The 72,089-nt window shown below is 43.3% G+C and overlaps 1 protein-coding gene across 4 annotated transcripts; it reads left to right on the top strand.

The window, feature by feature from the left end:
• Window positions 1-24,045: 24,045 nt before the first annotated feature.
• Window positions 24,046-64,340, top strand: EMCN (endomucin). 4 transcript variants are annotated; one of them, XM_083456840.1, is made up of 14 exons: window positions 24,046-24,204; window positions 35,878-35,919; window positions 36,600-36,629; window positions 38,048-38,104; window positions 41,384-41,479; window positions 45,929-45,994; window positions 47,632-47,736; window positions 51,646-51,696; window positions 52,578-52,673; window positions 53,915-53,939; window positions 57,778-57,839; window positions 61,105-61,183; window positions 61,720-61,796; window positions 63,983-64,340. In XM_083456840.1, exons 1-13 carry the CDS (start codon window positions 24,117-24,119, stop codon window positions 61,745-61,747), a joined length of 825 nt encoding a protein of 274 aa, XP_083312966.1. In that variant the 5' UTR covers window positions 24,046-24,116; the 3' UTR covers window positions 61,748-61,796; window positions 63,983-64,340. The 4 variants fall into 4 exon arrangements, with proteins under 4 accessions (XP_083312966.1, XP_083312965.1, XP_083312968.1 ...); XM_083456839.1 differs by having other exon boundaries at window positions 24,046-24,210; XM_083456842.1 differs by lacking the exon at window positions 61,105-61,183 and having other exon boundaries at window positions 24,047-24,204.
• Window positions 64,341-72,089: the final 7,749 nt, after the last annotated feature.

Raw genomic sequence — 72,089 nt, 5'->3', positions numbered from 1 at the left:
GGGCAAGAAAAGAGCCAGGATCACAAAGTGTGCCTGCCCACTCATCAGACCCTACTACAGTAACATAACCTACCACCATACTGTGTCCTGTGTAGAGGAGCTCTTTCCACCTCTCCTCCTCTGGGAGGCAGGGTGGACATCCATTTGTGGCAAATGTGACCATGTTCAAAGGGTGATGTTCAATATAGGAGAGTGTGAACAGGAGAAGAGTTGGAAGAACATCTCCTCACTTTTACTGAGCAGGACAAGAACTTGACTGTGGATTTTTCCTTCTCAGCCCTCCACACTGAAATTACCCCTTGAGCCTGAAAAAGCACCCCATGAGTCCTTATTCTCAGGGCTGGCTCACCAACGAGTCAAGTTGAGGTGACCACCTCAGGTGGCAGGATCCACAAAGGCAGAAAGATCTGGCCTCAAAGGAATACATCGCCTGCTGCTGCCACCACTGCAGTAGCAGCAATGGCTGAGGGGCGCTCCTTGGAGGCCAGATCTGCTGCCTCTTAAACAGCCCCCCCCCCATGCCATCTCTGCAGCATCCTCTCAGTGTATAGTAAGCACTGCAGATCTCCTCCCAGCCCTCAGGAGGAAATGGCAGGGCTGCCCTCTGGGGTCTCTTGAGGTTTGATTCAGACCCTTTCCCACTAAATCAAGGCAAAATTTGATTTAATTCACCACCTCCTGTTGCCAGTGTAGATCTCCACTGCTCCCTTCTTCTCTGGTGGGAAGTAGCACCATTTTGTGGTTTGCTTCAGGTGGCAAAATGTCTTGGACTGACCCTGCCTTCTACATAGATGTATATTCTCATGCCCTTGGATTAATCATTACTCTTAAGTAGTTATCTATCCTCTAATCCTCCATACACTTTTCTTATCCAGTTTTGAGCTGTGCTACCTTGTCTGCCAGTGCCGCAAATTCCATGCGTCCATTTAGGCTTGGCATTTAAAAGGCTATTTGTTTTTCTTGGCTTTAAACCTGTTGCCTGTAATCCTGGTATAAGCTTGCAAATAAACCAGATCAGCTTTAGTTTCTCCAGCCCGGGAAAGGGTGAAGAAGGTATTCCCTGTTTGCTTTTTCGCTTTGATCAGCATCATCCTAGATGAGTCATCTGCACTGGCAAGACATCAGTCAGAATTATAATTGTCAGTGATAATACCCCCTACGCTGCGATGCAGATGGTGGAACAGCTAACTAGTGTTGGCCAAATTCTATTTTCATTAAAGTTAAAAGGAGTTGCATTATGTACTTCCCCAGGATCATATGAAACCTTTAGCCATAATACGACTTACCCATGCAAAGCTTTGGTTTGGAGAGATGCAAATTAAAGAAAAGAACAGCAAACAGAGCATATAATGAAAGGCTGAGAAACCTGGCAATTTTCACTGACTGTGAAGACAATTAAGGCAGGACGTAGGAACAGAGATGAGCTGGCCACAGCTATCCACACTCTAGTAGGATTTGATCTGGGCTTCTTCAGTGCCTCATATGCAGGGCCTGTCTTTGGAGATTGTCAGGAAAGTGCAATTAGTTCAAAATACAGCTGCAGCAGGGCTATTTGCAACTGGCTCCATCCCTGTCTGTTTCTGAATGCAAAACAATGACTGAAATGGTTTGAGGCCCAGGTTACATAAGCCACCCCACCTCCCCTGTGAACCCACCTTGGTATTTAACAGAATGCTTGCTCTCTTCCCCGCTGCCAGGTCTGATGGAGACTTGAATGCAAACATCATTTGCATTCATTTATTTAATTTAATTCATTGAAACTGAATTATACCAATGCACTGATTATTGGCTTCAGGCTCTATGGTAGAGGGATCAATGACCTACAGTCTTTTCACCAAAGAGCCATGCTTTGTGAATATCCCAGTCTTCCTGGCAGGACTTTTAACTTTGGGCTGCAGCAGGATAGTCCAAAGCAGCTATTTGGCCCTGCAGGCCAATACTTTGACAGGTGGGTGGGCAACCCACCTTTGATCATATGGCATCATTAGGATAGCAGTTGATTGACAGATTGGCTGTCCTGCCCACCTGCCAAAATCTTTTACAGCAGGTCAAATAAAAATATCACACAACTTTCCATCCAAATGTAGCCCTAAAACTGATCGTAGGAGCCAACTCCTAGGGGCCGCCAGGTTGATGGGCATTGCCATTCAAATGGTGTGTGTGCACCGTGTCATGTGACACGGCTTACCTGTGCCCCCACAATATTTTATTCAAGTTGGCACCCCTGAAGCACATTAATGCCATGCCGACCCCACCCAGTCTTTTATGCTTCAATCCCAAAGGCCAACAAATTCCTTAAAAGTTATACTGGAAGCAGGTGCCTTGCTTTCAGGGCTGAATGGTTGGGCAAGGCAGGTGGAAATAGGTACCGTATCTCTAGATGGCAAACATCGAAACTAGGGTTGCCACGCCAAGAGCATCTCAGACCCTGAGATTTCAGAGCCCACATCAAGGAGACCCCTGGTGATGTCACAAGGGTGGGTCCTGGAGATGGAGGTTAATTGGTAGAAGGCAATGGAGCAGCAAAGATCCTCACCCCTGAGTGCTTATGCTGTAATTTGCATCCAGCTCCTGCCAAGCTGAAGCTCGCACACTGCATGCACAGTCTCCTTAATAATTTCATTTTTTAAAATTAAAAGCACCCTTGCTCTCACCCATCTGGAGATTCAAGCCTTTGATCTGCCACCTGGATGGAGCCAAGCAAACCTGGAAATTTCAGGTCAGACCTGGAGGTCTGGCAATCGTAACAGAGATTCTTTCCCCACTTCAGAGGATGAAGCTATGGGCTTGCAGGAGCCACCAGAGAGTGAGGGGGCATTGTTCACAATCGCAACAATCCTCACTGTGCTGGCAGTACCAGCACAGGAGGAGCCCATTCTGCCAACATCTCTTCAACCTGAGAAACTCACTCTGCCATATTCGATTCTTGAGGATTCCAATGGAATCAGCATCATCTCCCCAGTGCCACAGGAGTCTAAGGCTAGTGAAAGAGACAAGCGCCTTTAATGAATTATTATTGGCTTATTATTAACACTTGTATGCCACTTTGCCATATAAATATGCTCAAAGGTTCAAAACAGAAGAACAGCAAAAAAAGCAAATCAATGCATCATTACAATAACAACCCAATACTAAATTACTGCAAAACACAACACAAAGATCCAACAAATGACTCAGTTGGATTATATGAATGTGATAATATTTTAAAGTCATCATAAAAGCCAAACTGTCCATCATACAACAAATAAAATAAGCATCCCAATGTTGCAGCAGGCCAGCAATAATATAACCACCACCAATGCCTGGCAATACGAGACCAAACACTACAAAAACTAACAAAGCTATGGTCATTTTCATAGAGGCTAAAATTTTAAAGCGCACACTGGTCCTGGCAGTTTGATCACACAAAGAACAAAGTGTTATGTACTGAAGTTCTCACCCTGGGCCAGCAGGGGGATACTGTAGATAGTTCAGGTCCACATATGCAAATAAGGGATGAAAGTGACGTTCAGTGATTGGATAGTTACAGAAAGTTGTTACAGTTACGTTGTACTGGAGCTCTATATAAGCAGGCTGGCTGAACCCTTAAGTTCAGTTCTGTTCTGGCCTGTGAATAAACAAGAGCTGTTTGAAGAATCGCTGTGTCGTTTGATATGTTCACCCACAACTTAACACAAAGCATGTAATAGATCTATACAGTGGTACCTCGGGTTACAGGCGCTTCAGGTTACAGACTCCGCTAACCCAGAAATAGTACCTCGGGTTAAGAACTTTGCTTCAGGATGAGAACAGAAATTGTGCGGTGGCCGCGCGGTGGCAGTGGGAGGCCCCATTAGCTAAAATGGTACCTCAGGTTAAGAACAGTTTTAGGTTAAGAAGGGCTCTCCAGAACTAATTAAGTTCCACTGTACTGCAAAGGGCAACAAGAATTTGCAGAGGCTAAAAGATAAAATGCACACATTTCCTACAGGAGCGTCTCCCACTTGGGGAAGTTGGGCATGTAGACCCAGGACACATGCAGGTGGTTGTTTAACTGTCAATGTGTACAGCAACATGCAATTGATACATTAATAGCACACCTGAAGTGGATTAAGGTCACATTCACACCATACGTTTAAAATACCTTGATGCCACTTTAAACAGTCATGGCTGCCCCAGAGTTCCCAGGGAAAAGGGGTTGCTCGTTCTAGCGATCTGGAAATTGTAGCTCTGTGAGAGGAGAAGGGGTCTCGTAACAACTCTCAGCACCCTTAAACAAACTATAGTTTCCAGAATTCTCTGGGGGAAGCCATGGCTGTGTGAGAATGTGAAACAACAGGGCAAGCTCCTCCTCTTACCCATTTTTCATTTTTACACTCTTAAAGTTGTTTACGTTCAGGTAGCTCTGCTAAAGCTTTGCTCGTTTTCGCCCCCACAAAAACCACAACCTAAAAAGTGATGTCTTTAATATTATAGAAATCTGTAAATACCTGCTCAAAGAAAATGATGTTATTGCAATGATGGGGTTGTGTCCCCCCTCCCTACTTATTCTCGCATGGGTGACCTTTTATTCCTCCTTAAACCTCGTCCTTCTGTCCTCTTCAGAGATTTTAAAAATATCTTGACAACACCTTTTTGTTGGAGGTAAACCACCATTTAATAAGATTTTTTTAAAAAAGCCACCTACAACCTGTCAGACTCCTGGCAAGTGTTGAGAGTTAAACTAGCAATTTCAACCTTTGCAGATTTTGATGCCTCAGCTAAATGCGGTGGTGGCTTTTTCCCTGGCCTGGCTCTGAAAAAAAAATTAAGGAGTCCTTAACAATCTACCTCAGGGGAAACAACAACAACAACAACTTTATTACTTATTTATTTATTTATTTTTAATGAATATCCTGTGTTTCCTCCTAAAAGGAACCAGGGCTGCAAATAACAAACAATAACATCTTTAAAAACAATTGCAATTCAGATGCACAGTGTGAAAGATCTCTAATCAAAAGGCTTCTTGGAAGAGGAAAGCTTTCGACAGGTGCTTTTCCAAAGCCCAAACTAAAATCTCAGCTGGAGAAAAATCCTGGCTTCCCTCTTTGAGACAGGAACTCAATCTCTCATGGGTCACTAGACACAAAAACGGCAACCTGATGTGCAGTGGAATAGAGAGCCAGCACAGCCACTCATGAGGACTCCAGGTTACTGAGCAGGGAAAGATGATGGAGAAGTGGGGAACCTGCCTCTATCTCTTTCTCCATACACACTTTTCTTTCTTAACTTATCGGGGTACATCAGAGTGGATGGTGCAGGGTATACCCTCAGTGTGTGCCTTTCTGTTTCTGTAACCTGAGATGGGGAAGGACATGAACTTCAAACAAAATATTGTGAGATGCTTCTTTTTATCAGATCTGCCAGGAAGGGAAAATAAATACACAACTTCCTTCAGAACGAAATTAAAACGTGGCTTCTCCCAAGAAAGCTGCAACATTGGCACACATATAACTGAAACAGCTTTTCTCGTAAAAGCCCTTGCCTCTTCCAGCCTAGGTACCTGGTCAATCCTTGCTGTGTAAACATGGTCCACCATCTGCTCCAGGTTGCCCACAATTCAGAACCATCAGTTTCAGTGGTGCTTGAGCTTGCGAATTGTGTTGGACTGTCATGACTTCATCATTGTTTAATTAGTTTTCAATCTGGTGTTCTCAGAAATGGGGGGAGAGTCCCATTCCACCTGGACTTCCCCCTCCTGCCTCCCTTTACCCATGCTCCCTATTAATCACAATTTTGATTAATTGTTGCATCGTGGTTTTCTTTATTCTGCATGTTATGTACTGAAGTTCTCACCCTGGGCCAGCAGGGGGATACTGTAGATAGTTATGCCAATAAGGGATCGAAAGTGACGTTCACTGATTGGATAGTTTTAGAAAATTGTTACAGTTACGTTGTACTGGAGCTCTATATAAGCAGGCTGACTGAACCCTTCAGTTCAGTTCTGTTCTGGCCTGTGAATAAACAAGAGCTGTTTGAAGAATCGCTGTGTCGTCTGATATGTTCACCCACAATTTAACACTGCATATATACTCTCTCTCTCTCTCTCTCTCTCTCTCTCTCTCTGTGTGTGTGTGTGAGAGAGAGAGAGAGAGAGAGAGAGAGAGAGAGAGAGACTTGTTGACCACCATGGAATAATTTCTATCTTGAAAGGCAGACTAGAAATACTTGCAACAAATGCATAAAATAAACATATTGCCATAATACAGGAGCCAACAGTTGTGGTAACCTTTCTAATTTATTTATTATTATTTTTCACTCCAAGTCCCTTTTGATGATGCTTGCTGAGGCTGATGGGAGTTGGAGTCCAACAGCATTCAGGAGGACTGTCCATGCCATAAAAGGATATAACATGGAACAGAGTATCATCCTAAAGAGGCATATTAGGGGTGAAGGAGTTGCCTAAGGCAAGCTGGACCCAATCTGAATAAGTCTCCAAAGCAGGCAGAGAGAACCTGTGATGATGTTGGACTTGAAGTATCCCCATCCCTGACAACTGGCAATGCTGGTTGATGGGAGCTGAGGTCCAATAATCAGTCAGTTTGGGGTCCAATAATATCTGGAAGGCCACAAGTTTCCTGTTTTAGAGCCCTGCATATTGATAGCTAATGCTGTTGCACTGGAACTGAGCTGATAAATTAATCATCTCATATTAGTTAACGACCAAGCTATATAGTTCTACAATAGCGGCAAAACTCACAACAAGGCCTTTGCACTAGTGGAAATAAATTTAAAAAATTCTACAATTTAATGAACCCAGGGCAGTTAAGGAGAATTTCCAGAGCAGCTCTGGGCCCCAACTCTGTCTTCTTCTGCCCTCTCCCAGTCCTGGGTCTGAACCTTGACCACAGCCATTCACACCGTGCTTAGATGTTCATCAAGGAGCTTGTATTAACCGCCCAGTTGTGTTATCAGGAAATTAGCCCTCAGCCAGTGGAAACGTGCGCTGCCAAGTATAACACTCTTAAGTAAATATGGAAACAGAGATCATTGTTTATGGTCCACCTATTCACCCATCCGAGTTACAATGCCTTGCGGCTTCCAAAATGCTGGGAAGCTGGAGGTTAAAAGTACAGAGATTATACTTTTTGTTGTTCTTGTTCTTTCTGCTCTCAAGAAAGCCACATGCTGGATCAAACTCTCATTGAACTCTGAGCATCTTTGCATGAACTTCACCAATCATGGTTGTACATTGTTGTTGTTGTTGTTGTTGTTGTTGTTGTTGTTGTTGTTGTTATAATATTAAGATACCGGAACTCACTCAGGCCTTTCTGAAGGAAAGATTGGGTTTGGGGGCTCAGGGTCGGCTGCTCTCATTGGGTGGAAACTCCAAAACAAAGAGGACACTACAGTAAGCATCAACCAACAGTCCAGATACCTTCTGGATGTGGAATGGAGAAGGTGCCCTCTTGTCCTTTGCCTCAGGCAACAAAATATCTTGGGTCAGCCCTGCTTACCCTCCATCCTTTTAAAAATGCAGCTTCCTAAATATTGGAAAACTGTGATCAACTTAGACTGTCCAAAATGAATACGCAAACCTGGAATTGATTTAGAGTCCCATCCTGAAAATATGTATGCAATGCAGGGCTCTCTGAGTGATCTTAGCAGGTGCGTGCGAAGCAAACCAGTAAATCAGAGAAGCTTTGCAGCTCTCCGCTTGCCTGCCTGTCTTCATAAAGGTTTCACCAGCTTCTCTGCTTAGTCATTGATTTGCAGAGCCAAGAGTTTCAGAAAGACCCTTAGCCATTTCCATGGAATGGAAGCTCTATTTTTAAACTTACCCTATACACAGTGACTGAAAACAAATGGCACTTCAGGTTGTTGTCTGATTTTGGTCCTGTTCCGCCAAACCTCACTGAGTCTTCATTTGCTCCTATTTGAAAGCCATCCACACATATCTGCTCATGAGAAATTGTTATGAATGAGAAACTTGTGATCACTTAAGAGCGCATGGCACCTTTCCAAAATGAGCCAACTGAATCAGCTGCAATCCTAGTTTATTTTCTGTTTGTTTCTTTATTACATTGATTTCCTACATTTCCTCCAAGTATCATAAGGTGGTGTGTGTGGTTCCCATTCCGCTTCTGTATCTTCACAACAACCCCATTAGGTAGCTTAGGCTGAGAGGTGATGATCTAATGAACTTGCTCAATGAGGAAAGTTTTTTCCTGGTGCTTAAAAGTACAACCAGATTTAGTGCTGACTCGTTGCTGTCTAGTAAAACAGTAGGGAGACAAAGCTTAGGAGATGGTTTGAATAAACCACTAATATTATGAAGGCACCCATCCCCATAAGCATTGACAGTGGCCAGTGATCAAGATGGAACGCAGAGGACATAATTGCTGGGATTCTGGCACACAAACATCCAGCTGCTTCTTTGAAGGAATGTTGTTATTTTTCCTGTATTGGAGCAGGAAGATGACTCACTGGAACAATCTCATTTCCAAGCTGCATAACTCCTGAGCATGGCAGACTTCCCTGCATAGACACCATCATTCCTGAGATCCATGATGAGAGGAGGGAAAGTTAAAAGCAGGAGAAATATAATTTGTTGAGTGGATAATATACAAGCTACAGCACTGTGCAAACAGCCATTGATTTTCCTGTAATCTCCTGGTTTGAATAGCTCATGGCTGCAATCCCCAAACAGCTGCTTGAACTACCTACCTACATTCTGCACAGAATTAATTTTTTAAAAAACAAAGAGTTGTTGTTGACATTTTCTGTGGATAAGCGGCCATCACGTAAAAGGAGAGAGGCACAGTCTATGATTACTGCAGAGAGATGGCTCTATGCACAAATACGGAAAGATGCAGCCCTACCTACTAGGGAGGAATGGTTGATAAAATTATTGGACTTAGCTATGATGACAAAAGGACACGGGTGGCACTCTGGGTTAAAGCCTCAGTGCCTAGGGCTTGCCGATCGAAAGGTCGGCGGTTCGAATCCCCGCGGCGGGGTGCGCTCCCGCTGTTCGGTCCCAGCGCCTGCCAACCTAGCAGTTCGAAAGCACTCTCGGGTGCAAGTAGATAAATAGGGACCGCTTACTAGCGGGAAGGTAAACGGCGTTTCCGTGTGCGGCTCTGGCTCGCCAGAGCAGCAATGTCACGCTGGCCACGTGACCCAGAAGTGTCTTCGGACAGCGCTGGCCCCCGGCCTCTTTGAGTGAGATGGGCGCACAACCCTAGAGTCTGTCAAGACTGGCCCGTACGGGCAGGGGTACCTTTACCTTTACCTTTACCTTATGATGACAAAGTTAACGTGTTTAATTAGAGAAAAATCATTACTAGCATTTATTAAGGATTGGAAACTTCTTTTTGACTTTTTGGTGAAAGAGGAAATGAACTTGCAATATCTGGATTTGAAGACTAAAAAAAAATTGTCTTATATAAAATAGAATAGTTGTATGTGTGTGTGTATGAATGAATACTACATTTAGCTGCAGGACAAAGAACCGGAGGACTTTTGATCTTTTTCCATTTCTCTCTCTCCCCCCTCCCTCTCTTTCCCTTTTCCCATCTTTCTGCCTCTATTCTTCTTTAGATTCGATTTTAGAAGTGTTTATTTTACTCTGGCGTATTCTAAAATGACACTTTGTATTGGGTATGAACTTTTGTATATCTTTGGACAATTTTTCAATAAATATCAATATTATAAAAGGGATGGGGGCATTTAAAAAAAAATTGCCAAGAGTCTCATTGAAAATCAATTTTTCTTGATTTTACCGTTTTATCTTTTGTAAACGGCTTTGGGGTTTTTTTTTTACAGTCAAGCAGTGTATACATTTTATGAAACAAACAATGAATAAAATACCACTAGTGGAAAGTGTCAGGGGTCACATTCCAGTAGTGAGTGGGGCCAGCTCCCATTGTGGGCAGATCCAGACCAACATACAATCACACACCTTTCACATGCACACAAATATAAAACCACACCTATTTTCCATAGAAACTGAAGCATACAGGTCTTAATGACTCCACTCAAGTTTCACTTTCATTTTCTTCACAGACATTTTTCTTTGACAGTTTGGGGAGGGGGAACCAACCATCTAACATCCTTTATCTCTCCTGGCTCTGCAAAAGTACAGTGGTACCTCGGGTTATAGACGCTTTGGGTTACAGACTCCGCTAACCCAGAAATAGTACCTCAGGTTAAGAACTTTGCTTTAGGATGAGAACAAAAATCGCATGGCAGCAGTGGGAGGCCCCATTAGCTAAAGTGGTGCTTCAGGTTAAGAACAGTTTCAGCTTAAGAACGGACCTCTGGAACGAATTAAGTTCTTAACCCGAGGTACCACTGTATTCAAGTATCGCAGCAGAACACAAACAAGGCCAATGTACTCCAGAATTGCAAGCCCTGTCTTACAGTTATTTATGACTTCAAAATGCAGTTGCATTTCATTACCAAAAATAAAAATACAGTTGCATTTTGAAAAACTGTGTCCATGAAGTTGCAAAACACATGGGCTCTATTTTACAGATTTGCAAGGAGTGCAAGGCTGGATCTACACTGACCTTTCTAACATTATCAGAATGATGTTAGATATATCGTTCTAAAACGTCATAGGGCATACTGTTAAATTAAGAATGTTCCTTACCTTGTTTTGTCCGTCCAAACACAATTTCCCTACTGCTGGTTTCTGGTTGCTCTGCAGTGCCTTCTGGTGTCACATTTTAATAACACATTATTAATGTTACAAGCAAAACGTGATGTGTCTATCTACGTTATGAAAATCATTCTTTAACCCTTCCTTAACTTCATAAACCACGAGTGTAGATCCGCCCCAAAACTGCAGCTGTTTCCCTCTCTGCTTTGACCTTCTTCCAGAGGAAGACTCGGGGGCAGCACATTTATCACACCAGGAAAATCCATTTCTCTCTCAGCTGCTCCCCACGGAACAGCTGCTGCTTGGGAGGACTGGGTAATGCCTGCCCACAGTTGGCATAGAGAAGGGGTTACACACCCCTAATATATATATATAACATTCTGATCTGCAAATATTTGTTTGAATAAGGCTATATCGTATCAAGGCTCCAAACCTACTGTAGGGTCTGAACGTATCAGAAGATATTAGCAAATCCGCTCCACTTCCCCGTGGGGAGGAGTTGTGGTGGACCACGTGGCCACCCACTCCCCTCCAGGGGCGGGGGACTTAGTCCCCTGTTGCCCGGGGGATCCTGGCCACATCAGAGTCCGACCAGCCAATCCGCTGGCCAGGGTGTGTGTGACTGGGACCATTTAAAAAGAGGCGCGAGCTGGAGGGCTTCCTCTTTGGCTCGCTTCCTCAATCACCTGCCCTCCCTCTCTATTTTGCAGGTTTTAGGCACTGGCCTTGCTATGGACCTCAGTTGGTCGCCTGGTAGGAATTTTTCCACTTGGCAAATTGGCACTGGCCATTTGGTTTTCGCCTACGTTGCAGCAATCATCACAACTTTGTTAGGGTTGCGGTTAGGCATTGTTTGACCTTGTGATGGGGGAGGGGAGGTGTGGCCATCACCTGCCCCTCCAAGCTTAAGGGTATTCTGTTAAAGGAATCCGGGGGTGTTGATCTTGTCCGAAGCCCGGGCTGGGGCTAGGGCCATGACACAACCCCGATGGGAACACCAGGGGGAGCTCAAGTTGGTCTGCATCAACAGGGCTCCCCCTTCCGGTGGTTTACCCTTACCGGACTTCCTGTGCATCGGGCAGGAGTCACATATAGTCGGGTCCATTCAATGCCTAAGCCAATACCGCTCACATTCTGTAATCAATGAAGTTGTGGCCAAAATTTGCCCAATGACATTAACCTAATATCTGTGTCCTTGTGTGCATTATTTCTCAACGAAATTGTGGCTTCAGGGTCTCGACACGCAACCATCACCCATCCATCCAGTAAGGTACTAAGGTTGTTTGTGTGCCCATCATGATACGTCAGCAACTCTATGCCAGGACAAATTGTTGTGGTTGCTGAGCAATAGGCAACCACTGAGCAAGAGTTAGGAGACATGTCCAGGAGGAGAAGAAGAAGAAGAGTTTGGATTTGATATCCCGCCTTTCACTCCCCACCAGGAGTCTCAAAGCGGCTAACATTCTCCTTTCCCTTCCTCCCCCACAACTAACACTCTGTGAGGTGAGTGGGGCTGAGAGATTTCAAAGAAGTGTGAGTGGCCCAAGGTCACCCAGCAGCTGCATGTGGAGGAGCGGAGACGCGAACCCAGTTCCCCAGATTACGAGACTATCGCTCTTAAGTACTACACCACACTGGCTCTCCAGAGAAGCCAGGAATGAAGGATTTGATGCAATGGATAAACCAGAAATAAAATACTTCCAAAGAAGTGTATTTTGGAGCAGACGAAGAAAGTAAGAATAAAATGTTTATTTTTGCGGGGGGGGGGGTATCTCAGTGAACAAAATATAACATTTTTCATTAAGAGTGGTTGTATATAATGTGATACAAACTGCGGGTGGCAGTGGAAGACAGAAGTGCCTGGCGTGCTCTGGTCCATGGGGTCACGAAGAGTCGGACACGACTGAACGACTAAACAACAACAACAACATATAATGTGATCACCTGTCTTTAACATCCAAATCATATTTTTTTAAAAAGAAACACACTTATTGGCACACAGGGGACTGCACGGCAGGGGACAGTGGCTAATTTGGACAGTGACAAAGAGCCCTTTGTATTTCTTGACTCAAGTGCTTTCACACCTTAATGAAAAGCTGTTTGTAATGGACAAAGCTTTGAACCAAGCCCTTGCGCATTTGCCAAGGATGTTTTCTTAGAAGTGTTGTAAGAAAAAAACAGGAATCTACATTTTATAAAACAGCTTTATTTGCAGGCTTAATGAAGTAATTTGTTGAGTCACCTCTTCCTTCCCTTTTTGTCTGTTTTTACTAGTGACCCTTACTAATCTGCATACTAATGTACTCCTGGCAGCCATATGTTATGGACAAAGAAAGCAATACACACATATTTGATAAAGTTTGATTTTTCTCCCCAAATGGTTGCAATATGACAGGTCTTCTTGAGCCTGGGAAATAATTATAAACTGTTTTTGCCTGGGGGTAAAATTTTGCTGCGTTTGCTAGGAGAAACAGCGAAGAAATTCACTCCAGCCAAACATGAAAATGGATTCATATAGCTATTATCAAATTTCATCCTCCTTCCTGTACTTTAATTTCTCTTGCTTATTGATCCACTAATCATGATGTCACAGTGAGAAGCCTCTTCTCTCCCCCCCCCTCACCCCCCACCCCCACTCTCCCTTCCTAGGCTTTTGCTAGAATTAGATCTACTACGTTGAGGTCTAGTGCCTGGTTTTCCTACCTGAACTGGGTTGATTATTTAGGGAACTTTCAGGTCTTCTCCGAGATCTCCTCTGATTGCCCATTTGCTTCTAGGCCAAGGTCAAGGCGTTACTATTAGTGTATAAATCTCTTAACAGTTTTGGGCCACTTTATTGCTGGATTGCCCTACCTCTTATTTGTCCACTGGACACACACACACACACACATTTCCCTGATTTAATTTCCTACATAAACCAATGAGACATCTTTCATCCCATCTGGAGAGTTGGGCGAATGCAGGTGGTGCTGTGGTCTAAACCACTGAGCTTCTTGGGCTTGGCAATCAGAAGGTCAGCTGAAATATACTCTACTTGCACAATGGGCCCCACATGATTGGCTAATTCCAGGATTCTCCTGTAGCCCAATCAGGTTGCGGATTCATTCCACCTGGAGCTGGATTGGGTAGCTCCTGTGGACCAATCAGACTGCTGCTGCTGAATCCTATTGTTCTAAGACCAATCAGACTGCTGTGTTTTGGATCCTATTCAACTCAGTACATAACATCAGCGGTTCGAATCCCCGCGATGGGGTGAGCTCCTGTTGCTCTGTCCCAGCTCCTTCCAACCTAGCAGTGTGAAAGCACACCAGTGCAAGTAGATAAATAGGTACCGCTGTGGCGAGAAGGTAAATGGCATTTCTGTGCGCTCTGGTTTGCATCACAGTGTTCCGTTGCACCAGAAGCAGTTTAGTCATGCTGGCCACTTGTCCTGGAAAGTTGTCTGTGGACAAATGCCGGCTCCCTCAGCCTGAAAGCAAGATGTGCACCACACCCCATAGTCACCTTTGACTGGACTTAACCATCCAGGGGTCCTTTACCTTTTTACCTTTACTTTCTGGAGGGGTGGGGGAATGCAGGCACTAGCCAACTGCCTGTAATATTATTAAATACCAGCTCAGCAACACAACTCAGTAAAGTTTTGGTTCAAGCGTTTAAAATCATGATGCTAACTTACAATTGTGGATACATCTCAATAAGAGAACAAGGGTGTTGACCTTGCAGTTTGTTCAGTTCTTTTAACTGTTTATTGTGGCAGGAGAAACAGCATATGTGCGACTCAGTTAATTCATTTAACACAGAAATCATTGCTAGCTAGCTTGGCTTTTCTACTGCATTAAACCTCTCTTTGGGGGCATCCATCCATTGTTAACTCATAAGCTTGACATGCTCGATGGATGAAGCTATTATGGAAGCTTCCCCAGCTCTTGTAATGACACATGATAGGCTCAGGTCTGTAATGTACTGTTATCATACTTACCTGAATGGATTAAATTATCCGTCTTTCAGAGCACAAGACACCCAGTTTCTAAAAGCCCAGCAAGAAGAATGATTGCAGATTGCAGAGGAGGAGGTTCGTTTTTTGCTAAAACAATGTGAACTGAATTCAGAGCAATTATGATCCCAATGTTTTGATGTGATTAAAAAGCTTGTTTTCCTCAAAATTACACCTTCATAAACACAAGATTTCTAACCACTGCTCATGCAGATGTGTATTTATTCCTGGATTTTGCAGGTCTGTGAATTACCCAATCTTGTGAGGCATGGTGTGAAGAAGTTGGACAGAGATGGGGGTTTTTCTCCCTCCCTCAAAATACTCTGCATTACCTTCAGGTAACATGCCTCTGAACACCAGTCACTGAGGAAAAAAAGTGGGAGAGGACTTTTGCCCTTATGACCTGCTTATAGACTTTCCAGAGGCATCTAAATCATTGGTTGATGTGATCCAGCAGTGCTCTTCAAATAGTCTCATGAAAATCACAATTTTTTTGTTTTTATTTCCGAATTTGGTATGTGCAGTTACAATTGAATAAATGTTATTGCTTGCAGCCATAGGTCATTGCTTACAGTACAGAGAGAAGAAAAATATCTGAAACATAGGCATACAGCATGACCAGTTAAGCTACCAGGACAAAGTACGACGAAAACAACAGCTTCCAAAAGCTTTCTCTTTGATCAAATTAGTGAATCGCTTTTACAGCCCACTGCCACTTTTTGCAAAAGGCCTGCAGGGATTTTCTTTGCTCAATAAGATTTATCTGAGTGTTGATAAACCGCTGCACAACTTACATTGGCCATACTAGTGCACAGGGACATCAAGAAAGTCTGCTGCAGACTTGGCCAATGCTCTCCATTCATGGATACACATAAAATGTCTGAGTAATATAAGGATGTAAAGGATTTACAGTGCAGGCCTTCTACAAGACTATAAAGAAGAGAGTCCCATTGAGTTAAATGGGATTTAATCCCAGGTAAATGTGACGGATTCATAGTTAGTCTAGAATTAGTTTCCATTTCCACAAAATGGAATGAAATAACTTGCCCTCTGATACTCGTTTGCCCAGGCAGGCGCATTATGTGACCCAGGAGAGCAGCAAAATAACCAGGCTGTACAATGGTGATGGGATAAAATCAGGCCAAATCTCTATTGACAGCACCAGGCAGGGCAAGGGTTGGGTCCCAGGATCAGTTCATCATTCCACAAGCCCCATGTTGATGGAATGAATCCGCTGGGCTTGGAGCGCTCCAAACCTGTACGATGGGAGTCAGTCAGTGTTGAACCTTGCCATGGTGCAAGCCAGGCAAGGAAGGTGTCAGGGTGGGACCAATGTGCAGATTCCAACCAGGCAAATGCCGGACCCACGCTTGGACATGCAATGGTCAATCATCCCCTCAGGCCCCTTTTTTGGGGGGGGGGGTCCCTATAATATGTTGATCCTGTCCAAAGCCATTTCTGCCCTCATACAAACAACATTCTTCTGCCTAACAGAGGTAAGCCATAATTTCACTTTGGGAAGGGCGGGGGGGGACCCCAACCAATTGCCAATCAGGTTGAGAGAGAGAGAAAATTCCTTTCCAGCCTGTCAACCAACGACCCAAAATTGCTCTAACCTGAGGGTGGGCAGGTGGAAAATTCTCAAAGCTCCAGGGGAAGCAGCCTTATACAGTCATACCTCTTGTTACGTTTGCTTCAGGTTAAATCTCCCACGGTGACCCGGAAGTACCGGAAAGGGTTACTTCCAGGTTTTGTCGCTTGCGCATGCACAGACGCTCAAAATGACATCATGCGCATGCGCAGAAGAGGCAAATTGCAACCCGCGCACGCACAGACACGGGTTGCATTCTGCTCATGTTGCGAACGGGGCTCTGGAACGGATCCCATTCGCAACCAGAGGTACAACTGTACAGTGGTGCCTCGCAAGGCGAAAAGAATCTGTTCCGCGAGTCTCTTCGTCTTGCGGTTTTTTTCGTCTTGCGAAGCAAGCCCATTAGCGGCTTAGCGGATTAGCGCTATTAGCGGCTTAGCGGGCTTAGCCGATCAGCTGATAAGCAGCTTAGCGGATCAGCTGTTAAGCGGCTTAGCGGATCAGCTGTTAAGTGGCTTAGCGGCTTGGGGAAAAGGGGGGAAAGGAAAAAAACCCCGCAGGAACTCGCAAGACATTTTCGTCTTGCGAAGCAAGCCCATAGGAAATTCGTTTTGCGAAGCACCTCCAAAACGGAAAACCCTTTCGTCTAGCGGGTTTTCCGTCTTGCGAGGCATTCGTCTTGCAGGGCACCACTGTATAGGCTTTCCCTCCCTCTCTTCAGCAAGGGTTCATGGGACAGGTTTTTCCCATGAGCCCATCACACAGAGATACTGGGCAAAACCATCCTTCCTTCCTTCCTTCCTTCCTTCCTTCCTTCCTTCCTTCCTTCTTTTACCCAGGAGCTTAGTTTAAAGGTTGTCTTCCAACCCTGGCTAGTTAGAAATGCCACAACAACAGATGAGTGCATGCTAGAATATACTGTTACGATGAAAAGCCCAGCAGTGTAATAAATTACTATAAGTGTGCATGTGTGAAAAATCGTCTCTACTTTCAACCTTTCTATGGGTAATTTGAAATATTGGCTTTCAGCAAGTTGCCCTGAACACTTTTGATTTTCGGCTGGTTACTTTACTGGCACAATTGATGGCTTTCCGTGGCATGGAAAATATTTCATCCTGCTTTATATGTCTTATATAAATTGGAAAGTGGAAACACAGACAGCAAGGGTGGGGGGAGGTGGGGTGGGGGAGGGGAGGCGTGATAGCTGGAAGGAAGCAGATACAAAGCTGATCACCAAGAAGCTGTAGTATCTGGGGTGTATTTTTTGAATACTGCACTGACAGAACTTCTGCCTATTGCTGCTAGGTTTTCTGGGCTGATTTCCACAGTCAGCAGTGTGTGGTAACTGCTAGAAATTTGTGGAACCTGCTGAATTATTATTATTTTACTATGCATGGTAAATTAAAATATTCATCTCACACACATATACACATTCTTCCAATCTGAGGGCCAAACGAGAGACACGACAAGTGCATATTTGCATTTATATGCCTTTTTAAAAATGCAAATAACATCAGCTGAAGGGGTGGGTGGGTGATAATGATGAGGATTGCAGCAGGCATATGGGGGAATGTAACCTTTTCCTTCCCTGCTGGAGTCCTAAGGAAAATCCCTCCTCTGAAACTTTGCACTGGGAAGAAATCTGCAAACCCCACCCAGCGCTAATGGGGCACTTGCTCGCAAGGCTAACACTTCATAGGAGGGAATTTCCTCATGATTTTAGCAGGGGAATTGAAGGCTTCAGTTCCCCATACATAAACTGTTGCCGCCCTAATAATTGCCACATACATTTTTTAAATGTGAATTTCATTTGAATTAAAATGCACGTTGATAAAATTTAAAGAGACAGAACGGCAATTTCAGAAAATAAGCTATTTCTTGCTTGCTTGCTTCCCTCCCCGCCATACCATCCTAATGCTACAAGGTGGACTAATGATATAAGTACTTAATGAGTAGACCTGGCATCCAAAATAAATTATTATTATTATTATTTATACCCCACCCATCTGGCTGGGTTTCCCCAGCCACTCTGGGCAGCTTCCAACAAAACAGTAAAAATACATTAAACGACCAAGCTTTTTTAATAGGTAGACCAGGAGTCTGAAAATCCCAAAGCATCTTGTATATTTGTATTTTTAGGGAAGGGAAGCTTAGTGTCTCATGTTGGGCATTGGGATGGAAGAATATCTATCTCTCTCTATCATAACTGTTTCCGACACTTCCTCCAAGGAACACAAGATAGTCATACACTAGATTTTCCTTACATAACATCGTTTCATTTCCCCACCCCCCCAACAACCTTGTGAGGTTCTTTAGTCTGCAAAATAGTGACTGGTCCAAAGCCATTGGTTCAATGGGAACTGGAATCTAGGTATCCCAAATCCAAATCAATGTTTTGCTCACTACTGCACCATGGCTTAGTCTTTGAGGTTCCAGGATAACTAGACTCCTCCTTCAAGGGGGAGGCAAAACAGCTGGGAAGCAACAGTCCAGAGCTCCATCCCAGATGGTTGGCCACCCAGCTGGCTGATGCCTCAAGCCATCCCTGAAGAGTGTGCACTGGAGTCAGAAACTGCTAACTAACCCATATGGTGACACTTGTGGAGAGCCAGTGTGGTGTGGTGCTTGGAGTGTTGGACTAAAACCTGAGAGACTAGGAATCTAGATCCCATTCAGCCATGATTACCTCACTGGGTGACTTGGGGCTGTCACTGTCTCTCCATCTAATCTACCTGGCAGGGTCGGTGTAAGGCTAAAATGAGGAGAGGTAGAACCCTGTACTTTGAGCACCTTGGGGGAAAAGATGGGGTATTAATAAAACATCAAGTCATGCCTACTGATTGAACTCTGTGAAGTGTGAGATTCAAGAGGGATTGTTGTTGTTGTGTGTGAAAGAAGCAATGGCAAGAGATCCAATGATGCAGTGATTTGCAGCTGTGGAAAAACAATTTAAGCCACTATCAATGTAAGCCTCGTTTGTGCACCAAAATAAAGGAAAGACAGCTGATAGGCACGGCTAACAATGTTAAACTGAAGGAAGTTGTACCTCTTTATCTACATTGCTAAGGCCTCTGCTCTATGACATAAACTTGGCTTTGACGGGTTTTGGCCCAGGGAAGGTATTGGCATCATTTCCTGACTCACAGAATTGCTGTATTCTGAAGTGGAAAGCTACACCCAGTGAATTGAAACAAACAAACAAACAGGAGTCTGGGCACACACACACACACACAATGGCATAGAAATCATTGCAGCAATGGAATGCACAAACTATCATCAGGTTGGCTTGCTTAAAAAGGCAGACTGAATAAATCCTAGTGTCCGCTGAGCTGGATGAAGACTAAGACTGCTAAACCAGTGCTAGAGTATCTTAACTCACAGGAAGCCCCAGATAGCTCAGGCACTGCATATAAACTCCGTAACAGCCCTACCTCAGAAATATTTAGAGTGGTTAAAGCAAGTCACCCTTGGGGTGACAGGATTAGATCTTGGGTGCGTAAAAGGTGCTGTGGCCAGGAGTGCTTTTGCCCAGCTTTGGCTAGGATGCCTCAACTGTGCCCCTTCCTGTAGAATACAGATCTGGCCACGGTGATACATGCTTCTCATTTTGATTTGTGCAATGCACTCTCATGGAGCTACCCTGAAAGACTGTTTGGAAACTTGAGGGGTTGTAAAATGCAGCCACCAGATAGTTGTCTGACTTCATGAACTATTGAATAATAATCTTTTATCCACTGCACTGGCTTCCAAGTTGCTCATTCTTGCCTATAAGGCCTTAAATGGATTGGGACCAAGAAAGACCACCTCCATCTCTTGCGAGCATGCCTTAAATGTATGATCTCCATCAGAAGCCCTGTTGTATATCTCACAATTAGGAGAAGCTAGGCTCATTGGTACCTGGGACGGGGTCTTTTTGGTTGCAGCCCCCCTCCACACTGTGGAACTTCCTCTCTAGGAAGTTCAAGTTGGCCTGAACTTGCAAAACTTTCAGCAGGCTATAAAAACTTTTTTTCTTTTCCTGGCCTTTGATTCAAAACAATCTGCCCTCCAGTTCTGTTTTAATAAAGGTTTGGTCCTGTTTAAGTGGTGTGTTTTTAAAAAAAAAAATCCTGTGTTGTTGTTTTTGATTATTGTATATTGCCAGATTAATAATCAATCAACTGCTTAGGGGCTTACATAAAAACGACATCAACTATCTCTTATTTCCCAAAAGCCACAGCACCGTCATGATTTTGTGATTTTATTCCACCACCACAAGGGCTGAAATGTTTACAAGATAACTGAGTTATCATTGCCCATGTCCATTTAGCTTAAATATTTTTTCACCCAACCGGCCCATCCTCTCCTCCCCATTTCCATTCCTGTTTTCACGTCGCATGTCATTTGCATTAGGATGTGATTTGTACTTAGATAGATAGCGGTTGAGCTTGCACAGTCTTTTGGAAAATTGAGGCCTGGCTCCGACACACAGCTTCTGTTTTGCTTCGTGCGAGACAGCCAAGAGTATAATCAGAGCATGCATTTTGAATAACAAAAGATGCCAAGGAGACTGACTCACTGTTTCCGATTTAATTAGCTTGGATCAGGATGTGGGGCTCATAAACACATATTGGGAAGGGGGACTTTATATGACACAATTATGCACAGAGTCCGTGGGCCTCAGTTTTGCTTTGCCTTGTCTCAGACTTCCAATCTCCTAAGCATGATGTTTTGTCTGGCTGCAGCCAACCAATAACCTTTTCCTTAATGGTGTATCAGGTTTTGCTTCTGATGAGCTGCTAAAGATGAACAAATCAACCTATTCCCATGTCAGCTCTGCGTGCTTTTAGTCGTAAGTCTGCTCTGCCTCCTTTTTTCTTTTTAAAAGACACAACATTTAAAACGTGTGTTTTAATTGCATGGAGCTTTCCCTTACGTATGCACTTTCCCTTAAAATATACATTTCATATGCATTTCCCTTCCTAAAAATAAGCACCTTTGAATGCTTTTTCTGGGAGGAGAGTAGGATGAAGTTATTTCCTTAACCAAAACTATATCGCAAACTTTGGAGCAGAGCACAAAGTTAATTAAGAAGTGCATTCTGATTTGCAGGTACCGGTAAGTCCAGGGACTGCAAATTAGCTAGGTGAGCATTAAAATATGGACTAAGCTAAATTCTCCTCCAAACCTTACACATTGCAATGCCAAGAATATTGCTCTTTGCCTGATCCAAAAATGGATATGGGCTGACACTTTCTCTTTTCAACAATGCATAGCTGTCAACTTTTCCCTTTTCTTGCGAGGAATCCTATTCGGAATAAAGGAATTTCCCTTTAAAAAGGGGAAATATTGACAGCTATGCAACAATGTATTATTTACTTCCTTACTTACAGACTTCTAGTGTGCCTTTCACACACACACCACAAGACACCTTACAGATAATTGTCATAAAAACTATAAATTCAACAATATGAGCAAAACAGTAAAAACAAACAAATAAATAAATAACAGCACATCTTAAAACAGAACAAGCCCGTTGGTACAGAGAGAAATGAACAATAACAGCCTTCTGGACTAAGGTCACGACTGCACCATACATTTAAAGCACATTTAGAGTACATAGCTCCCCCAAAAGAATCCTGGGAACTATAAGTTTACCCCTCACAGAGCTACAATTTCCAAATTAGAGTTCCCAGAATCCTTTAGGGAAAGCAGGGGGAAATGAAATTTTTGAAATTGAAAAATATGCCATTGTTGGTTTTTTCCAGCACCCTTAGAGATTGAAAGGCATGTTGTATAACTTGGCTAGCCATTAAATTATTATGTTTGGTATTTTAAAAATACAATTAATTCAGTCAATAATTAAACATTGAATTTACTTTATTTATTTATTTTTTTAAAAAATGTTTGTTTGTTTGTTTGTTTATACCCAGTCTTTCCCTGACAGGATTTATTTCTACCTTTAATTAGAAATCCAAATTAGTCATGACGATTAACTTCAGTGGGTCTACTCTGAGTAGGGTTAGCACTGAATACTACACAATGTCTCCTACAGTCCTCTGGAGCAGCTGTTTTGGGATTACAACTCCCATCATCCCTAGCTAACAGGACCAGTGGTCAGGGATAATGGGAGTTGTAGTCCCAAAACAGCTGGAGGGCTGAGTTTGGGGATGCCTGCTCTAGAGTGTCAAGCAGACATCAAGCACTCATTTCCACAAAAAGAGCCATGAAAACAAGCCAAGATTCAATTAATATGACTTGAAATGTAATCAATCCATGTTGCAACACATACTTCCCTGCTACTAAATTTGTATCTGACAAGGGAAGGCAACCGAGCTTTGAGCAATTCTTGCCCATGATGTAAATTATTGCCAAGAAGAAGGATCAGGCAGTGGCGTAGCGTGGGTTGTCAGCACGCGGGGCAAGGCAAGTAATTTGCGCCCCCCCCCCCGCTGCACTGTCCCTCCCCCAGGTAGTCCCTCGCTCTCTCTCTCCGCACCGCACCGCACGCGACCCGGCAGCTCGGATCGGATTCGCACAGCCAGCACTGCAGTGAGAGAGAGTGAGTGAGCCAGGTAGGGGCAGAGAGCTGCGAGTGCGAGCACACACACCCCCCCAGATGTTGCGCCCGGTGCGGCCGGCACCCCCTGCACCCCCCACGCTACGCCACTGGGATCAGGAATGGGCTGCATTGAGGATTATGTGGAAGGGCTGAGGGGTTTCAGCAAGGTGGGGAATGACTCAGTCATGGGAGTGAAAATACATCATATGCTTGTCACCCCAGGAGAAATGATTGAGGAAGCAGTAGCGTTGTTGTGGCAGGCCATGAAGTCAACAATGACTGCAGTAACCAGCCAATCAGTTGCTTTGGCTGAATATCACCTTTAGCTTCTCCTGTGAACCTCCTCCAGCTAATCCTTAGATTACAGTGGTACCTCGGGTTACATACGTTTCAGGTTACAGACTCCGCCAACCCAGAAATAGTGCTTCAGGTTAATAACTTTGCTTCAGGATGAGAACAGAAATCGTGCTCCGGCAGCGCGGCGGCAGCAGGAGGCCCCATTAGCTAAAGTGGTGCTTCAGGTTAAGAACAGTTTCAGGTTAAGAACGGACCTCCAGAACAAATTAAGTACTTAACCCAAGGTACCACTGTATCTGATTCTGAAACTACTTTTGTTCCCCTCTTCTCTAACCTCTTGGTTCAGTCCTCAGGGCAGGGGCTAAGGAAAGGAAGACAAAAAATTTGTCTGGAGGCAGGAAAGCAAACTGATGGCTTGTCCTTCATCACTTTATTTCCAGAAGTGCTCAGTTATTTCTTCCTCTTGGTTGCTTTAATAAGCTGCTCCCCCAAAATGATAAAAAATAATAAGAGGAATGAAGAAAAATCAATTTGAAATTGCATGTTACCTGAATGAGGACATACTGAAGGTGTGTTAGAGCATAGATAAACAGAGATATAGCTATAACTATAGCTATAGCTATAGATGAGATAGAGATAGAGATAGAGATGGAGATGGAGATGGAGATGGAGATGGAGATGGAGATGGAGATGGAGATGGAGATGGAGATGGAGATAGAGATAGAGAGAGATGATAGAGGTAGAGATAGAGAGACAGAGAGAGAGAGAGAGATTGTAGATATATAAAAACTGTGAATCTGGTCCTCTTCTCAAGCAAGATCTGCTCCCTTTGGAACCTTTCCTGACCTCTGAGGCTGAAGAAGAACAAACTAAAGTAGTAACAAAAACACGATTGCCTGCCAAGGAAAAGGAGTTCCTGCTAAAGGGCTGAAACAATAAATCTGAATTCCCAGAGGGAGTCTGTCGTATTTCCTCCTGTTCTTTATCAAGCTCCCTAAAATAAGCAGGACTGGGCAGTGGCCATTCATATGGGGAAAGAGTTTGGTGCTTTACTGCCTTTGGAAAAGGGATGCCTGCAGCACAGAGAACAAGCACTATGGAGCTGTTGGGCAGAGTCCTCCTCTCTGTGGCTTTGTTGGCCCTCTGCTGTGTCCACGGTAATGGTACATTCCTCTTTGCTACTCTTTTCTGGCTTGCTTGCTTGCTTGCTTGCTTCCTCACTCAGAGCAGCTGGGGACAAGTAGAGGTTCCTGGCTAGGAAAAGGTTTGCCTGCTATACTGCTTTTTCTTGGGCTATACTAGAGAGTGCTTCATCGCCACACATGCATGGACTGGCTGATTGCATGACTAGAGAAGGAAGGAAGAAGGTTATTTCTTATGGATCTCAGTATATTCAGAGAATATTATCTCTTGCTGGTCAGCTCTTCTGGAGCTCTAGTATTTGAGAGTGGGCAGAAAAATCTGATGTATTTACCTATTGCATAGGGCCCTTAGGCATGGTCACTTAGCCTAATTCACCACGACTGGTAGCTCCTTGAACACATCATACCTCTTGGAGATTAACCCATCAGACCTTTTATTACAAACAAAGAATAAGGCTGCATTCCTAAGCACACTTACTAGGAACTAAGCGCCTTTGAAGGTAGCAGAAATTGCTTCTGAATACACATGCAGATATTTGTACTGTTAAGAGCAGTAAGTATTGGTCAAAGGAGATTGAAACAGGTAGAGGAATAAAACTGAGAGGGGAGTGTTGCGTTATTGCAGTGTCATTTTCTAATTTTGTTCTTTTTTAATTTTGAAGGGAAAGGGACATGGAGAATAATAAATAAATACACAGATTAACACAGAGATATCATTGGGACCATGCAGATCTAGGATTCTTTCTTATTTTAACTTTGGATTCTAACCATTGTATATCATTCAGTCAGTTTTTGCAGTCTGTAGTACAGCATTGTTGTGTTTTTTACAGTCCACAGTATTCAATTTTTCAGCAAAACAAAGGCTGGTAACCAGAGAACAACTGGAGCTGTTATTTGAAAATACAGTGATTCCATTCGACGCTAGGAAATGTTTTTGTGAAGGTGCTGTTTTGTGCAGTTGTCTCCTTTACAAAGATGCAAAGTCTATACCCTTTCACAGATATATTATAAATAGACCAGTTGATTGAATGGTTACTAACCATGTAGCCGAATGCCTGCTGCTAAGTAATCACAAGTATTGGATCAAAGTCTTTTCCTCGGCTTACTCATTAGAATGGAAATAAACAAAAGCTTGGTGTGGCATAACCCATGTTGTTGGGCAGGCTCGCTGCTGTTCAAAATGCTGACAAGGAGGTTGGCACCAATGGTATCATCATTGAAAGATCTGCTTTCAAACCCATGTCATGTCAGCATACACTCTGAAAATTCTCATTGGAGCTCCATTGGTGTCCTTCAGCATTTAGAAGAAGGAGCCCTGATGCCATGGTTAAACTTTGAAGGGGTTGTGTGACTTCTGCAATTCAAGATGGAAAGGGGTCAATAGCAGCAGAAAGAGCTCGGTGTCCTGGTTATGAGAAAGCAGGGGTAGGGAAATTGGTCAATTTCAATTCTTCCAGTCTTCAGCTTTCCACATTTCCTCATCAGTTTGCAAACTCTTTTTAAAAAAAAACAAAAGTCAAAGCATCACAAGAGGTGTTGAAATTTTGGGAGGTTGGATAGTTACAGTGGAATGGTCTTGAGGGTGGGGTGCACATTCTTATTTATATTTATCATTATTACTTTGTTTAAAAAATCAAAAATTAAAAGCATTTTAGTGCACATTTATGCCAATATACATGTGTTTGTATGCAAGTTTGCCTAATACAGTGGTACCTCAGGTTAAGTACTTAATTCGTTCCGGAGGTCTGTTCTTAACCTGAAACTGTTCTTAACCTGAAGCACCACTTTAACTAATGGGACCTCCTGCTGCTGCCGCGACACCTGAGCACGATTTCTGTTCTCATCCTGAAGCAAAGTTCTTAACCCGAGGTACTATTTCTGGGTTAGCGGAGTCTGTAACCTGAAGCGTATGTAACCTGAGGTACCACTATATACCATTTTTGTTGAGGAATTCCCCCCCATTGTATGCACTTTTGTACATGTTACTTGGCTGCAGAATTGCATTGCAAAATTCAGAGAGGCGTGGCTTTTAAAAGATGACTTGTGTTGGTTCATGTATTGTTTCAGCAAGTGCAAAGATAGGTTTCCCTTTAAATACAAATGAAATCTAAATCCCCCACCCCACCCCCCACCGCAACCTGGAAAGTGCCCCCTGTTGGTTCTTGATGTTTCTCCCCTGCTGTGGCCATGCTTCATTTTCTAAGTATCTTTCTTCCTTCCAAATCAATGGCTGCACCTCCCCCCCAAAAAAACTAGTGAGTAATTACTACAGGTTGGGGAGGTATATTTCAGCCTGGGCAGGCCTTCTCCAGTGTGGTGTAGTGGTTGAGAGCAGTAGTCTTGTAATCTGGGGAACCGTCTTCGAGTCTCCGCTCCTCCACATGCAGCTGCTGGGTGACCTTGGGCCAGTCATACTTCCTTGAAGTCTCTCAGCCCCACTCACCTCACAGAGTGTTTGTTGTGGGGGAGGAAGGGAAAGGAGAATGTTAGCCGCTTTGAGACTCCTTAAAGGGAGTGAAAGGCGGGATATCAAATACAAACTCTTCTTCTTCTTCTTCTAGAGCGTCTTCCTAACTGAGTTCAGAGTGGAAGGGTAGCCAAATGACAACTTTGGATAGTGACTTAACCCAAACTGTCTAATGCTGAGTTTCATGACACCCCACATCCAAAACAAACAGCCTACGCCAAGGATGGAGAACTTGGAACTCTTCAGTTGTTAATGGACTACAACTTCCCCCATCCCTGACTTTTAACCATGCTGACTGGGTTTGATGGGAGTTGTTGTTCAACAGCATCAGTAGGGCAACCAGTTCCCCACCCCTGTGCTATTATTTGAATGGAGGGACTTGAAAATGCAAATACATAAAGGTAAAGGGACCCCTGACCATTAGATCCAGTTGTGACTGACTCTGGGGTTGCGGCACTCATCTCGCTTTATTGGCCGAGGGAGCCGGCGTACAGCTTCCGGGTCATGTGGCCAGCATGACTAAGCCGCTTCTGGCAAACCAGAGCAGCACACGGAAACGCCGTTTACCTTCCCGCCAGAGCGGTACCTATTTATCTTACTTGCACTTTGACGTGCTTTCGAATTGCTAGGTTGGCAGGAGCAGGGACTGAGCAATGGGAGCTCACCCCGTAGCAGGGATTCGAACCGCCGACCTTCTGATCAGCAAGCCCTAGGCTCTGTGGTTTAACCCACAGCGCCACCCACGTCCCTTGCAAATACATACTCCATCCCTAATTGTACATAAAGATATCTAAATTGTGTGGACAATGCCCCTAGCAATTAGTAACCATTGTCCTCAGTTCTTCTCTTCCTTGCTGGCATAAATTAGAGCAATATTAAAACTGCTTTAGGAATAATCCAGTCCTTAAGACATGCTGCTAATAAGCAAAACCATTCACACAATTACCCTAATCCTATTTGTGTTGACCTAGTAGCATCTTCCATATTTTTCATTAATTAGAGATTAAAATGACCTGACCTGCTTAGGCATATTATCCAGCTCTTTGAAAGGCAGTGTGTGTGTGTGTGTGTGTGTGTGTGTGTGTGTATACATACACACACATACACTCATATTCCTCCTTTGAATATATTTTCCACAGCTTTGTCCAATCAAGGTTTTCAATTTATATGTCTTGAATGCCAAGGGATTTAGCTACTCTCTCTCTCTCTCCTTTCATTGCAGGCTGATGTAATGGGCCTCACCACATGGTTATTTTGGGTGATATTCCATTTAAATGAATGCTATGACTGTTTAACAAAAATAAAACCCCACCCCATTGCTCTGAGTAATGGTCATCCCATTTGCCTTTATCTAGTTTCCATCCTACTTTGGTTTTTGGCCTTCTCATGCTTTGTGGGGTGTGTTTTTTAAAATTGTTATCCTTAGCTGGGCTTCTCAGCCCAGTCATATTGAGAAAGGGCACACCCTGCTAAGAATGGGTGACCCAACTGCATCCCCACAAGTCACTGCTTTTGATAATCAGTAATAGCCATGTGTGGCACTGTGGGTTAAACCACAGAGCCTAGGACTTGCCGATCAGAAGTTCAGCGGTTCGAATCCCCGCGACGGGGTGAGCTCCCATTGCTTGGTCCCAGCTCCTGCCAACCTTGGCCAACCTAGCAGTTCGAAAGCATGTCAAAGTGCAAGTAGATAAATAGGTACCGCTCCGGCGGAAAGGTAAACAGCATTTCCGTGCGCTGCTCTGGTTCGCCAGAAGTGACTTAGTCATGCTGGCCACATGACCAGGAAGCTGTACGCCAGATCCCTTGGCCAATAAAGCGAGATGAGCACCACAACCCCAGAGTCGGTCACGACTGGACCTAATGGTCAGGGGTCCCTTTACCTTTTAATAGCCATGTGTAACATTCTACTAGATGCTTTTTACAAGCATGGGCTTCCTTTACAAAGCTCTGCATGCAGCAGGCTGTTATCTCTGCCATTTTATTCGAAGTAGCCTCATAGAAAATGTAGGAAGCTGCTTGATACCAAGTCCACACCCTCCAACGTGACGCACGGAAAAACCAGGGTGCCATCTTCTGGGGCCGCATTCCCATGCAAGTCATGTGACCTGTGTGAGATCATGGCCCTGGGAAAAGTACTTTTTGGGGATGAGATTGCATCCTGAAATCGCAAAAGAGCACAGGGTCCAAAATGGCCATAATAATTTAAAATTCAGAATTAAAAACAGTTAAATTAGGTTACTGTCTCAAGAATAGGCTGGGTCCTGAAAACACACAACTCCAGCGTACAAGGATGAGGCTAAATCCCAGGTTAGGGCATCTGGTGAGTTTGGTTTCTTTTCCCCTCAGCCTAAGTCTGTCTCTCCAGATATCACAAAAAGGTTCACTCCACAGCTTTTGAAATGGCTTTACCATAATCCTTTGGGCTGGCCAAAGTGTGCTCACCTGAACAAGTAGATCTTTTATATGGAAACTACAAGTGATTCTTTGCTGAAGGGACTAGTTGCACACAGAGAATGCTGTTCAGCCCAAGAGACTGTGGTGGAAGTGCCCCTTCTGCTCCTTCAACAAAGCTGCTCATCCCTGCTGCCCAAGAATTTCAGGCAGCTTATCTTTCTGCGAGTTTAATTAAGAAGAGAGAGCCCTGACCATCCATCAAAATAAACTTCAGTATAAGCCGTAGGATTTCAATGGGGGTGGGGGGGAGAGAGTGATAATGTCAAGAGTTTGGATTCATTATGCAATGGAACCCTTTTTCTTTCAGGAGGGCAGTGCGAAGCAATGTCATAAGCTGCCTCATACTCTTTGTTCACCCAGCTCAATGCAGTCTGCTCTGGCATCAGCTCTCCAGGGTCTCAAGCATACATCTTCCCCTTCTTTGCTACTTGGTATTTTTCTGTGGCGGTATCAAAGACTGAACTTGCACCTTTGGTTTGCAAAGCATATGCTCTGTCACCAACCTGTGGTCCTTCCTACCGCATTGACATCCATCAGACATTACTTTGTTTCATCATTTAGCTATCTTCTACCAAAGGCTCCTCACATGTAATCATCATCTGGATGATTTGAAGTTCTAGGTGTGTGTTTTCAGTGTCCTGTAACGTGCCATATTCCACATTTGTGTACATAGCTTTGGGGGACGGGACCCAGACTAACCTGGGTCATGGCTCAGTGGCAACACATCTGGCTTGCATTCAGAAGGTCCCAGAAAAACTAGATAGAACAGTAGAAGAACTCTTGTAAGGCAGGTTCCTACGTTCCTTTCTTTACAAGGGAAGGACCATGGTAGAGCATCTGCCTTGCTGCCGTCTTCCCTGTGGGTCCCTGCAGGAGTGCTGAGGTTTCCCATTGCAGATTAGCAGCCAGAACCTTTGATGTAACCTGTAGCTATGTACTTCATAGAAGTGTACAAGCAGAGATGCCGCCTGACAGTAACATTCCCTTCCCCTGATCTAGGATATTTTGATGTGTGATTCAGCTGTTCTTACACACTCAGAGCACTTTGTACATACATTGTTCTTTTTTAAAAAAATATATATATTTGGTTTTTCAAATTAAAATTTTACTGTCACATGTCCAACTTACAACATAAAAACAAGATTCCAAGGAATCCCCTTGACTTACCTCCTCCCCTTTGTGGGTCCTATTGTTAATCATTTCTTCCTGCATCTTTTATGATAATCCAAAATCTTTTACCTCTCCATTGTGTCCAAAACTCACCATTAAACTACAAGTGATATTCCAATCCTACTAATGATTTTAACTGTTTACAATGGTTTCTAAGATAAGTTATGATTTTTTCCCATTCCTTATCAAAATCTTGGTCTTCCTGATTTCTGATTCTTCTGGTCATTTTGGCCATTTTGGCATAATCCAGCAACTTGATCTGTCATTCTTCTCTGGTTGGGACGTCATCTTCTTTCCATCTCTGGGCCAATAACATCCATGCAGCCGTGGTCACATACATAAGTAGTCTTATCTGCTCCCTTGGGATTTCGGCACCTAGAATTCCTAAAAGGAAGGCTTCGGGGGGGGGGGTTAAAGGAAAGGTTACTTTAAACATTTTTTTCAACTCATTATATATCATTTCCCAAAATTCTTTTTAGTACCTTACATTTCCACCACATATGATAAAAGGTGCCTTCTTTTTCCTTACATTTCCAGCATACATTTGATCACGTTTTCTGCTAATTTGCTAGGAGTTAAATACCAGTTAAATACATCATGTTCATAAAAAATTCTTTCAACATGTAACATGCTGTGAATTTTAAATCCCAATTCCATAACTTCTCCCATGCTGTAAGTTGTATATTATACCCAAAGTCTCTTGCCCAGTATAGTACAAACGTTGTTCAAAGACTCATTTTAATGGCAGTCACAGGATGAGCCCAAACAGAGGTGCCATCTGGGGAGCCGAGAGGCTGAAGAGCCACCCAAAAAATTCAAGGAGAGGGCTGAGCCCCCTCAATATTCCACAAGGACTGTGCACATGCTGGGCATGCACAACATGCAATGTGCTCACATCACTCACACACACTGCATGGCATGGCATGCTCGCGTCACTCACGCAAGCCATGCGGCATGTGGGCAACACATCAGCACGTCACATGGCATACGTAAGTGACATCAGCATGTCACATGGCCCGGGCCCCCTCAATCATGGGGGCAAGCCAGCACACTTGAGCCCAGAGATCACCTCTTTGTCCAAGCAGCCACTAAACTTTAGACTCGAGTTTTCACTTTCTGGAGAAAACTGAGCATAAATAAGTCTGTAAACAGGAGTGGGCAGCCATCTTGGGGGGGGGGATGCAGTTGGAACCACAGTAATAACTCCTGACATGCTACCTCCGTTCACACTAACTGTTCCTCATATGGAGAAAGGTTGCCATATCAGCAAACATGTCTGTGTGATGGTGTGGAGGAATTCAGCAGAGAAGCTGTTAGGTAAAGGCAACCCTATCATTTCTACTAACTGACACCTTCTGCTACCATCTGCCAATCAAGACCAGCCATCCTTTGAAATTCTCACTTCTCCAAATTTTGTACAAAAATGCATGATATAGGGCAACGTGCGCATAGAAATGCATATATTAGTGCAAACAACATGCAAAAATACATTATGTTTGCTTTGCTAAAATGTGTGGCTGAGGCAAAAGTGCATTGAAAACACATATATTAGGAGACATTTGCACTAAAATGCGGTTGGAATTTTATGAGGATCTTTGGGGGGGGGGAATGCCACAAACTGATGTAGAAATGTGCAGAATCTAGCTAAAGACTGGGGTGGTGGGAGAAACTAAGAAGAACCAAAATGGACAGATTTGCACATGTAAGAAAAGTCAGTGGATGGGGTGGGTTAACAGCTCTTCTCTTGTGTAGCAAATGATGGGCGGTGTTCTTTTTGCATTATTCGGTCGTATCTCGGTGTGTTGCTGGCTTGACCTTGCAGCTGCGACTGTAATGCTCATATTTTTAGCATATCCTGTTATCTTCCATACACTCCCTGCAGCCACACCCTCACCGCACTTCTCCCCCTGACACATTCCTGGAAGTGACTGCATTGGGATCAGGGAACAGAGCCGGACTCCCACACGAAGCTTTCCGTGGGAATGTTGCTAGTCACTTCCATCAGGGATGGCAAATCCCTGCCGAATCCAGCCCAAGAGAGCCTTTCCTCTCAATGCTTGAAAAGATGAAGCTGTTGCAGCTAAAGGGATATCAGAAAAGCACAGGCTAGGGGAGGACTAAGCAGGTGACTGCTAAATAGAGGAGGCCATGAGAGGACGGGCAATCTTTCTATCACTGTAACAAATAAGGGGAACAAATGAGGGGAAGGGCCATAGCTCAGTGGATAGAGCATCTGCCTTGCAAGTGGAAGGTCCCAAGTTCAATCCCCGGTATCTCCAGGTAGGGCTGGGGAGACCCCTATCTAAAACCCTGAATAGCTGCATCCAATCAGTGTAGACAATACTGAGCTAAAGGACCAATGGTCTGACTCAGAGTAAGACAGCTTCCTTTATTCCTATGACAGCCTTCCCCAACATGAGCCTTCTAGATACATACATACAAACATACATACAGTCCAGCAACATCTGGGGGAACCACCCTTGAATTAAAGCAGGCATGAGGAGCCCTGGTCATCCCTGGTCATTGGCCATGCTTGCTGGGGCTGGTGGGAGTTGCAGCTCAGCAACATCTGGAAGACCACAGGTTTCTCTCACCTGGACTAAAGGATTAGTCCCATCCCTAAGCAAAATAGCTGACTTGTTGGTAACTGCTCTGTGAATGCTCCTAGACAGACATTCATTATCAACTCTGCTGCTCATGTGTGCAATTGTTGTTGGGGTTTTGTGCAGCATCCACACAATACTGCTGACATCAAAATGCCAACCCTATTTCTCCCCAGACCATTCCAGATCTACCCTTTCCAGGGAAAACCTCTCTCTCTCTCTCTCTCTCTGTGTGTGTGTGTGTGTGTGTGTTGCCAACCACCCATTTGCAATATGAAGCCCCCCTTGGAAGCCCCCTTCCCTCATCCTTGCTCTTCATCATGAACAAAGAGCTTTATTTGGAGCTCTTGAGTCGACCAGAGGAGTAAAGTTCTCCCTCTGGTCCACTCTGAGGCACCTAGTCCAAGTGGCACCACTGGGAGAGTAAATGGCTATCTTTCACTTTCTTACTACTATTATTATTTATTAAATTTGCTTACCGTCCTATGGATGTTCTATGGACACGGGTGGCGCTGTGGGTTAAAGCCTCAGCGCCTAGGGCTTGCCGATCAAGAGGTCAGCAGTTCAAATCCCTGCGGCGGGGTGCGCTCCCGTTGTTCGGTCCCAGCACCTGCCAACCTAGCAGTTCGAAAGCACCCTCGGGTGCAAGTAGATAAATAGGGACCGCTTAGTAGCGGGAAGGTAAACAGCGTTTCCGTGTGCAGCTCTGGCTCGCCAGAGCAGTGATGTCACGCTGGCCACGTGACCCGGAAGTGTCTTCGGACAGCGCTGGCCCTCGGCCTCTTTGAGTGAGATGGGCTCACAACCCTAGAGTCTGTCAAGACTGGCCCGTACGGGCAGGGGTACCTTTACCTTTACCTTTACCGTCCTTCATCTGCAGATCTCATTGCACAGGATGTGTCCTGGCTGAAGTGGGGACCACGTTTTTGAAAAACCTGCCCATTTCTTCACTACCTATAGGAAAGGGCTACTGACATAAATAGTAAGCCTGCTAAGATAGGGAAACAGGGCAGAAAGCTTCAGGTAGAGATATCAGAGAATTATGCAAAAGAAAAAGGCATTGCTGTAATCTGTGTGTTCACATCTGCAGTTTACATTTGTAGTTGGAAATGGAAATCAGCCAAGTGGCTACAATTGTTATTCATTGATATAATTGTTTTAAGTTCATACATAATTAACTATGGGTTTTTTTCTACATTGATGTTCCCTTTACGTTGAAATTAATGTAAGTTATAGAATTTACATAGGGATGCGGGTGGTGCTGTGGGTTAAACCACAGAGCCTAGGACTTGCCTATCAGAAGGTCGGCAGTTCAAATCCCCACAACGGAGTGAGCTACCATTGCTTGGTCCCTGCTCCTGCCAACCTAGCAGTTCAAAAGCACGTCAAAGTGCAAGTAGATAAATAGGTACTGCTCCGGTGGGAAGGTAAACGGCGTTTCCGTGTGCTGCTCTAGTTCGCCAGAAGCGGCTTAGTCACGCTGGCCACATGACCCAGAAGCTGTACGCCGGCTCTCTCAGCCAATAAAGCGAGATGAGCGCCGCAACCCCAGAGTCGGTCACGACTGGACCTAATGGTCAGGGGTCCCTTTACCCTTACCTTTATAGAAGTTACATAAATACTTAATTTATGTAATTTATATTACATAGTGGACAGTGAGATGAATAATGCAATATTGGAAGAAACTGAACTGCAGCAGACCAGAAACAGCACCGATTGTGATGAATACAGGTTGGAATAGAAATTGCTGCCTTCTTACATCTCTACCTCTAGGGAGCAACCCCCATCTTACTGAGTGTGACTTTATTCAGAGTCAACATACACAGGGTTGTTCTACACTTCATTTAATGGTGAATAAGCTATTAAAATGTTTACTGAAAAATTGCCCCCCAACAAATCAGGGGCCTTAACAATAAACAAAGTCTCTGAAATGACATCCTCTTGAAGGGAGAGGCTCACAACTAAAGTTGCTTAAAATCCTATAAACTTCAGCTTCTTCTATAGATGCAAACCAGCCTTTTCATCCATTCATGAAGTAATAAGATGGTTCGAATGTCACATAATTTTCTCTGCCTATGTGATTTCCCCAAACATCTCCTCCTGTGCTGCTATATATTTTCTGCAATAAGGATTGCAATTTACATTGCACATTTGCACCGAAAAATTCAGACCTGTCATCACTGGCAATGGCTTTTTTCTGTGTCTGGGTTTGCTACTATAATTTGCTTTTCACACTGTAATAACTGCCATATAATTAAGCTTTTCATAGTGGATTGACCCCTTGCACAGCAAAGTCAATGTGTTGAGAACAGGGCACTTAAGTCTATTTACTGGAAAGAAATTATACGAAGCCCAGCTCTCCATATATTTAGCCTAGCTTCTTTTGGCTATGCAGCCATGCTATCGACTTCTGCTTATAGGTGCAAGTCCAGGAAAAAGCTTCCACTTAAAGGCACCACCCAATTCCTGTTCCTGCTTTGGAGAAGAAAAAGAGAGAGAGTACAATTTTCATAAAGAGGAAGCAAACTATTGCTCTTTCTGCAAACTGGTCTTTTCCTAAAATTACAAACCTGGTATCTCCTACTGTAGCTGTGAAATCATCATAATTTCAGTAAGGAATATCAGCAAAACACAACTAGTAACTGCCCACATTTTAACGAAAGGAGGATGGAAAAGATCAAAGTTGTAAAAATTTCCCCCCAAAATGAACAAGCTGCCCCGAACACATTCTAGTATTGGTAGATAATAGGGAAATGCACCCAAATGGCGATTGGAATGGTAGCGCCTTATACCATTAAATAAGTGATGAGCTATAAGAGAAAAGGTTAATCAATAAACCATCAAAGGAAAGCATTGCCAACTGTTCAAACAGCTGCTCAGCAGAATGACTTCTGCTTTCATGGCATTGCCTCTGAGTGCTAATTCTTCATTTGATTGTTGAGAACAATGATTAACACTCATACTTATGTGTGTGTGTTTTTAAATCTTCAGGAGACATAAATACAACAACCAGCAAGGCCCAAGCAACTCCTGGTAAGCAACAACCCTTTATTGTCTTATTTTTAACCATCTCTTGAGAACAGGCCCATACATTAGAGTTGCTTTGTTCCAGAAAAAGCAACTTTTCCCCTGTTGCTGTTTATCAGCAAAGCACATCATGGGTCCCTGCTGATTCTGGGCTTAACTATGATGGTGCATGAGAGCCAGTGCAGTCGGCTTAGTGGTTACAGTGTCAGGCTAAGATCACAAAGATCTGGTTTAAATCGCTTCTCGTGCCCAGGGTGAGTATTCACTATCTCTTCCCAACCTACTTCACAGAGTTGTTGTGGGGATAAAAGAGTGAGGAGAGAACCATATATACATCACCTTAAGCAGGGTATAATGTAAACAGCAGGAGTAATAGTAATAGTAAATATGTAATGCCTTGCCTCCTCTGTCATTCCCAAGGATTGTCAGAACTCCAGGGGGTCACTAACTTTCAGAAACCCTTGTCCTTGCAATCTGGGGTGCTCATATCATCATTGATCCTGTCTGTTAGTTGGTTTTATTTCTCCAGGTATTCCTTTTACGCTTCCACAACCTTCCTGTAGCATAGGTCCCCTGCCTTATGAAATCCCTTCTCAACAATTATTATTAAGATGACTGTTTAGTGTAACATTAATCTGAACTGCAAGATAAATCACCACAATGAATTCTTAATGTTATTTATACAGGATCAACCACAACTATCTCAGCAACTACAGGTAAGCTATATAATTGTATATAATCGTCTGGAATTTTAAAGTCACTGCATATCATTTATACTAATTCATGTAAACAATCGTTTTTAGCTTACTTCAGTGTCCATTGAAGGGTCCACTCGATTGGGTTAAACGCCTTTGCATTTGGTTTCCATTGCGTTCATTTGCAAGGACTTTGCTTCAAGGTTTCCATTTCAGATCGAAATGGATATATATATATATGGAGAAGTTGGAGATTAGTGTTATAGTACATGTAAAAGGGAGGCTCCTTTCTGTGGAGGTGAGAGGAATCCAATGGAAGAGGAGATATAACATTCAAAAGTGAAGCACGATAGGGCAATGGAGTCCATGAGGGCAAATGGGCACTGCCCCACTAACCTTGATTCCACAAAGCCCACTTGTCTGCCTTCTGACTTGCAACCAGTCCTTATCTCCAGATAAGGTCCAGGCAGAAGGTACTATTTGTAGATCTCTGGGTTATTTGTAGTTAATCACCAATAACATCTGACTCCCAGTGGTTCAAAGATAGCACCAGCCTTTCTCCCTGAATTAGGCTTCTAATTTGTGGGCTGGGGGACTAGGATTTTTTTGTGAAAGAACTATGACCTCATTTCTGGTACTGAAGACAAAGTCTTGGGCCAAGAGATGCTTTGTTCTTTCATTCTAAGTGTATATATGCCCTTATTACATTTTGATACAGCTGGTATTTGGGTTTGTGGGTGGGAAGCTGATCTTATAGGTTGGCAGTTCACCCAACCCTGCTTTAGATAATGATCAAGAATCCAGAAGTGAATTTTGAAGCATGCACTCACACCCACCATTCATATTTTCATAATAAAGCTGATACCAATTTGCAGTTAACTAGGATATCTTAGGGAACACTTTCTCTCAAATAGATCTGTCCAGTCACTAAGGTCTTCTTCCTGGGGCTACTTTTCCAAATTTTACTTAAATCATGATTTGTGTGCAGGAGTAGCTTATCCCTCAAGTATCATGGTATGAAGACCTTTACTTCTCAAATAAAGTACAGCAAAATTGAAGGGTATTGTAACTTCAGAGGCCAATAAAAATTGTCAAATGCCTGGCTGAGCTCAGGAAGAGAATAGATTTTATTTTATTTTTTAAAAGGTATATTAAAGCAGTAAAGACACAGCGGTTTCATATACCAAAACCGCTCTCTTCATCTCCTAATACAAGCACAAGAGGAAAAGGCAATGCTGCGAGATGGAACATTTGGCATGGTATATTTGAAATATGCTTTCAGGTAACTTTTATTTGAAATGCGGCATATATTGCCATGAGGTATTACCATGTTCCAAAAGACCATCGGTCAACATACCTGAACCTTCTCCTTTCCCTCAAGCAGACTAGGTTGTTTTTAATAATAAAACTCATTTTGCTTTACCTTACCCTTCTCATAGAAAAGCAAGAAACCTCTTCCTTGTCCAGAACCACCACAAGCAAAGCTGAAATTGCAGGTAATTTCTTCAACATTTGAATAATTTTTTGCATGTGATTTTCTTCTTCTAGCTTCTGCTCTTTGATTAATCCATATCAGATGCTTTCCGCATGGGGTGCTGCACATAAAACCCCGTTTGACTGTGAAAGTGAGTTACAGTGAAGTTTGAAGAACACATTCTATATCTTGGCCACATCTGCACCATACATTTAAAGCACTGCTATACCCCTTTAACAATTCCAAAGAATTATGGGAGCTGTAGCTCGTTAAGGGTGCTAAGACCCCTCCTGTCCTACCAGAGGTACCATGTCCAGTTGCCTGGGAAGCAGGATTGATTGTTAAACCACTCTGGAAACTGTACACCTATGAAGAGAATAGGGTTTCCCAATGACTCTCATCATCTTTAGCAAACAGCAGCTTCCAGGATCCTTTGGGGGAAATCATGACTGTTTAAAGTAGCATAATACTGCTTCAAATGTAGGGTGTGGATATGGACTTAGATTATGGTTAATAATTATTATTGCTGCTGCTGTTGACCTACAACTCCCATCATTCCCATCCATGCTGGTTACAATGGTGAGGGCTGATGTGGGTTCAACTACATCTGTGGAGGGACTCAAGCTTAGACAGTTGTCAGGCTTTGGGGACTCGGCTCCCCTCCCCCCTTTAGGCTGTAGATAAGAGGACAAAGCAAAAAGTATCACTACCATTTAAAGAGTCTTTAATTATCATAGCAAAAAAAACAACACAGCCATTCTCGGAATGAAGGTGTTCCAATTAAGGTTTATACCCACTTTCCCCCTTGTCACTTCCGCTTCTTGCAACCTGATCTCATAACCACTGTTCTTTTTTGCTCTCCTTGACCTTGGACTGATAGGCTGCACACTTTCCAGCGAAAGAGAGTCTGTTAGCTCTCTCTCTTCCTGTTCTTCTTCACTTTGCTGTTCAACACGCCCCCCCCCCCAAGTTCTTCCCAACTTTTGTCTTCAGAACTATGCCCCTCTGCAAACCACTGTTCCAAATCTGTACTGTTCCATTGCTCCTGGGCAACTTCAGGATCCTGGTCAGGAGCAGAGGGAGGGGGAGGTTTCCATGATTCCTCATCAGAGCTGCACTCCTCAGCCTGGTTTCTGACAACAGTATTTTAGGCAGTACTGTGCATGAGAGGCCTGTGTTCTGACTTGGAATAAGCTTGCTTCCTGAACTAAGCAGATCCAGAGCCGTCTGGGAAACCTACCTGAGAAACCCCAATACATTATGGTTGAAAGGTAGGATATAATTGAGATGATGTATTTATTTACTAGTGTAAAACATGTTCATCCTGACTTTCGATATCAGGGTGGTGCAGAGCATTAAACAAAAACAAATAAACAACAGCAAACCAGCTAGAACTTGCACAGTTAAGGCTGAAATCCTATGCAGACTTGCCTGGGAATAAGTCGCGCTTAGCTTATAGGATTGTACTGTAAATCAGTAAAATCTATTAAAATGTTTCAGTTTAATATCTAAATGATAGCGGGGTTGGTACTAGGTGAAGCCCTTTGGGGAGCCCATTCGGTAACTGGGCTACCACTGCTAATCAAGCCCTCTTCTTTTTAGATGATCTTCATACCTTTGATGGGAATATTTGGCTCAACCCTATCATTTTGGTTGACTTTCCCAGTATCTTCTTCCATTCTGAGTCTTAGACACTTAACGCTGCTAGCATAAGAAGGGAAGGGAGCTGCACACACACACACACACACACACACACCAGTTTAAAGGGAAAGCATGCACTGGAATCCGGAACAGTGTGGCAGTAAAAAAGCAAATCATGTTTGGAATGATTTCCTCAGAGTGCCATTTACTCTTCTTGAAGTGATTAATTCTGTGCCACTGTCTACGAGTGAGGCTGTGTTTTCCCTTTGAAGAGCTGCACTCTGATGAAGGTGAACACTTTTTTCATTTTCGAAAACGCTTTAGCGGCATTTGCTAATTCATTTTTTGCAACTCCTCTGCAACGTAAGTGGGTAATAATATCATCATTCCTGCTTTATAGAGAAGCCCAGAGCTATTGCAAGAGTCAGCGACAGAAAAGGAGGGCAAAAATGGAAGCTGTAGATGGAGGTAGCTTTCTCAATAGCTCTTAATTCAAAGCTGCTCTGCTGTTTATGTGGGTATTTAAAACAACATTTTTTTAATCATGGGGGGGGGATGCTATGAATCAATGAACTCCCATATAATATGGGCACAATTTACTGCACTTCCATGTTTCCCCCCTCAAATTAAAATCCCCTAATGCTTTCTAGTCCTGCCCACCTAGCAGTTAGAAAGCACGTCAAAGTGCAAGTAGATAAATAGGTACCACTCCGGCGGGAAGGTAAACGGCGTTTCCGTGCGCTGCTCTGGTTCGCCAGAAGCAGCTTAGTCATGCTGGCCACATGACTCGGAAGCTGTATGCCGGCTCCCTCGGCCAATAAAGCGAGATGAGCGCCGCAACCCCAGAGTCAGCCACGACTGCGCCTAATGGTCAGGGGTCCCTTTACTGCTTTCTAGAACATGTAAACAGTGATTTCATCATGTGGAGTTGAAATCATAGAGCACCTGACTGTGCAAACCTTTAATAGAAATGGAGATTTAGGAAAGCAGCATTTTCCATTCCATTCTGTAATTGCCACATGCAGCACTGCTCCGATTCCACAGCAGTTCCATCTTCTGCCCAAAACTATGCTATTCATGTTAGCTTAAGGGAAGAAGTCCCTGAGAAGCATCCTGAAACATAAATAAAGCATGTCATCAATAAGAAGTGGGTGAAGTTGGTCCACTGTGGCAAAATTACATAACTTACGTGATTTACATTGGGTGGCATTCAGCTAAGTTTTACGCAGGGAAGACCTGTCGAAATGAATGAACATGACTAATGAAATAATGAATATGAATGTGTGGACACCATCAATTTTCACTCCCAGTTTCATTTTCAGGTGAATTTTCTGACATCCCTACAGGGCAACAAAATTTAGGCCTGAATTTCTTGTTCTTTCTCTTTGGACAATATTTCTGTCTGTGACAAGGATGTATATATAGTCTCAGGTATAGCCACAGGAAGTGAATAATCACACATCTGGATCAACAGGAGTGTCATTTACATAGGCAGACAATGGCTTGGAGCTGCATCAGGAACACGGAAAGTAAACAGCATGGAATGCTGGGAGGTCTGTTGTCTTTTCATAAGCAATGTTAGCAATAAACCATAAGTGTCACTATGCTTATTTGGCATAGGAAGATTAACAGGGGAAAAAATGTGTGTTCATTGTTTCAGGTCATACAACAACTACCGCAAATTCTTCAGCAATAGCCCAACCAACACAGGCCTCTGCACATGGGTCACTATCAACACCCAACAACACGGCAAACAGTAGGTATTGTGTTTCTCTGGCTCACTGGTGAATTCATTGTAAGCCATACCTGAGGCTGAGAAAGGGCCACCATGGCTGTGAAGCAGGGCATTGGTTTGTGGCGAAAGTCACTGATGGAGCACGTACATTGCATGCTAAAACCTCCCAGGTTCAATCCCCAGAATTTGCAAGAGACTCCTATGTGAAATCTTGGAAATCTGCTACCAACAGACCATAAAAGGTAAAGGTAAAGGGAACCCTGACCATTAGGTCCAGTCGCAGACGACTCTGGAGTTGCGGCGCTCATCTCGCTTTATTGACCGAGGAAGCCAGCGTACAGCTTCCGGGTCACGTGGCCAGCATGACTAAGCTGCTTCTGGCGAATCAGAGCAGCGCACGGAAACGCTGTTTACCTTCCCACCGGAGTGGTACCTATTTATCTACTTGCACTTTGATGCTAGGTGGGCAGGAGTAGGGACCGAGCAACGGGAGCTCACCCCGTCGCGGGGATTCGAACCGCCAACCTTCTGATCGGCAAGTTCTAGGTTCTGTGGTTTAACCCACAGTGCCACCCGCGTCCCACCAATAGACCATACTGAGCTAGATTAACCAATGATCTAACTTGGTACAAGGCAGTTTTCGATGTGTGACCCAGCTTCTTACCCCTTTGTTGGTGAACATGGGAGTGAAGAATACTGGCGTAAGAGTGTTGGCTAGCCTTCATGCAGCCACAGCTGAAATAAAGGCTATGTACATGCAGGGCCTGGAATCTGTAGTTCCACACCAGCTTAAAGTCTGCCCACCCCTGCAGTAAACCAGCATATTAATTGATGATGCTATCATTCTACAATATTTCCAGAGGGGTAGCTATGGTAATCTGCTGCAGCAGGAACAACAAAGAGGTCTGTGGCACATTAGCAATAAATCTGTTAGATCCTTAACACACTGCAAGACTCTTTTTCATGGTAGGCAGAAAAATGATGATGACGGACAGACAGCGTTGTATCTGCTCGCAAACTGCTCTCTGCAATGTCTCCACTGAACACATCTTGAGGAATAAGGTCATAGACCTGCATATGTAATTTTACAATCTATTGATACTTCATATATTTCAAAATAAATAGAGGAGAAGGAGAAATACTGGATTGGATATTACTTTTGTAGGGCAGTTAGTGGCATAATTCATATGAAGCAATGTTGTGGAACCCCTCTGTCCCCTAGATTTTGGAGAAAGGTAAAATGGCAAGGGATCCAATTTCAAATCTCCACTGTCTCTTCTGTTTTTGGCCCTCAGTCTTGAGGATCAAGTGATAATAAAACCCAATTTTCTTGCACATGGTGCATTAGGCTAGATGAAGACATTTTATTTGGCTTCTGAGCAGTTCTTTTGGGTCCACAGCTCAACTTTCAACACCTAAGCCTCTCTGAATATGAAAGGCCCCTAATGAAGGGGAAAGTCTGAGCCTTCGGTTCTTTGCAGAAGGTCATGCCAGTTGACTCTCGCATAACTCAAGCATAGCTACCGTCAGCCTTCTGCATAAGGGTGTCTTATGGGGAAACTGTGGCTCTCCTGATTTTGTTGGACTCCAACTTCCATCAGCCCCAGTCAACATAGCCAATGTTCAGGGCTGAAGGGAGCAAGACTGGCCCACTCATGAGGTAAGGTGAGGTGACTGCCTCAGGCGGCAGCATCCACCAGTTCAGCAAATCCTGATGTTGATTTTTCTTCCCCTCTTGTTCCTGATGTAAATATTCCCTCACCCCTTCTTCCCTGATGGGGAGGGGGTGCCATTTTAGGGATTGCCTCAGGTGCCAAAATGTCTTGGGCCTGCCTTTGATGGAAGATGTAGCCCAACCAAATCTGGAGAGCCACAGGTTCCCCATCCTTGCTTTAGTATGTGAATGTGTCCATTATTATGGAATACTGTAGACATTAAAAAAAAATGTACCCATAAATAATTGCACACAAAGGCATCTCAATTATCCAGTCTTTGGATGCACATCTTTTGTTTTATACTTACCTACAGCACTAAAATACTGAACTGCCTGTCTCCGCTGTTACTGCACCAAATGAAGATTTGCTGATGTAGAACTGATGCTGTAGGCTATGAAGAAGCTTTTGCTTTTGTTTTGCTTTTGTCGTTCCACTTTATAGCAGAAGTCCTAATGGATAGAAACAAAACAAAATGAAAAGCCCACAAATGTGACTCCTTTTTCTTTTAGGTCATGGAGAAGTTCCTCACTTGAGGGTATCCATAGAACACAACCACCTATAATTAACCTGTACTGAAAGCTAAAGCTTGTGGCATATAGGAAAAAGCTAATAAGCAAAGGCAGGCCTGTCTCTACAGCTTACTTCATGGTAGTGCCCTGAATGAATACTGGAAGTTGACTACTTCCTTGCCCATAGTAGACCAACCTAGAACAATACCATTGATGATGGTTTTTACGATCAGCTTCAAAGCTGAGCTTCTCTACCCATTCCAAGTGACTTCCACAAGGGGTTTCAAGAAGAGGACAATGGCAGACGAAGCCTACCATGCCCATGAACTGCTTGTGAGCTTCCCACTAGCATCTGGTGGGCCACTGTAGAAAAAGGATGCTAGATAGGAATTTGGTCTAATCCAGCAGACCTTTTCCTGGGTTCTTCACATTTATTTTGTGCTAACATTGTGGAAAATAGCTGTAGAAAAGACCTGGGAGTGCTGCAGCATTTGGATTAGGAGAGGCATAAAAGCTGTTGCTCACAGAACTACACACTTTCCAGCAACCATAAAAAAGACAGCTCTCGGGATTCTTTGGGGAAAGCCATGTGTTTTACACGTACGGTGTATATGCAGCCTCAGTCAGCACTGTGCAAGTGTTGAGCAGCTGCTGACTATTCACCCTTTCTGGCATCAGCAAACCCCACCCCAACCCCACCCCTCACCCACAGATCAGCTCACAGCAGCAGCAGTCAGTGGTTTCTTCTTTTAAAAAAATAACTGTGTCACTACTAATCGGGATAAACAGAACAGTCTATTTCTGTCCTTTCAGTTTCAGGTGGGTTCATTCGTAAGACCTACTTCATACCAATCTGTGACTCTTCTAAAAATGTACCAAAGCCATTTTTTAGATATGTACCAATGCCTTTTATCTCAATATATACCTCTCCATATGCATTTTATGCTAAAACACTTTTAAAAAATGAATTTGATACTTTTCGTTGCCTGGAACAGCATTCAGAGGAGTGCAGAATCTGAAGAATAGTTGCATTCTTATCAGTGTATTAATCCAGATGAGGTGAATTAGGCCACTATGCCCCATGATTGTAAGATGAAGGGCGGGATAAAAGTGTACCAACTAAATAATTAAACGGGCATCAAAGGAAATCCTCCTCCTTCCCTATCTGCCTGCCCCCAATAGCTTGAGCACTCCCTCGGGTAATAAAAGTTACTGATAGTCTGAAGAGGGATTGGCAAATTTTGCTGTGGGAAGATGTGCTTTGCAGCATATCTAAGTCTCTCCTCTGAAAATTAGAATTTCAAACCAAGGCATTCCTGGCCCTTTTTTTCTTTTATATAACTTTATATTCTAGGCTTTATATTTTCTAGGTTGGTCCTGCCAACCTAGTAGTTTGAAAGCACATCAAAGTACAAGTAGATAAATAGGTACCGCTCTGGCAGGAAGGTAAACGGCGTTTCCGTGCGCTGCTCTGGTTTGCCAGAAGCTGCTTAGTCATGCTAGCCACATGACCTGGAAGCTGTACGCCGGCTCCCTCGGCCAATAAAGCGAGATGAGCGCCGCAACCCCAGAGTCGGTCATGACTGGACCTAATGGTCAGGGGTCCCTTTACCTTTACCTATGGAATGATGTTCTTCAGGTATTCAGACATTGCAGTGCTTAGAACAGAACACCAATCCCACCCTCTGCACACCCAGCTGATCTCTGTATTCTGCAGAAGAGGGCATCATGCAACTAGCATTTCATTGGGAGGTCCATTGTCAAGTGCCAGAATCAGGCCTTTATTGTGACGGCGCCTACTCTTTGAAATTCACACCATCAGATAACCTCCATCCCTATTGTCTGTCTGGGAACTTGTTGAAAATCTTCCTCTTTTAACATGATTTTTTTCATATCATTCATTGTTTATTTAATTGATTTTCAAATTGTTGTTTAAATAGATTTTTTTTCTAAATTGCTTTTATATGTGTAATTGTTTCATGAATGTTTTTATTGTATTGTAAATCGTCTCAAGAAGCCTCTTGGGAAGTGATTCATAAATGAAATAAATAACTATTATTATTAATAATAATAATATTAATAGGCACAGTTTTAAAGAAAAAGATGCAGGGACCTGAGGATGTTGCGACAACAGCTCTGCAGGATTACTCTGGTTTTCCCCACGCTTGCATACTGATTATTCCTTTGACAAATATGTTTTGAGAACAGCAGTTAACACACTGTCATTTATCTTATCAAAATATCAGCAGGGACAGCTGAATCACCAGCACTGAGCTCTGTGACTTCATCTCACTTGGCTCTAACAACTCCTGGTAAGACATCCCCTTTATAATCTAATTCATAATCAACTGTTGACAACTGGCCCATTAAACAATTATATGACTGTATTATAGCAGCGGTTTTGCTTCTGTGCTGCGATGTTGAGTAAAGCTTCAGTTTCCTTGCAGTAGATGCAGGCAGAGGTTTTTCATGGTTGATTTTTCCCTGTAGCTTCTGGTTGTTGGGTAAACTTGATGAAAGGCTTGCAGGGGATGGGTCCAAGGGAAAGCATCTCCCAGCATGCTCCAGGGAACAAACAGAGTAACCTTTCTGGGGATGTTGTACCTTCAATTGGTTTTAAGGCATCCATGTGCCTTCCTTTGCAGAGGTGAGTGCTCTGCTTGAAAAGCTATCCAGTCCCAAGCCTGGTTTAAATTGCCCACCAGCAGTTGTCATCAGGACAAGGGACTAAATAGGCACCCAGGTCACTATCCTCCCTACTGTGATGAGATGTATTGCATTAAAAAAAAAAAGACTATTTCTAACTTTTCATCCATAAAATAAAGCAGCATATGCACAATTTATGAAAACCTGTGCTTTTTTATGCGTAATGCATTTTCTGATTCCCCACCCCCATGCATAAGCATCCATTCTAGTTGACAATGCTAAACTATATATAGACCAATGCTCTACCTTGGTATAAGGCAAGTTTCTTCTGCTCATATGTCATCTTGCAGCAGCCCTGGGAAGGCTACAGATCCCAAGGGTTACGGCACCTTTTGTCCTGGCATGTTGCTACAAAGCATGATGAGGCAGGGAAGAGATAGATCTCCCCTCCTATTCTACCCTCTCCCACTGTGCCATGGCTACTCCCACCAGCCAGATAAGTAGAGGAAAATGTTCTACAGATGGGTTGTGGCGTTTGCCCTCCTAGGTGTGTGACATCATACTGGGTTCATAAGGAAAGGGTTAACTAATTGTAAAATGACTAACCAATGGGAACCCAAGGGGCAGAGTTAACTGTGTATAAGGTTTAAGCACAGAGGGTTTTTTTGGAGGAGTAGGGTTAGGGTGGTTGAGAAGACAGTCTGGAGTTAGAAGAGACAGAGAAGATATGTCTGTGGGTTGGGTTGGGCTAGTCTGGTGTGAGAGAGTGAGAGAATTTGTTAAGAAGAGTCAGTCAAGCAGTTGAGATAATCAATCAGAAGGTATTAGGAAGGTATAGGCCGGTAAAGAAACTAAAGTTAAGATACTGACAGGAATATTATCTGAGAAACAATAAACTTGTTAATGTTTGGACAATAAACTTGGTGGGGGTTTTTTGGTTCACTTTTAACAACTGTCTGGACTCAGTGTTTTACCAGAGAGTAACTGGTTGGTGGCAGCAGGGAAGCAAGCACAGTGGTGGCACAGGGATCAATAGACCGTTAAACGTCTGGGGACCCTGTGTGATCACCACAGTGGTGGACTGGCAAAGAGGGGATTCACCTCTACCCTGCCTCTCCAGATTCACTTCCACATTATCTCACCAGATCTCTCAATGTCTTATAAAAAGTCTGGTATGGGCACTCAGAAAGAGAGAGGGAGAGAAACTGCCTTTGTTCCTGACTGCAAGCAGTGCTTCCTACCTAGACAAGAGTCTAAACCTTAGGTGGTGTTTGTGTTTAACATGAGATTTCCTTCCTTACAGATCAACATAACAAGACAACGACGGCAACAAGCCCACCTCCCAACAAGAAGGCCACTCAGAGCATACAAGACACGCTTCAAAAAGTAACTGAAGTTCCAACTGAAAGTAAGTAAAGGCAAATATTTGTCTCCTATTTTACCTCCAGACTGCCAGCATTTTGTGGGAGGGATTCCAGTGAATATGGAAAATTTAGCAATTGACATGGGTTGAAGTGCTTTATCCCCCTGGTGCATCAAATTCACTTCAAAAAACCAGTTTTGCATGTTGGGAAAGTTGTGGGGTAAATGCATTAAAATGTGTGGAATTAATAAATGATTAACAGGGACACCATTCTCCCATTCACACTGTGATCCCCCCCCCTTCCCTTCTTGCTTTGTGGCAAACCATAATTTGATATTATATATACAAAGCAGCAAACTTTCAGCTTGCCCTACAAATCTGAGCTGATAATCAGGACTCATAAATGAGTCACATATGGAGCAGCCAGTCTGTGCTTTAAGTTCTTAAGATCTTCTACTTTTGTCCTTTTTTCATTATTGAATTTCTACCCCACCCTTCCTCCCCCAGGAGCCCAGGGCAGAAAACAGAAACACACAAACACAAAAACAAAGCAAAAATATTTTAACACTGTAAAAACAATTTAAAAGCTGTTACAGTTTAAAACATCTAAAAATAGTTACAGTTAAAAATATTCTTCCATCCAACAGTCTTAGGGGTGCCACCAAATGCCGGGGTAAACAGGAATGTTTTCAAATGCCTCCTGAAAGCTCCAGGTGTTCAGGATAAAGGACCTTCCCCGCAGTGGGTTCATTTGTAACCACTTTCAGCAGGTTTTATTTCTATAATCTGGAGAATTGGGAAGTTTAGAACAACATACGTATGTGTCATTTTTTTTAAATGAAAAAGGGTAGATCTTGTTTGAGCTCCTCCACCTCCAAATTACAAAAACATACTTTGTGTATTTTAGCATCCCCTTTGAGCAATCAGTCAGGAGCGTACTTGAGCTTAGCTTCATTTGGTTGCCATCCAAAAAGGAAGGGGGGAAAGAAACAAACGGAAGAAGACTGCAGTTGTTTAGTCAAAGGGCCATTTGAGAACACAATGGAGGGAGGTTGGTTTGGGGTCTCTGTTTCCCATGCCATCTGCTGGTCTGTTAACCACCTACTAGAATGAGGCAAGGCAGCAATGCAAAAAAGAAGGGAAAAAATAGGAGGCTTTCTCTCTCCCCGCTTCATAGCTCATTGCCCAACAACAACTTATTCCAGACAATATTGCCCTCCTCATTTTTCAGTAATGAGTCTGGAAGTCTTCCCAGATTCTTTTTATAGGGCAGCTGCCCCTCTAAACTCACAGCCCCCAAAGGAGCGTGAGGTTGACATGGAAGAGGCATAGAACAAGTTCAATAAGTCTGTCAGTCATTGTCAATTTCTTGGGCTTTCTATAGCGATGACTGATGCGGTGCAAATTGCTCATTAAAGGCGAACTGAAAACCATGATACTGTTGACCAGATATGCCTAACAGCACAAGGATATAAGCAGCAGCTTGAGATTACTTGTCCATCTAGATAAGCACAGTAGTGCTTATTCTGACTGATGGCAACAGTCTGGTGGCTACAGGAGATCCTTTAGGTCAGGTCTGGGGAACCTTTGGACTTCCAGATATTGCTCAGCTACAACCAACTTCAGCCCTAGCAAGCATGGCCAATGTCAGGGGATGATGGGAGTTGTGATTCTGGAGGGCCAAATGTCCCCTTCACCTACTCTATGTGACCTCGGGAGATTCCAGCAATTTAACCTGCAGCTTTATAGCAAGGGTGGGGAGAGTTTTTGCAGCCCAAGGATTGGACTCCCCCTTGATCAGCCCTTCAGGGGAACACGGCAGTGGCCAAGACGACAGTGAATGTGGCCAATGTGAGCATTTTAGCTTTTTCCAAGCCTTGTTGCTGAAGGGTGGTTACGCATTCCCTCCTCTGCTGCTTTTTCCAGGAAGACCTTCCTTTCCTCTGAAGTTATGAGTACCCTGAAAATGGCTCCATCACACTGCAGTTAGGCTTGGGGAAAGCCTTCCATTGGTTCCAACAGAAGGCTTTCTTCCAGCCTTGTTGCATCAGGGAGGGGCAGATGAGACTGTTGGCTGTGGGGGGGAAGGATGGCAGCAGGAGCTCTTAAGGCCTGCAAGTTAGTGATTCCACACCCTTGTTTTACAGGCCTTTTCAGACGTTTATGTTCTGCTACCGTGCTATAGGGCATCCAATTCTCGGCCATATGGCAAACTTACCTTTCACAAATGGGGGGAAAGGAAACCCTAGGAATAAATATAATGATCACGATTCACAACAGAATTTATAGTAAGGTTGCAGTCCTTTGATATGCCCTATTTTGGTAAATACTGACAAAAATATAGGAATTAAAGCATCTCAGAAACTTGAGGAGGTTAATATGTGGGCTTTTTATTTTTAAAAAATTCACCTGGGATTCAGATAATAAGGTAAAGGTTAGTGTGGAATGAGAAATGCTATCACTCAAGAAAGAAAGTAAAACAGATGCATATTTTTAAGACAATAACGTCACCTAGAATGTAGGTTTCTTAAGTGTATATGAAAATTCATAATAATAATGGATGCCAGATTATTTTTCAAATAAATAATATCACATAGTAGGGAGGCAGAAAACTGCTGACCAGCATAAGATTTTGGTTAATTCAATAAGGTTGAACCTGGATCAGCAAAAAATGTAATCTAGTTTTAATGAGACCAGCAATGTCAATGAAGAGGGCTATAACAAAATCCCTGAAAAGCATTAAATAAAACATATGCTATTGGGTGTGTGTGTGTGTGTGTGTGTGTGTGTAAGGGGGGAGAGATCTGTGAAGTTGAGGTACTTGGATTTAATTCAGTCTAAATCTCTTGGAAGCAAATTATATTTAGTTGGCTTAAATTCTAAGCACACAAAATGGAATCAAGGGAGTGAAATTGGGTTATATCCAAGTGGACTGGGCTAATATTTGAGTTATAGAACGTTTCTAGCTTGGGATGGAAAAGAAATTTGATTCAGTTCATATTGTAAGCCATATCTACCCGATTTGCTCTTTTTAAAACAACACATGAACTGAAGCACAGCCATCCTTCTACAAATTTTTCAAGGAAGTTCATCACTCAAGCAGTATATGTATACTTTAGGGTAAAACGTGCATACGCATATATTAGTGAAAATAACATGCAAAAATGAGGAAACAGATTTGCAAAAATGTGTACATTAAGCAAAACCAGGGCTTTTTTTTCAGCCAGAACTCACTGGAACACAGTTCCGGCACCTCTCAAGTGGGCGCTGTTGTCATTCTAAGAGAAGAAGGGAGGTGTTTATGGCGAGTTACGGCACTTCCTTTTCTCAAAAAATAGCACTGAGCAAAACTGCGTACAAAAAGGCGTCTTTTGGGAGAAATTTGTTACTAAAATGCTGGTGAATTTTCCAATGACAAAAAATAAGTAAATCGCAAACTACTGTGGATATGTGGAGAACTGGGAAAATGAGAAGGGAGAGAGGCGGAACCAAAGCAGCTTCTCTTGTCAGAATAATATCATAATTGTTAAGTTGTGGGTGAACATATCAGACAACACAGCGACTCTTCAAACAGCTCTTGTTTATTCACAGGCCAGAACAGAACTGAACTGAAGGGTTCAGCCAGCCTGCTTATATAGAGCTCTACTACAATGCAACTGTAACCATTTTCTGTAACTATCCAATCACTGAACGTCACTTTCAATCCCTTATTTGCATATGTGGACCTGAGTGAAAACTATCTACAGCATCCCCCTGCTGGCCCAGGATGAGAACTTCAGTACATAACAATAATAATTGCTCTTCAGTCTACGGGTGACTTGGAACAGGACAGCAGTGGGATGCGGGGAGATAAGAAAGCTGCAGTTGTGTTCAACTGCTAGCTGAATTTTTTTAAAAAAGCAGAAACCATGCAAGTGAATGTTTTACTTTAATCACAGTTTTTCTTTCTCGTAGGCAACACTGTAAATGCACACGCCGAAAAACAGGATCACCCCTCTTATACCAGTAAGTACACTGAGTGTGGTGGTTTTATGGCAGCTGCCGAAATAAATTTGTCAGCAACTTAACTTCAGTCCTTGGTGGACAGTGAACCTAATTACAGAAAGCTGTCTACCTGCCTGCATAAGAGCTATCTGCAAGAGAGACAGGCTCTAATGAGAGCAGAACTGACATCGCCTTTCACCCTCTGAGCTCTGAAATTATTCTTGAGGATGGAGGTCAAAGCCTCAATATCATGCAAGTGATAACCCTGGATCAGGTCATTCTTACAGAGAGCATGAACAGGGGGGATATGTCTGCCCAATAGCATCACAAATACAACATAAATCATAGAGAATAATTAACAAATCATCAGTAAAACAATGTGTGGCATTTGCCTCCTATCAAAGGCAGCAGTTCAGTCCTGGACAAAGAAACCCACATATAAACACACACACACACAAACATAACGTAACAACATAACATAGCTTAACAACATAACATAACATGCACACACAATGCAATGCACACACACAAATTGGAATTTTACTGCAGTCGCTGCTGACACTTTTTTGTAATCTCATCCTTAATTCTCCTAGGGAAAGTGTTATACACCTTTAGGCCTGTCAAGGAAGGGTATATATGGATGCAGGCCTCGCAGCAAGGATATTGCTGTTTACTGCAGAGGGAGGAATTCAGGTTATGGTCTTTCATAATGGCTGTAAGCCTGCCACCCAGTGGTTGCACTGGAAAATAGGAAAGCTGGGAAATTAGGTAAGAATTTCCACTGCATGCACTGTGTAGAAAGGGGTCAGGGCGGAACATGTTTTGCGTGTTTTTTTCTTTTAAAAAAGAATCTAAGATGTTGACATGTATGAATTAAAACAGTTTTTCTCCATTGCATGCAGCCATTATTTTGCCGGTCATCATTGCCTTGATAGTCATATCCCTTTCCGTATTCCTTCTGGTGACTTTGTACAGAATGTGCTTGAAGACAACTCCAGGTATCTATTCAACTTTTAACAAAACAAAATAAAATGGGTTTGAATTGTATTTCCCATTGCAATTTCAGCTGCAGCATGTTTGTTAGAATATTTTTGAACTGATTGGGATTTTTTGCAATTTGTAATCGTGATGTTCAACATGTTGCACTGAGTTCTTGCTTATCCATCATCAACCAGCCTCCTTGCCACAAGAAGGAGCTGTCAGCAGGTTTTTGGACACCCCATGGTTTGCAGAAGAACAGGAAACGAGTCCAATGAGAGTAATGACTGATTGCAGAGGGTAGCTGTACTGCAGAGGGTAGCTAGAATTCCGAACATCAGCTCTATTCACAGCAATATTAAGTTGCAGATCAACATACCCATGACTAAACAAATAAGGCTTCGGTCTCCCTTCCCTGGGGGGGTTGTCTATATGAGTTTGTATTTTATTCTGTATCTATGTTATGGGCCATTGGACCATAATAAAGATTATATATATATATATATATATATATATATATATATATATATATATTCAGTTGCAAGGGGGAATGGGGGGATTCAATTCAGTTCACATTTAAAGGCATTTCTGCCTAATTCACACTTTGTGAAATAATATGCAAACCAAAACTGAGCCAGCCTTCAAAATTTACACTTCTCAGAATTTTGCAATGCAGTTCTCCTGCCAAGTAATGTGTACAACAATACATATGTTAGGGTAAAGTGTGTGACAACATGCATAGATTAGTGAAGATAACATACAAAAATGCACTATATTAGAGAAATTGTAAGTATTAGGAGAAATATACTTTGCAACTAATATGTATATTAGGCAAAAGTACATACCAGAAAATAAGGGTGTAACTACTTTTATTCTGAATTTTGATTTGTTTTAACCCACTCTGGGGCTTGCTGCTGATCTAATATGGAGAGGTAGAGAACTGAAGATTTGAAACCTGAGGGATTGTGAGAAACTGTAATTCACATATTTACCCATCCGTACTCTGAAAAGAGGCGGTAGTTAGGCTCCCATTCTTATTGCTCCAGAAATTGCTTACAACTGTATAACCCTGGCAAGTAAATTATTCCTTATTGCCAAATTCAGTGAATGTTCACATTGCACAATTATTCTGATATGCAAGAAAGAGAAAATCCTGGCATGTGAAAGAGTTACATGTGATGGAGAAGACTAGGTAGGAATCTTACTCCCTGACAATTAGCTTTGGGATATCCATATCATGTGAATCTCCTTTTCCTTTCAGAGAGACAAGAAAATGGAACTGAACAGTAAGTTGTTTTCCTTTCCTCCCATCCTATGCTAATATAAAGGTGCTTTGTGGAAGTAGTCCCTTGAAGGCAGCGAGAGCCAGGATGGTACCCTCCAGATGCTGTGGGGCTCCCCACACCCATCAGGATGAGAGTCGTAGCCTCACATTGGCTACCTCTGCTACAATGGTCCAGGTTTTGAAAATAACTAGGCCATTCTGCCACTAGTTCAGCTATCTTGCAATTCCTGTCCCTGCAACCCAGCCGTGCATGTTCTTCAAATTCAGAAGAACCCCACTGTGGCACTGGCTTTCTGACAGTTTCTTTTGAGATACAAATCCGGACTTATCAAGAAGGTCTTGACATCTCTACAGTACATGGTCAGGGTCATTCCCATAAATGAGAGAGAGACGAGAGATTTGCAGAAGTCCATTCACAAAAATACATGCTGACACAGTCCTTCTTGATCCGTGTGCATTTCCTCTTCATATTTGTCACTGTGTGAGAACAAAACACACCTGATGTCTGCACAGATTCATGCAGCTTTATCAGCGTGCCTCCTCTATTCAGTAGCTATCAGCCTCTGTAATAACCAGTGTGGGCTTGTTTGGGAGATAAAACTTCAGAATGAGGGCAGCTGGGAAGATTGATTTCTATCACTCCCCTGACAACACAGAGCCAGGCAACATCTTTCTTCCATAACTGTTTCATGGAATCATGGAGTTGGGATGGTCAACTGCAAATGCAGAAAATTGGCTGCTACAGAATCCCTCATGGCCTTTTAAAAGGTTATTAAGCCTCTGCTTGAAAACTTCTACCACTTTCAGTCCAATTCAGTCCCACTGCTGAACACTCTATATGCCCTTTGGTAGCCAGTCCCCATTGGGATTGGTAGGGCAGAAGACAAGGAGGCTGACAGTAGGTGGTGCCAGAACCAACAACAGATTTGTTGTTGTTTAGTCTTGTCCGACTCTTCGTGACCCCATGGAGCAGAGCACGCCAGTCACTCCTGTCTTCCACTGCCTCCCACAGTTTGGTCAAACTCATGTTGGTAGCTTCAAGAACACTATCCAACCATCTCGTCCTCTGTCGTCCCCTTCTCCTTGTGCCCTCCATCTTTCCCAACATCAGGGTCTTTTCCAGGGAGTCTTCTCTTCTCATGAGGTGGCCAAAGTATTGGAGCCTCAGCTTCCGGATTTGTTCTTCCAGTGAGGCTGATTTCCTTCACAATGGATAGGTTTGATCTTCTTGCAGTCCATGAGACACTCAAGAGTCTCCTCCAGCACCATCATTTAAAAGCATCAATTCTTCGGCGATCAGCCTTCTTTATGCTTCCAGCTCTAACTTCCAACAACAGATAGTGCCAGCTTGTTCTCACTCTGACCCCTGTTGATCTGTGTGAATCTTCCTCCCTGTTGAGTTCTAGAAGGCTAAGGAGAAGGAAGTTGACAGCCAGGACCTCCCCACCACCTCACCCTTCCCACCCTCCCTTTCTTCCTCCCAGTAAGCAGCAGTGACTCTGCTGCCAGGAGGTCATGTAAGCGCCACCCTCACAGTCTGCTACAGCAGCCTCAGGACCACTCCTTGGAATGGGAATAAGTAAGAAGGCGGGCAGAAGGGCATATTGAAGTTATTGGGACATTGTCCCATTTGCCCTAACAGACATGCCTTTGCTGTTCATTCTGCCAGGAAGTCCTTCCTTACGCTAATACAAATCGTGTCCTCCCTAAAAGAGGGCACATATTGCGGTGAGACCTGGAGACCGACCACCTGTGTTGTGGGTGGGTAAGATTAGTCAGCCACAACACCCAATTGGTAGGTCCCTTAATGTTGGGTTCAATCTGACCAATGGGGTGCAGTCTAAATGGATCAAGGGACATATATATACCCATGCATGTGACCCAGAGCTTCTTTCAGCTCATGCATTCAGAACACCAGCCCACCTCACCCTACTTTTAGGGCATTTTGCGACTGACCTTGCTATGCCATCGTGTGTTGTCTGTCGTTGGGGCAGGGGCATGGCAGAAATTTCCCCACTTGGCTGATTGGCGGTTGCTATTTGGGTTTCACCTGCCACATAGCAAATCATCATAACTTGTAAGGTTGTGGATAGGCACTGGTTCAGGTGTTAGGGATGGGAGAACGGTCTGGCCATTCCTTTGTGAAGGGTATTCTGTTAAAGGAATCCAGGGACTCAACTGGTTTGGTCAACCCCTGAGAGGGGATTGTGCCCGTGCCTGAGTCCAGGGGGGCATCTGGGTGGTGAACATAGTCTGTTCCCAGCTTTTTGCCTACCCAGGTGTTCACCCTTGGTTGACCTATGCTGGTGCCCTGAGTCAGCGCTGCCTGCAAGAGTGCAGGGAGCAAGTCAAACCAGAGCCTATGCAACCACTCACCTTCTATAATCAATAAAGCTGTGGCCTAAATTCTGCCAAAAACCAAAACGAAAATTTGAGACAAGTGTGTCCTTATTTAGGGGGGAGGTCTCTGGGTCTGAACACGCAAAATATGAATAACTTTTGTGTTGTAAATGTATTTGGCAGAAAGAGTCCCAGGGAGCTTACTATCGCCAATACACACCTAAATTCTGTAGCAGCAGTTACTGTTCCCAGTTCTCAAATGGCCCATGCCTTGTCCATCCTTGTTTATTTATTTTTTTTAGAAATCAATTATGTGCAGGAAGAAGTTGCCTTTTTCTTTATTAAGTCCTTTATTTGCTGATTCAGGTGGACTTCCTGGAGAGGTTTGGCACATTCCTCTGCTGCTGACCCAAATACCAAGCTATAGTCTCTAACTACAATAAAATTCTTGACAACTTTTTTCAGCTCACTGAAAGATCTTTTTCAAACTTTTTCAAACAGTATTTGCCAAATAGTATTATGAATTTAGTCTGTTTGGCTATTCTTTCAGACAGAGTTGTTTTTTCCAAAACTCTACTGTCCCTACCTGGTTCAGAGAATGCAGTTGCTGCTTATAGTAACTTAGAAGGTATTCACCTTGAAAATGCATTGATACAGAACCTGTTTCCTTCACAAGGGGTACTTCCAGACTCTTGCTATTTGGGGGCAGTATTCAACCGTAGATTGGCAGATTAAAGGTAAAGGTAAAGGTACCCCTGCCCGTACAGGCCAGTCTTGACAGACTCTAGGGTTGTGCGCCCATCTCACTCAAAGAGGCCAAGGGCCAGCGCTGTCCGAAGACACTTCCGGGTCACATGGCCAGCGTGACATCGCTGCTCTGGCGAGCCAGAGCCGCACACGGAAACGCCGTTTACCTTCCCGCTAGTAAGCGGTCCCTATTTATCTACTTGCACCCAGGGGTGCTTTCGAACTGCTAGGTTGGCAGGCGCTGGGACTGAACAGCGGGAGCGCACCCCGCCGCGGGGATTCGAACTGCCGACCTTTCGATCGGCAAGCCCTAGGCGCTGAGGCTTTAAACCACAGCGCCACCCGCGTCCCCGATTGGCAGATTAAGATTGCACAATTAAAGTTGATTCCATGCTCTTGAGCAACAAATCTATCCCTTCCTCCCCCCAAAAATTGATTATTATTTTTTCTGATAAGGAAAAATACACTGAAAAGTGTGAGATACTTATTGTTCGATGCAACATCCAGCTCTGCCCCAGAAGGTGCAGGTGTCCTCAGTGGGCAGGAGTTTCGTTTACCAACTTCAGTTGGTAAGAAAGTCCTGGCCATTCCTGTATTGGAATAACTTGACCACAGTCATCCATTTACTTATTCATTTAAATACAGTATTTATGTACTGCTTGGATCGGCTAAATTGAATCCTCTTCTAGAAATGTACTCTTTCCCCCTCATGATTTAAAATGTCTCCAAACACCTTCAACATCTCCCAACAGAGCCCCATCGGATAAAGAGAATGTGAAGCTTATTTCTGTGAAGACAACTTCTCCAGAAAATGGTAAGTCATGATTGCTCATCACTGCCTACACAGTGGTACCTTGGGTTACAGATGCTTCAGGTTACAGACACTTCAGGTTACAGACTCCGCTAACCCAGAAATAGTACCTCGGGTTAAGAACTTTGCTTCAGGATGAGAACAGAAATCATGCAGCGGCGGCAGGAGGCCCCATTAGCTAAAGTGGTACCTCAGGTTAAGAACAGTTTCCTCAGGTTAAGAACGGACCTCCAGAACGAATTAAGTTCTTAACCTGAGGTACCACTGTACTGGGAACTAGCAAGAAGTAAAGAGTAGGTTTCTTTAAAAATGGTTCTATTACCATTTCTATTAGACGTCATAGTTGGCCTGGGCATGAAAACAGTGTACCCCTGTGGCATTCGGGGCAGAGACCCATGTGACACAAATTTGCATATTATAAATTATGTGTGTAAGTGCCTCCCCTGGGTGAATAGAGCCTCACGCAGTAAGTTTCTCAAAAGCTACAAAATGGGGCAAGAGGTTTGGAGCCCAACTCAAAAAACCTGAAGCTCATCCCCTCTAACAATGCCCACAGCACCTCCTCAACATGCCCAGCACACCTCTGAGGCTCCCCATTACAGGGGAAGAGCAGTCATACTTTTCTCTATTTACTTACCGTTACAATCCCTCCCCTCTATGGCTGGCCCTACCATGAGGCAGAGTGAGTCTGCTGCCTCAGGTGGGTGGATGCTGTGGGAGGGGACGCCATCTTGCCCTTCTCCTGAGGCGACAAAATATCTTGGGTCAGCCCTGCTCCTTCCTTCCATTACAGAACTCAAGTAGGTCTATAACAGGAGCGAGCCAGCAGTAAATCATGCCACGCAAGTTGGAATTCACTCTTTATAAGCAAAAACATGACCTGCACAGGAGTGTTAGGCCTCATGAGCACAGCAACTCATATTCAGTAGGTCTTGCCCCCATGAAGCCGTTGCTAAGACTGAAGGCCCCTGTCACCCCACAGCTGCCTAAGTCCCTTCCTCGCTTGGATTTTTTCCCCAAGCAATCAGAGACTGTGTCTGTGCATCGCCCATCTGTCCTCCACCCTTTTCATGGCACTCCTGGTTCTGGGAGACAAGGGGGAAGGGGAGACACCTGTGAGTCTTCATCAGCCTGATTCATCTCTGCCTCTTGGCCTCCCATCCTCCTGCATCAGCTTCTGCCTCTGATTCTGGATCTCTTTCTGCCATAGACTTTCCCAGCTCACTAAGCCCTGTTGCCTCCTCAGCTTCCAAAACCTGCTCCGAGTCTTCTCACCTCTTTGTTGTCCCACCAGCACTCCCCAGGCTCTGAGCCTTCTTCCCTTGGGGGTTCCCCGGCTGGTTCCTCCTACCATTCCTCTGTGTCCAGCCACTACAAGACAGTATACCTGTGGTTCTCAGGGACTCACTCATCCCTGCACTGACCAGACCCACACCTAAGCTCCAGCAAGATGGTTCCTTCAGACCAGACCCTAAGATTGATTACCCCACTAAAAAATCCCTAATAAAGCCTTCTAAAAATTCTAGGATTCAGTGGAATGCAGTTCAAAAAACACTACTATAGAGTTATCAAAGTATTCCTCTTAGCCTTGGTGATGTCTAACTTGCAGCAACAGGAGAATCACACTGACAGATTCTTTATTTTTTTAGGAAATTGGGAATGAGCTTCTAATGCCTCTGGGAGCTTCTGAATCTTCCACCTTGGCTCTGAGTCCTCTTTTTGCAGAGCAAAAGCTTGATAAACTCGTTACTGAACAATGTTGTGTGCATACTATATTTGGAAGAGAACTGAGTCATAACCACTCGAGAAACATTATTTTCCCCGCTTCCCTCTCACACTCCAGCTAATTTGATTCATATTTAATACACTTTGCAGCTGAATTTTCAGAAGTTTAATACCTTTTCAGCTCATACACATTTCCATAAGTATAAAATCCACTTTTGCCTTTCAGGTCCTGTGGAATGTTGAGGGGTGTTTTTTTTTTCAGGAAAAGGGCTTGAAAGTAAAGGTTCTTCTCCCTCTAAATCCTCCTTGGGTGTTCCTTTTTCATATGTGTAATCACATTCACCTTTATCTGTGTCTTCTGAAGGAGTGAGGCTAATTTCTTGAGATCTGTGCACAACCCAGGTCAAAGCAGTTCAATAACAGCAGGAAATGCATAGAAAGATGGGCAACTGCCCAAAAGGTACAGCTTAGTTCTGTGTTGAAGTGTAGATTTAACATATAACCATGGTTTAAGAAAACTTAACCATGGTTATGGGTTATCTCTGCTCTGGTTCGCACAGTTGCTGCTTGACTTGGGATGCGAATGAAATTTGATTCAGTTCTCATGCAAAGGTGATCTTTACATCCACATTTTCCAAAGCAAAGCATGAACCAAAACACAACCATGCTTTGAAATTCGCACTTCTCTGAATTTGGCAGTGCTATTCTCCCACCAAGTAATATACTAGGGTAAATAAGCACAACAACATGCATGTATTTGTAAGAATAGAACACACAAATGTTAGGAGAAATTGCTTTGCAAACTATATTAGGCAAAATTGCATATTAGGAGAAATTAGCGTAAAAATGATGATGAATTTTTGTGATGACTTTTTAAAAAATCACTAACTGATGTAGAAATGTGGAGAACTGAACTTCAGATTAGAGGTATTAGAAATGAAGAGGAAAATTACAGATTCACCCATCTCTATTTTTGGCATAAGATAACATAGGCTATTAACCCCGTCAGTCATCTTTGAGTGATGGCACATCTAGTACCTGTTTTCTATTCAAGACAGTGAATTAACTGTGCACTGTCCCCTGAACCAAAGAACAACCCATCCTCTCTCTCTTTTCCTTGATCTGGGGGATGGGGAGAACTCTTGCAGGTCTGCATGAAGAGCCCCGCCAGAAAGCTCCATAAAACCTTGTTAATACACCAGTGATGTTACCAATATCTGTGCGGGGCCTGAATTCCTTAACTGTGATTCAAGAGACAGCACAATGCCTTTGTAAGCATTATAAGCACCCCGCTAGATCAGACCAAAGGCCTATCTAGGCCAGCATTCTGTTTTCACTATGGCCAACCAGATGGGCCCACAAGCAGGATGTTAGCACAATAACACTTTCCTGCTCAGGATCTGTAGCCTCTGGCATTCTGTATGCTGATGGTGCTAAGCAGATTTGGTTTTCACCTAATATAGTTTAGTAAGATTTCATATTATGCTCTACATCTCCGATATATATCTACTCCCCATTAACATTTATTTTCCTTCTGGGCCAGGAATGTCCAGTTTCTTGAATCTTTCCTCATATGACTTGCCTTTAGGCATGTCGTTACCTCTGGAGCCCTTCAAACCAATGTGAGTACTCCCATTGGTTACAAGATTTCAGGCAAGGTCCATGCATTTGACTGTGTGCTTAGAAATTTGGTCTAAATTGATGCCATGAAGGTTGGGCTTAAGTTACTTCCAGAAGACACTTACCGTGGTGGTGGAATATATATGTGTGTGTGTAGAGCTACATCAGGGGAAGCCAATGTGGTGAGACCTCCAGATGCAGTGGACTACAACTCTCATCAGCCCCAGCTAGCATCACAAACTATAAGTGATGATGGGAGTTGTAGTCCAAAACATATCTCTGAGCTACCTATACTTGGGAAAAGATTAACTTTCGCCCCCCCCCCTTTTTTTAGAACTACAAATGAGTAACTAAACTCATTTCTAATCTGTATGCAATGCAGACATACTAGATTAATATGTGGGCCACATTTCTCTGGATAGCTCTCATTTCTGTGGCTCTCCTCCACTGACTGCAATGGCCCATGGCTAATACAGCAAACTCTGGTGTGATTATGCCTTTGTGCCCAATTAATTGACATGCACTTCCTATTTCTTAGGCAATCAGGCTTCTCAAGGGAAGAATAGAACTCGGCAGCAGAATGATTCATCTTCTTCACACCTTGGCAACAAACGGGTATGTTCAGGACCTTCCATTTGCTAAACATGGCCTTGATATTTCTTCTCTTTTTTTTTAGTGCTAATCTAATGTTTTTCATTGGGAAAGGCAGAGATCCCTTTTCTTAGATAAACCTTCAAATGGTTTGGAGCAAATTCTGCTATGTGTTCCTGAACTACAATGGGAAGGTCCTGAATGGTGCCGTTTGGAGCTTTGGCACATCGGGGTTTACAAGCCCTGGAGAGAGAAAATGGAAGGTTGTTTATGGAAGTTTTAGGTAGAAGCTGGGCAGAATTGAACTTGGGCCTCATAAGACACTGCATAAAGGTAACATGGCGCCTCCCAGCTGTATCATGAAGCAGAATACTTCAGCTGAGACCATCAAACAATGAGTTTCTTCACTCCCACTGGCAACGGCATGGGTGTGAATCACAGGTGGAGGAATTCAGTGTGATGACCCACCCAACTTATGCAATGAATTTTTTTTAATAAATATTTTTTATTAGATTTTCCATTAAAAAAAAACATTTTTACAAAATTATACATCCATTTTTAACTTAAACCCTTTTTTCCAGAACTTCCCTCAGCTTGTCTGATAATTTTCCGTTTATTTTTTATCCTTGTCTCACATTTCCCAATATTATATTGCACTCAAATACTCTTAATCACATCATATTTTTTTAAACAATATTTCTAACAGTAATTTCACAGAGCTTCTTGAAAGCCAACGAACGTTATTTGCTCATCACAGAAATTTTTGATATACTCTGTAAATTTCTTCCAGTCCTCGGAGAATCTCTGGTCACGTTGGTTCCTAATTCTCCCCGTCAATCTGTCCATTTCTGCGTATTCCATCAGTTTCATCCTCCATTCTTCTTTCGTGGGCACCTCTTCCTGTTTCCATTTCTGTGCCAGCAAAATTCTGGCTGCTGTTACTGCATACAAAACTAATTTCACATCTTTTTTACTGATTTCATTATCCAGTATTCCCAACAAGAGAGCTTCTGGTTTTTTAACAAAAGTATATTTCAGCATTTTCTTTAACTCATTATAGATCATCGCCCAGAAGCTTTTTACCTTCTTACATTCCCACCACATATGGTAAAATGTTCCTTTTGTCTCCTTACACTTCCAACATTTATTACACACTTTATACATTTTACCCAGTTTTACTGGTGTTATATACCATCTATATAACATCTTCATAACATTTTCCTTAATCATCGTACAAGCTGTAAACTTTAACCCATCCTTCCATAATTTAGTCCATTTCTCAAATTCAATATTATATCCGAAATCTCTAGCCCAACAAATCATAACAGATTTAACCTCTTTGTCCACAGTATTCCATTCCAACAATATTTATACTTTATATAAATATTTTATATTTCTGCCGTCAATTTCTCTCTAATCTTTTCTCCTTGCACCACTGGCACAGACCTAAATCTCAAATTTGTCTCCCTTTGCCAGAGTTCATTCATCGCAACCGCGGTTGCAGTTGCAATGAATTTTTTGAAGTACAACCAGGAAGTAGAAAACTTGCCACCAGAAGACAATTTGTCATGGTGTAGGTCAGGGATGTCCAACCGATTAACCACAATTAACAGGTCGATCCCCGGGTGATCACGGTCGATCTTGGTCAATCATGGGATCCCTGTTGATTGGTGGAAGAGAAAAACAATGGATTGAAAGCCCCGCCGCCTGCGCTCTGTTCCTCCGTTGCATCAAATGGGCAGTCTTCAATCATCAGTTGCCGACGAGTTTGCATACGGAAGTAATTGTTACTGCTTTATCGTGGTTTAACTTTGGCTCCTCTCTCCTAAAAAAAGGTCATGGGTAGATCACTTCCAGTATTTTTATACTGGGAGTACATCGCAGTCTCTTGGGAGTTGGACGTGCCTAGTGTGGGTAATGTCTCAACTGGTTCTTAGGTTGTGGTTAGGAAGGACTTGGCTTCTACATTCACTTGTCCTAGAGATGTTAAGATAAGATAGAGTGGTGGGAATTTACATCTCTCCAAAGTACTGCCCATATCTCCAAATGAACCAACTCCATCTAAGAATTTGAGCTTTATAACTGCAGCTTGATACAACAGGGCTCATTTTGTTTTAGCACCCTAAAAGCAGCCTAGCTGACCTTCCTTTTATGAACCCAGAGTAATCTTTCTGGAATAAATAACCCTGTGTAACATTGCCGTGTTTCAGGTGTGAAGACATCCTTTTTCATGAATTCCGCCTGGAAGGAGTCACTCACCAAAGCGGACATTCCAATGGAGCAAGGTGGATTCATGGCATCTCCACATCTACAGACAGAATGTGCACACTTACTTCATAATAGTTTTATCTACAAATTGCCACTTTCCCTCCTTATATGCCTGCTGTTTTTATATTTTTTTTATAGTGGCTCTGTTAACTGGTGTATAGTACATATTTATTGATTTCCCCGTATGTAAAAGCACTGAAATGTTCACATTTTATAATACTAATGTCAAATCAAATCAATATTTGACTGTTGGTGAGAAATTCTGTATATATAAAACATGTTCTGCCTGTAAAGGTGGGGGGGGGGAGTTAATACATTTTCTTATACTTCCAGTTTTTCAAAAATAGTCATACCACATGGACCACATGGAGGGCTTTGTGTAGGCAGAACTGCACACTGGTGTCCTAACTTTCCATCCATAAAAGGAAGGAGTTTGTGGAACGGAGCTTTCCAACCACTCCCTTCCCTTTGCAGTTCCCTGTGCCCCCCAAAAACTCTGCTCCCAGTGGTTGGGGGAGAGCCAGTGTGGTGTAGCGGTTAAGAGCGGTAGACTCGTAATCTGGTGAACCGGGTTCGCGTCTCCGATCCTCCACATGCAGCTGCTGGGTGACCTTGGGCTAGTCACACTTCTTTGAAATCTCTTAGCCTCACTCACCTCACAGAGTGTTTGTTGTGGGGGAGGAAGGGAAAGGAGAATGTTAGGCGCTTTGAGACTCCTTCAGGTAGTGATAAAGTGGGATATCAAATCCAAACTCCTCTTCTTCTTCTTCTTCTTCTTCTTCTTCTTCTTCTTCTTCTTCTTCTTCCTCTTCTTCCTCTTCTTCTTCTTCTTCAGAAAGCTGTGTGATCTGGGGCAGAGTACCACATACAGAGTGTGTGTTTGCAGGGGAGAATACCCCCTGCTTTACCTGAACTGTTTTTCAAGCACATATCTAATTCTTCAGATAATGACCTGCTTCACATATTACATACAGTAAACTGGAGTTTAAAAATAAGCCATGGTTTATTGTGAACTAGCAACATGCCGGGTGCATCCTACTCAAAAGTTTCCATGGCACTCCTCTCCCACTGCTGCTATGCTGTGGATGAAGCAGGCCAAATTCTGCCTTATCATGTCATCCATACCTGTACTGATGAGTAAAGGTAAAGGGACCCCTGACCATTAGGTCCAGTCGTGACCGACTCTGGGGTTGCGGTGCTCATCTCGCTTTATTGGCTGAGGGAGCCGGCTTACAGCTTCCGGGTCATGTGGCCAGCATGACTAAGTTGCTTCTGGCGAACCAGAGCAGCGCACGGAAACGCCGTTTACCTTCCAGCCAGAGCGGTACCTATTCATCTACTTGCACTTTGATGTGCTTTCGAACTGCGAGGTTGGCAGGAGCAGGGACCGAGCAACAGGAGCTCACCCCATCACGGGGATTTGAACCGCCAACCTTCTGATTGGCAAGTCCTAGGCTTAGTGTCCCCTCAAACAAACCATGAGTGGTAACCAAAGTTCATTCATGGCTTACCACTCATAGTTTGTTTGGAGGAAACAAAGTATGAGCTCTGGTTTTGATAACACGACAAGCCAGACTATGGCTCGGTTTATCTGTGGCATGGCAGCAGCAGGAGTGGGGAAGAACTTCCACAGGGAAAGCGCACGCTGCCTCATCACATTGTTTACAGTATTTTAAACTATGGCACAATGCAGGATTGGAGATCCGGCGGCCATCAGTACGTTGCTGGACCACAACTCCCATCATCCTTCATTGTTGGCCATGGTGGCTGCAGTGGCTGAGGTTGATGGCAGTTGGAGCCTAACAACAACTTGAGCGTTACAGTTACCTCAGTCCAAGTTTTACATGATTTGTCAGCTGTGCCAATATCACAAATGGTTCCAGTTCCTTTGATAAAGCTTTCGAAAGCTCGAGCTCATTAAAACTTATCTGTTCCCAGTGGCTGATGAGAGCTTGACATTCCTTGCTATTTGATCGAAGGAAAATGCCACAGGCCAGTTTTTGGATCTCAGCAACGCTGTGCTTCATTTTCCAAGGGCAAAGGTGGAAGAAAGACCTTTTGAACTAATAGACCAAGGCACGCTGGATTCTAAAGCTGTCGTCTGCTGTTTCTGCTCCACCCAGAGGAGGTGCACAGTTCCTGGTGTTACCACATTTGTTATTCTTTAAAATTATAAAGTTTCTGTAAGCTTGGGGGTAATACATTAGTTTTATTTACATATATATGGCGGGAACAAAAAAAAGATGTACAGAGATCCATGTGAGCAAGTGAATGAAATAAATCAAATGTGCAAATTGTGCATCAAAGCCATGAGATGGGATATAAATGCATTAAAAATAGAGTATTGGAGAAATTGAGGAGGTGCTGAGTATGCTCCTAAGTTTGGGTTCCACTTGGGGCTTTCCTAAATTAAGAGCATTATATACCATATTTCCCCCATATGAATTAGACCAGAGTAGTTCACACCCAGGGACGCAGGTGGCGCTGTGGGTTAAACCACAGAGCCTAGGACTTGCCGATCAGAAGGCCGGCGGTTCGAATCCCCACGGCAGGGTGAGCTCCTGTTGCTCGGTCCCTGCTCCTGCCAACCTAGCAGTTTGAAAGCACATCAAAGTACAAGTAGATAAATAGGTACCGCTCTGGCGGGAAGGTAAACGGCGTTTCCGTGTGCTACTCTGGTTCGCCAGAAGCGGCTTAGTCATGCTGGCCACATGACCCGGAAGCTGTAAGCCGGCTCCCTCGGCCAATAAAGCGAGATGAGCACCCAGAACCCCAGAGTCGGCCACGACTGGACCTAATGCTCAGGGGTCCCTTACCTTTTAGTTCACACCCACACATATTTGAATTTGTTCATGAGGAGCAACTTTGGTTGCTGATTTTGTTGATTATGTTATGCCAATTAAATTAAATATGGACCGGGCATATGTAGTAGTGGGCATGGAAAGGGGAGCAGAAGGACAAGAGGTGACTAGCATTAGACGAAGGTTGAATTCTTCATGTGTCCATCTACTTAAATAAAAGATGGAGCACTTTGGACGACTGGTGTGTGTGTGGAAAGTTTCTTCTGCATCTCCCCCCTTATCAATTCATGAGGGGGGCATTGCATTTGAACATTAGCAGGGGGGAGAGAAAATCCTGAAGCAAATCTCATGGGCAAGGTACATAGGTTTTGTTGTCCTTGTTTTACATTTGAGGCGGCTGAGGAGATTTTCGTCAGTGCCCTGAGAAACAGGAGGGGAAACAAAGGCTTATTTGCAGAGGATTTGGGGGGCGGGGTTATATTGTTGAGAACCGCCCTGAGACCTGAGGGTATAGGGTGGTATACAAATTTAAATAATAGCAGCAATTTATGAGGGCAGCTTTTGGCACAGCACCACCCCTGAAAATCCTGGTAATCTTCTTCAGCTTTCCCACTTGTGGAATTTTAAACCTGGATACAACTTCTGCAATGCAGGTAAATATTTGATAATGAGTGCTGTATGGGAGGCAGAACTGGTTAAGACTTCAACTCTCTTGTCATTATGGGAAAGGTTAAGCCTCCTGGTTTTATAATCGCCCAAACCTGCCTCAGTGCTTTCGAAATTGAGAAGTGAGGATGATTTATTGTGCTGGAAATTCCTTATCCTCTGTTGCTTTTCAGCTTAGTTGTCACTGAGCTTCTTACAAATCTCACATAAAGGGCACGGATGTGGCAATTTGCAAATGCTTGAAGGTAATCCCTATAGTTTTATCTACACTTTCAGCTAACTTTGTTGTCTACTGCAAGCATTATGCAAACAAGGATACAAAATCGGAAAGATTTCTCACTCAGAACTGAACAGATTATCTCAACAGAAGCCAAACCTTATTTAAGGGATTATACTTGAAGAAGGATAAATAAATATTAGATGTTTTTAAATAGAGCTGCTCCAGAAAGCCAGCAACCATTGTGTTCAGGTAGGATATTGGGAGTTTTCTGTTGTATCTAAATATTGCTACAAAAATTCTGGTATACTTAATCCAATCCACAATACTTTCCTTGTAAGCATCTCAAAGTTTTTCAATAGGTTCATGTTGTAGCAATACCATTCTCTGCTATTATGGTAATTTTTTTTACTCTGTACTAGGATCCTTTCAAACCAGCCTATCCTCTCCCATTATGCCGAACCCTGCAGTGTTATTTTTACCTTAACATTGCACATGCACTTATAAAGACATCACATCACAAACCCAGGAAGGTACCATAACAAATAATATTATTGGGTTATGGTAATTCAGTACACTAAGCAAAAGCAGGGCTTTAAAGGACCAGAAGGAGATTTTGACCGCTTTTGCACTACACATTTAAAGCATCATCATACTGCATTAAACAGGCATGGCTTCCCCCAAAGAATTATGGGAACTGTAGTTTGTTAAGGGAACTGAACATTGATAAGAGACTCCTATTCTTTCAAAGGAATTTCTGCCATTTGGAGAATTTGCACAAACATCCCATTCTCACTTTTTCTACCCCCCCCCCCAAAAAAACCCCAAACATCCCAGAAAATGTTTCTGTACATGTGCAGCGGCAAAGTTTATGTTGTTAATTCATTGTTCCAGGGCTGAGTGTCATATAAAGAGGCCCTCAGTTCAAATTAATCCTTGGCTGTATCTGTGTATAACAATGACCTAAGCTGATCATATTTCCTAGAGCAGAGGTTAGCAAACTTTTTCAGCAGGGACCCGGTCCACTGTCCCTCAGATCTCATGGGGAGCCAGACTATATTGGGGGGGGGGGGTGAACAAATTCCTATGCCCCACAAAGAACCCAGAGAGCCAGTGTGGTGTAGTGGTTAAGAGCGGTAGTCTCGTAATCTGGGGAACTGGGTTCACGTCTCCGCTCCTCCACATGCAGCTGCTGGGTGACCTTGGGCCAGTCACACTTCTTTGAAGTCTCTCGGCCCCACTCACCTCACAGAGTGTTTGTTGTGGGGGAGGAAGGGAAAGGAGAATGTTAGCCGCTTTGAGATTCCTGAAGGGGAGTGAAAGGCGGGATATCAAATCCAAACTCCCCTTCTTCTTCTTCTTCTTCTTCTTCTTCTTCTTCTTCTTCTTCTTCTTCTTAAATAAAAGGACACATTCTACTCATGTAAAAAATGCTGATTCCCGGACCATCCATGGGCCAGATTTAGTAGGCCTTAGTTTGCCTACCCATGTCCTAGAGTAACTCTAGAAGGAAAAAGTAAATGCTTTACCTTTCCAATTCTGCATACATGTCCTTTGGTTCACAAAGGTGAACCACCCCAATATGAATATGTCCTCCACAGCAGCCTCCCCTACACCAGACATCCTATAAGGCTTGCAAATCCTTAGCTGTTGAACCAAGATACAGACATCTAAATTAAGTCAATAAAATCCCCATTATTTCTGTTGGGGTGGGAAAACGGAAATGGGAAATTATGAAGTCTTATTAAATGTTTGCTCAGGCAAACTCACTTTGCTGCACATTTGCATACCATTTTCATCCCAAGGTGCCAGGCATTTCGCAGATATGCAAAACCTGCATGCTAGATGTCTGTGTCATGCAAGATATATAAAAAAGACAGGGCAGTATTTTTTAAAGAGCAACCATGACAGCGAAATTCATTGCTTTCTGTGCAATTGCTTGCCAACTTCCTGCACATACTTCTTTCCTAGCCGAAAAAGTAGCAGCTGTTGCAGTCTTTTGATGCAGGACCCAAAATGGATTACAGAATGTGTATTGTTCATGCTCCTTCATTCCCTTTCTTAACAGGCCTAAGCATAGCCATCAATCTCATTAGTACCTCCTCCTCAACCCTGCCATATAACAATACTAAAAGCTTATTGACAGTCTCATTAACAGATGGGTTAAGGAGTGTGTGTGTGTTCATTTCATTGTGAAGTGAAACGGCTTGTAATGGCCTTGAACGTATTTTCTGGTGTGTCGTTTTCCTCTCTTGCCTTCTGCATTGATAACATTCAGAAAGACACAGGCCAATCTGCTGTTTCCAAGTGAATACTGGTGACAGCCTTATGTTCATGTCAGTTAATCTTCCAATGAATGAGAACCTGCAATCTCAGCAGGGCATTGGCTTTCTTTGAAAACTGAGTTACCGGTATTGGTGGGCCAACCTGAAGATGCTCTCGCTAAACACTAGATGGTGCAGTGTGCAGGCTCTGACCTTTAGTTTGCAGGAACTGCTGGTAACTGCGGCAGCTGGTAAGGTAACTGGAACTGAGCATTTTGCCATTATGTCTATCTAAGCATATTCTAGCCTTGTGGCAAGGGAGATGTGATTATTTCTAATTTGCCATTCATCATATTTATGCATTTGAGGCAATTCGATGAATGGCAATATTGGTGAAGAACCTGCCTTATAATGAGTCAGATGAACAGTCCCATCTAGCTTGGTAATGTGTACAACAAGCAGCAAATTTGCAGGGTTACAGGCAGTGGGGGAGACCTTTGTTTCATCAGCACCTTGCTGCTAGCAAAGTGCTTTGAAGCTGCAAGTTTGGGCATTCAAAGCACCAAATGGTGCCATCATTGTGAGATCAAGTGATTGACAGATGGGTGGTCCCACATTCTATCAAGGCTAATCCTGGTAAGGATCTGGCCCACGGAGTCAAAGGGTTTTCCCACCCCTGCAACAGATGCTCGAGAAACAACATTAGTAAATAAATTTTCTTTTTGTGTGCATAATATCTGCATGAAATCCCGGGATCATAGAGTTGGAAAGGCTCCAAAAAGTCAAGTAGTTCAATCCTCTACCTATGCAGGATATCCCTTACTACAAGAGTGACCATCCAGCCTCTGCTTCAAAACCTCGAGAGAAATATGTACAAATACTCAAGCTGAATAGGGAGATGCACACTGACAACAACAAGGTAGACAACACCGAATTCCCTAAAAGCAATAGCATTTAGCCCTCCTAAGAATCTATTTGACTGCTAGGTACACTAAAGCAGGCTTCTACAACCTCGGTCCTCCAGATGTTTTGAGACTACAATTCCCATCATCCCTGACCACTGGTCCTGCTAGCTAGGGATCATGGGAGTTGTAGGCCAAAAACATCTGGAGGGCTGAGGTTGAGGAAGCCTGCACTAAAGGGTAACTTCTTCCTCCTTCCTCTTTCCTCCTTCCCTAGCTGAAATCAAATTTCATATTTCATATTTTGTAAAATATTTCTATCCTGCTTTATGTCAACCAATATCCGTGTAGGGTACCTATTCCACAAAATAGTTAATTCAATGCAACTGAGCCATATGAAATTACGATCGACAATAATATCAGCTACCAGGAAGATCAGAAATCAGCTACCAAGCAGAAGGGATTTGCTTAGCTATTCCCTTTGGCACCCATCCAAAAAAGCAGTAGGGCATCTTAGATCTAATAGCCGCCAGTCATCAAATACTATTAATCAAGCGATCAACCTTGACACAAGAGGTCTGCCATAAAGCCACAGCTCTATATGCAAGCATCCTTGGAAGTATGCACCACAGGACTAATGGCGATGACTTGCACATGAATATGCATGGGATCATGGTTGCATACAGACTGAATGTGTAGTAAGCTGATTGAGAGCATACTTTTTTCCTATCAAAAGTTACATGTAGTGCAAATAAGGTCTTTCTCCATTAATCATCCTTTACTCAGTTCAGCTTACTTGATTCATTCAGGGGGTTTTTTAATATACCGTTCCAGAAAGTATTTCCTGATCTTAAGAAGTACCCTATTGCTAAGATCGCTTCAGAGAAAGGTCTTTGCAATAATAAGGCATCTGCTTCAGGGATATGTTCCGCTATCTCAGTGACATCTGTTGCAAACCGATAATCCTGTTTTATATCGCACACTGGTTTCTCCACATTAGTTGATTCTCCCCCTTTGGTTTTGAATTTTATTTTATTTTTACAGTCAGGCAAAATAAAAATGTTCAAGCCTCCATTGAACTTAAGCTCCATGCTTAACGCATGGAGGCCTGGCCTCCAGCATTCGTTCGTCAACTTCAGAAAGAACATTTACAGGGCAATCCTATCACCGTTGACTCAGAAATGAGTGCCATTGAATTA

Source organism: Podarcis tiliguerta (genome assembly GCF_965153285.1).
Source record: "Podarcis tiliguerta genome assembly, chromosome: 9".
In the NCBI taxonomy this organism is placed as follows: Eukaryota; Metazoa; Chordata; class Lepidosauria; order Squamata; family Lacertidae; genus Podarcis; species Podarcis tiliguerta.
The sequence above is the reverse complement of the archived record's forward strand: the minus strand, read 5'-3'. Positions and strand labels throughout refer to the sequence as shown.

Excerpts from the sequence above, each read along its gene's own strand:
- EMCN (XM_083456839.1), top strand. The coding sequence starts at position 24,117 with ATGCCTGCAGCACAGAGAACAAGCACTATGGAGCTGTTGGGCAGAGTC. Across the intron at positions 47,737-51,645 it reads AACTGAAGTTCCAACTGAAA|GCAACACTGTAAATGCACAC; the intron begins GTAAGTAAAGGC and ends TCTTTCTCGTAG. Across the intron at positions 57,840-61,104 it reads GACAACTTCTCCAGAAAATG|GAATGTCCAGTTTCTTGAAT; the intron begins GTAAGTCATGAT and ends CTTCTGGGCCAG.